Raw genomic sequence first — 67,463 nt, forward strand, 5'->3', positions numbered from 1 at the left:
ACTAACCTGAACCCACTGTAACAAGTTGAAATAACTACTGCTTCAACTGTCACCAACCCAAAACAAGTCGTTATCTGGTACTTAGACTGTCATTGTCGTGTTATGTACGGATAGCTGGATACTGTGGTAGCCGCACAGAGATTTTCAGAAAGCTGACAAAAGATGTCAATGTGAATTTGTGACTTAATGTTATCCATCCATTTTCTTAAAGTTTCTCAATACATTGTCTACAGGTGAGGCTAGAAGTAATGGGGAAGAAAGCCAAGAATGCAACTTACATATCTGGAAATGAAGCTGGGAAGATATCAAGGGAAGTTGCTAAAGTAGAAAAGCGGCGCACTGTCAAGAGCACGCTATGTAATGAAAGAAGTTCGCGAAGTCACTGCATGGTGGGTTGTAATGAGCTATTAGCACCTCTAACCTTGATGTTCTTGAGAGATCGAACTGTTCATTAACTTTGCTTTGTGTCACTTCTGTAGATAATCTTGGATGTCCCGTCGGTGGGAGGAAGATTGATGCTGGTGGATATGGCTGGCTCTGAGAACATAGAAGCTGCAGGCCAGACTGGATTTGAAGCGAAAATGCAGGTGTGTGATGTTAAAATCTGTAATTTCAGTAACATCCAATATATTTCAGTTGCCTTTTTGCGAAATGATGCATGTTTAATCACTTGCAATGCAGCAACTAATATATTGCCAATTATCTGCATCTTGCAATGCAGCAACTATTTTCGAGTTTCCTCATGATACAGTTCTGTTTTCTTTTTTGAAATAAGATAAGATGACAAAGTTCTCCATGCTGACATAGCCATATGAATTGTAGCATGATAATCCCATAATTAACCAAGGATTGTACTTTCACCACTACTCTCTTTCTCTGCAAGACGATGTACAGAGTTGTAGTTTAATTAATCACCTTGTTTTGCACATCTGGTCTATAACATATGTTACTGTTCCACAGACGGCAAAGATCAATCAAGGAAACACAGCTTTGAAACGAGTGGTTGAGTCTATAGCCAATGGTGATTCACATGTTCCATTTCGCGATAGCAAGCTCACGATGCTGTTACAGGTACAAAGCACTGAAGAACCACATTTCCTAATACCACATTTCTCTTTGTGTTTTCCTGGATAATTCTAAATCTGTGTTTCTTCATGGATTTTCAGGATTCATTTGAGGATGACAAATCAAAGATTCTGATGATTCTGTGTGCGAGTCCTGACCCAAAGGAATTGCACAAGACAGTTTCTACATTGGAGTATGGTGCTAAAGCAAAATGCATTATCCGTGCTGCTCATGCATCAACACCAAGGGACAAAATGAACACTGAAGAGTCATCTGCAATGCTCAATTCAAGGATTGAGGCAATGAACCAGTTCATATACAAGCTCCAGAAGGAGAACAAGCAAAGAGAGAAAGAGCGCAATGAGGCCCAGGCTGTTCTTCGACAAAAGGAAGAGGAGCTAGCACAAGTAAGGGCAAAGCTCCGGGTGGTAGAAGGGCAGGGTGCAGCTGCAAAGGAGGAAGAGATAAACTTGAAGGTCACTGAGAAGACCAAGGTCCTGAAGACCGAGCTCCAGATGATGGAAGAGAAAATGCTTCGGCAGCAGCAAGAGCTCCTTGCTTTGAAGCAAAGGCTGCAGGAGGTTGAGAGCGAAAAGGCGCACGCTCGTCAGCCGTTACAGCAGGATGTCATCGGAGGTAGATTGTTGGCACGATTATCTGAGATGTCTGCAGGAGGAGATCCATCCATGTCAATGGCGATGTCGATGTCCATGGATCTGGATGCGGGAGATCAGCCAAACATTTTGGATGTGAAGGTGATAAAGGAGGACACTCGCCAGCAGGGCCAGATATGGAACCAGACATCCACAGCAGGCTCTTGCACCAGTGCCGTGCAGCAAGAAGATGTTGTCAGACTGTCTGGATTCCCAGAAAAGGCCGTCCTGAGCACTGTGTATGAGGAGGGAGATGAAGAAGGTGAAGAGAAGGGCAATGGTGCTGAAGAGGAAGTGTGCAAGGAAGTTGTGGAAGAGGAGAGCTACAAAATTGACAGAATGGAACAGCCTCTTGCAGAACCAGATAGGACTAACCGTATTCAGAACATCTTCAGGCTCTGTGGGAACTACCGTGAGCTTGTCAAGAAGCAGAACGCTGAGTCACCGGTGAAGCAGCAGGTGTTTGGAGACGAGAACAAGCAGCTGGGACAGCAATTGCTTGAAGATGAGAACAATCAGCCAGCAAAACAATTGTTCGGTGATGAGAACAAGGACCCATCAGCATGGGCAGCAATAGAAACCCCCATGTGTGATGTCAAAGTTGCTGATAGCCCAGTATCATCGCAACTATCACCGATCGTTTGCCAAGTCGTGGACGAGGCCGGCTTGACAGTGCCAGAAGAGCTGAAGTCATGCACCACACCTGAAGGTAATGATCAGAGCAGGCAGAAGGAGCGAGATGGCCTGCTGGAAGTGTACATCAAATGGGAGTCCGGCAATCTTATCAAGGGGCTGAAACTTCTGCCGACAGCTTGCCTTTCAGACCTGAGGAAGCTCATAGAGGCTCACTTCGAAGAAGCCAGCAACAAGCAGCAGCACCACCACCACCAATTCACTTTCCTTCTCCTTGGGGTATGTCATTCAGCTCTTTCCATTTCATGCTTTCAGCCAATTGTTCTCTGTTGCCTGTTACTCCTGGCATTGTCGTTTGTCAGTTACAGTATCTTCTTGTCTTGGAAAAGAGGAACTTGTTAATGATATATTGATATGCTTTGACCACCCAATTGATCTCTGACTCTGTTACATATTACTGCTGGCATTGTCATTGTCTTTTGTCAGTTACACAATATCTTGTCTTGGAAAAGCAGAACTTGTTATTCAAATGAGGCTCGTTATGGCAAATTGCAAATAAAACGTCCATTCATAATTCCATATACATCAAGAGAAATCTCATTGACGATAGTGAAAATGTGGGGGAAACTCGTGTTGTTCTATGCAGGATCCTTCTGGTGCTCCAGTGTCGAGAGAGAACGAGTCGACGGTGCAGATAAGCAGGCTGCCCAACTGGAATAACCAGACCAACAGCTACCTCGCCTGCCTGCGCGCCGTGAAGAAGCCAGCGGCAGATCAGCTCCACCAGATACCGTTCAGCCCACTGGAAAGCAAGCTCAACTCTGCTCTGAACGACGTGCAGCAGCAGCAGCAGCGTGCCTCTGGCGCCCTCTCTCCTAAGGTCGTCGGCCAGATGAGCCCCAGCTTCATCCGTGAGCTCAGAGCTTGAGCTCCTTCAGCAGATTCTTGTTAGATTGTTTTGTTGGTTACCTGCCCCGGTCACCTGTGTGGTGACGAAGATGTATCTCCTATCTATTTCTGTATTATGTGGTCTATGTAAAATTGCTAACCGGTGTAGTTGATACTCGTTTTGTAACGATGTTGCATTACACGAGTGGCTGGACGTCCCAAACAAGAAGATGGTAATGATCGGTCGCTGTTTCTTGAACAGCATGCAAGTTTCCTGTCTAAACTTACATGGCGACCGGGAATGTCAAAATCATAAAATTAAAATAAGGTATGCAGTGGTGTGCAAGAAAATTACGGACGTATGAGTAGGTTCGGCAGAGTTGACAACAAAGAACCAAGAAACGTGCACTGCCGCGAGATACAGCGATGAGGGACTTGGAGGACAAACCACTTTGCTGACACCTTAGACACTCTACCAATATCTGTTGATAAGTAACGTCTCACCGTATAACCTTGTATTCTAGAAACCTCTACAAGGGTATTTTGTCGGACTCGTTTCCTCTACAGCACCCTACCAAGATAGCTAAGTATACTATGAATAGCACTATATATAAACACGTTGCAGTAAACAAGACTAATTCATGGAGGAGTGTGCTTTCCCTGACATTCCACTTTTATTTTCTTGAATTTCGATGACTTTTATACCAAAACATTTTTTATGACTAAAAGTATATTTGGCATAAAACATATAACAAATTCATCATAGTAAATTAAGAAAAAAAAGATAAGGATCTTAATAATTCGCAACACACTAACATGGTTCATATTGAACATATAATAAAACATATAAGTAAATAGTGTAATGATCACATGTCAATAGAAAAGGATATACCAAGTGGAAAAATAGATTCCCTGCAAATAAAAATGTTAGGTACAAAAAGCATGTGTAAATAATTAGTTGATCAAAGCCAGGTATTTTGATTTCTGTGCAATTGGCTAGGCCTCAATTATACTAGGACATACAAAAACGATAATACAGTTATACTAGGACATACATAAACATATCTATAGAGTAATTCTTTATACTGCCCAAAGTTCCTTCCCTAGATGGCCACGAGTACTTTCATCATGACGACTTGGTTTTTCCATCTCCAACTTAAGCATGCATGTGGTGTTCGTGGCCATCTCTCGATGACACGTAGTGTAATTCATCTCGAAGTGCAAGCGAACAGAAAATTGGTCAGCTTTGGCCAACCTATCCAAATCCTTCTCCCCCATCTCCCAAGCAGGCCAGCTCTGGCCCATGGCAGGATGGACGATAGGGCCCGTCCAAACTAGGGGCCCATGCCGGTATACATATACAAATAAGACAAAGTGCAAAAACAAAGAATATCATTTATGCATTAATGCATAGGTAGGTCTAGGCCCCCGACACGCGCAAATGAAATCCCGAATAAAAAAAGCAAGCACAATTTGTGCTCTCATTTTGCCTGGTTAGGATGGATGATGGGTGGACCATTTATGGACGCTTGTAGGATGTTTTCGTTTTCTTTCGTGTTTCGTTTGTTTCTATGTTTCATTAATTTCATTGTTTCCTTCGTTTGGGTTTTGTGTGAGGTATCCTTGTCAGTGATTTCCACAATCGTTCAGCTTGCTCGTACCCGGTTTGACACATCACACTATTTAAGCATGTCAGCATTTCTCTCTACTTCCGATATGGGAATACTCTTGACTAACGTACGAGAAACAGTCACCAAGTTTGCTACTTCTTATTTCCTTATAGTCGGTCTAATCTTACATCCATCATTATTCTTTTTCCCCATTATTTTCTCTTTGATTGTGGTAAGAACACACAAAAACGTTTTGATCCATGCACTTTCAAGTCACAAGTGCAAGAGGACGATATTTTAATGAAGTACATGATTCATTGTGCCGCATTACATCGAAAGGACTCATTTTTAAAAATATAACTACAAAATCATTAAATATAAAACGTGCATAAAAAGTAACTTTCATCCTCACTAGACAAAGCTGAATATTCTCTTATTTATTTGGAATGCACTCGGGTGTATGTTTCCTTCTAAAAATTATGCTAGAGTTACCAATATGGTGGAAACTCATATTATTTTGCTTCACTGCTTCAGAATCTCTTAGATGATGTTACAGTTATGTGATATTAATAAAGCTAGCCATGATGATCTTCCCTCAATTTTTTTTAATGGTGGAACCTTCCAAAAGATAGAAAATTTGTTAGAAGAAATAAACTTAAATTATTTTTTATAGTTGATAAAAATGTATTTGATGAAAAAATGCATTACATGAGAGGTCAAATAAATTGAGGAAAAACTTAAAACAAGGTTAATCAATGGAAAAAACAGGAACACGGTCTCTATTTCAAAGGAACCATATGAAACATGAAAAAAGCATAGTAAGAGAACATGATCATGTAATATGTATTAATATTCCAGGAATATTTATGCAGGAAAATGAGCAATAAAAAAAACTAGTATGAAGAGAATAAGTGTTTACTGAACTTGGGAACAAGTTTTCGTACAATATGACTCAAAACATAGAAATAAAAAAAAACTAGTACGAAGAGAATAAGTGTTTATTGAACTTGGGAACAAGTTTTAGTACAATATGACTCAAAACATAGAATTAATGGAGTTTGGGAATATATGCTAAAGAGAGTTCAAACATAAACACTATCAACGAGAGGACCATAGACAATGTTTCAAAAGCAAGTATTTAGGGATTCAAGACCGAAAACACTAGACAATAGAAAATAAAGGGATTTTGTGCTTGGGATGAGTTTTCATTATAGTATGAATAAAATATTTATCTAAATTAGTTAAGGAGTAGATGTTCAAGATCGTAGGAACAAAAAACACTAACAACGAGTTTCTAGTATAGTTGGAACAAAAAAAATAGACCAAGTTTTTAGAATGTGATGAAACCAACATGAGTTGAGACATACATTGTTTTGTATGAAGTCCTTAATTCATTTTCTTTGACTGCTACGTTTTAACATTAGAGACAAGTCGCTGCTGCAATTTCCATTTAGAGGGTCCTTCTTTTGAAACAATTTAAAAGTTAGTAATTAAAAAATTGGAAATAGAAGGGAATGGATGCAACTATAAAAATTCAAGCATAGAAATTAAATCAGAGTGTACCCATTGGAAAATGTAGGGAGAGGAAAAATTTCCCTTTGAGTCAAGTGTGTGCCTAATTGGGTATGAAACTATTGTTGAGTTGTTTGCAAACTTGGCTGAGTTCTAGTGTTGAAGATATCCACAAACTTAGTATATTGCTCACAAGTCAAAACTATTTTGCGGTACCCAGTGGGCTCAACGCAGAACATATCCCCCAACTAGTACGTGAAAGATTTATGGTTCGAGTTTAGAGGATCTGTTCCGCTTGAGCCCGCGTGGAACCACAAAAAGGTTTTCGCGGTACTTCAAACACGGTTTTGGTATGGGGTTTTAAGATATCCGTTAGAGATGCTCTTAGCAGCTAAACAAGCTGGTCTATTTAGCTCATGCAACAAGTGGTACTTTTTTTTTTTTGAACTGCAACAAGTGGTACTTAATCCTACCCTTTTTTGCGATTCTTATGTTTCAGTTGCGTTTTTTTTTCTACCCCTTTTCCTTGTCTTCTAAGGTTTCTTCCCTTCTATTTTCTCTCATTTTTCCACTTTTATTTTCCTATTGTTTGTTCTTTTTTCCATTTTTTGTACTACGAACATTTTCTTGTATATTCTTGGAATATTATTATTTTATATGAATAATTTTAAATACTATGAATATTTTATTATATATGGAAACATGTTTCAGATGAAGAACATTTATGTAGACATGTATGGACATTTATACAGACTCGTATTATATTTAGTCATGCATGCATGTACGAACATCTATTTCAGCATAATAATTTTGTTTGCGATACATGAATTTTTAATTTTAATCTACTTAGTAGAATTAATATGTGGTTTAAGAAAAATCCATGCAAACAAACAGAGAATAGGGAAATGAGAATCCAGCGCTGTTTCCGTGGGCCAGGCCCACCAAGGGGGCCGTTTCACGCTTCGCGTCGGATGTTTTAGGAACTAATGATTGAGAGAATCAAGTGATGTTTCATTGATGATTGTTGGGGGTATATATACCCACCGAACAGACGCCAATAAGGCGGTTACAAAGGCACCTCTTCGGTATTACAGCGTTTGGACAAAACTAACTGCCTACTTAGCTTAGGACTTAAGCTAATCTTAATAACTGCCTAGTGAGCTTAATATCAAAGCTATCCTACTTCTAACACTCCCCCTTGGACAACGCTGTTTCTTGAAAATCTCTTGTGCAATCTTTAAGATCTTCTCGCATAGTCTTGAAAGTCTTCTTGCTTATATATGAGGATGTCCTTGTAAATAACTGTGCTCTTTGTAAATATTCTATCATCTTGAAGGTCATCATCTTTAAAATCTCTCCCCCAAAAACCCTGTGGGAAAAATATGAGGAGAGTTGTATTTGATATGTTGTTAAAACTCCTTTAAACCCTTTGGGGAAAATAAGGAGAAAATAGTACAACATGTAAAGATTGTTGTCTCCATGAGAACTCATATGAGAAAACCTTAGAGAAAGGAAAAACCTCACGAATGAGTTTGGAGAACAATAAATATGCCTTTTGTACTTCCTTTAAAAACCCCAGCGGGGAACATAGGAGGCACGGCATATATCTTGTGTAAATATTGCAAAGAGTGCAATATGATGTGCCACGGAAAACTCCTTTAAAACCCAATGGGAAAAAATATAAGGAGAAAACAATGTGGCATATCTTAACACTTGTATTTATATCGTCTCATTAAAAACCTTTTATGAGAAACCATTAGGAAAAACTCATTAAGGGAAAAAGAGTACAATATATGATCTAATGATCATCAACGGGTTATAATTTGGGAGTTTTACTCCCCCTGGACTTTGCAAGACTAAGAGTTGTCTCACGCCAATTCATGAACTTAAGTTCAGGAATATGGAAATATGTAAAGCACTGTGAATAAATCTGTTAGATTTCACATGATATGTTTGCAAAGTGTTTATCTCCCTAGTTTGGAAAATATTAATTTAACCCTTATGCATTTGGGCAATACAAGTGGTATTATTTGATAAATAATGGTGGGTGATTATGTTGAATCTCAACCACATGATCTTGAATGGGGTCAGTCATTATATGAATCCAATAGAGTTTATTTTGTTCTCTTAGTTAGAAGGCTCTTTCATTGAATTCAGTCTATAATATGGCATTTTTGGGATCGGTAATATTATAGCCAATGTAGAGTACACGATGGTCAAATCTTGATATTCCTAAGGGAATTAATCAAGATCATTTGAGCCTTAAATATATCGGAGGATATTACTTACACCAACCTTTTAGTTGGGGCTTGCACTTTAAAGAAGTTGACAACAAAATATTCACATGAATGATGTAGTTTGTATTGAGATATGGAACAAGAGGTCCAATATCACTCCATTACTACTACAATGTATGAATGAATTTGTATCCCTGTTAGGGATAGTGTGACCATATGTATCTTTGATTTGATTTATCCATATTTAATTTCTCCAAAACTTTATGGACATATAAAGACCGATAGATATGTATTCCGAAGGAATATACTCAAGTTATAAACTTGGTTAATACTTGGTTCAATCCAAATCTCCGTCTTGATATGATTGAAAGGACCTTTCATGTATATTATAAACTCTGATGATAAAAGCATTGATATATACAAAGGTCATGTAGAATCCAATTAGGGATTTTGTTTATGACTACATATAAGCAATCATCATTGTACGAGTAATCCTTTATAAGAAGGAGCTCTTATAGTCAATTGTACCACACAATTTGTGTTTGACTATTTTAAAATCATAGAGTGACTTATGTATTATTACACATATGTTGCGATTTAATTTTGTATTTGGATTTATAAGTCTTTAAGGACTTTAATATAGATATCCAAATTGAGTGACCCATATGATTATGTAATCACTACATCCATCAGCTGCATGGATAATTTATTTATAATTGCCAATAATATTAGTATCGAAACGTAATTCCACTTATACCAATAGGGTATGTTACATCATATATAATTGATGTCGAGTCTCTGCGTGAACCCGTGTGCTACAAGCCTCACTTTTTCACCACCTCATTGTTTCTTTTTTTTTTGTTGTTAACAAAAAGTCATTTGTCTTCCAGAGGGAAGGTGCTTATGAGGAGTAGGTATTACGATGGTAAATACCTCCCTTGTTGAGTGAGTGCTATTCTTATTCAATTGCATCCTTCTAGTTAAACCAATATATGAGTGCATTAGGCACTCTGCCATGGACTTTGGTTCAGGGCCCTAAAGGTTTTAGCAATTTTTAAGAATAAATATATTTGTCGACAAAATGTAGTCTTTGTTGTATGATTCTGTTGAATCAATAATATTTGTGGAAATATGATTAAATATTTGAACTCCTCATGATTTCCCATAACAATAGAGTCAAGGTGTTTCGATGTCCCAACACTTAAAATTATGTGCACATTTGTGCTGGGTTTGGATGATGACATCCACTATGTGTTATTCAACTTGAGGTTGAACTACATTTACTTGTTGAGGATATAATTTCCCCTGTTCCGCGGAAGCATGTGAGAATTTATATCCCATGTGGCCAATTTTCTCCCCCTTTTGCTCTCATTTCAGAGGAAAGTGGTTACATTAGGTACCTTCACTCTTTTGGCACATAGGTTGCATGCATAATATGATTTTGTGACATATTTGTCACGAGTAAATGTATGTGGCAGATTTGCAATGTGTTGCAAATTTATGACTGAACTTGTCGTTTAGATTTTCAAGTACGTGAATATAAGGACTGAAAGTCTATGACATTATTATTTATTTATCGGCATTCTTTGTGGTACTAATCTCCCCCTAATGCCGAAAAATGTCGTTATTGCAAATGCAATCAGCGTACGGGCTATCAATAACTCCCTTGTTAGGGTCTTGAGGTATTTGACGGATAAACAGTTATACCTTAGTTATTTATCACATAGATCCCAAATTTATGTGAGGGCCCATGATGTACGCTGGGGTGGTGATACCGGTATATAACCGAATTATCGCAGATGGGAAACACTTGTTTGATTTCCACGTACTTACTGCAAGGGGAAGCAGTATGATAAGCAACTGTAGTGATCTAGATTAGATCTACGGCGTGTAAGACCGCATGTCTCCAACAATATATTGGTATATCAAAATTTTGTTGTAGTGGTCATTTAATTAGTTCGATTCTTTTGACAAAGAATTTAGTTGCACTATTCTGGGTATGTACACGCAGGTACCTAGTAAAATCATGAATGTTCGTGAAAACAATATTAGTATTGGTTTAACCAATATATATAATATTTTGCTCTTAATTTGATAATTTGAGCAATTAATTTAGTAAAATCATGGATTTGTGGAGATTAAAGACCCATGTAAGACCATCCATTAGATGTGTCTATCAATACCATGAAATACTTATATGACCCAGATAGTTGTTGAATAGTCAACAAGTATCTTCTTGAATAAATTCAAGTAATTTGAGTGGAGTGTGAGAGACTTACAAAAAAAATTCTCATGGCACATTAGGTGCTCATAAAATCTAATGATTTGAGAATTTTGCAACTTGTAAATTGTGACCAATAAAATTTCACTAATTTTTCGCATTATCCCTATAGTGGGTGATCAAGGCGATTATGAAAAATCTTAGATTCATCAAAATCTGAAAAAAAAAATAGTTTGTACTCAACAGAGTTTAGTATGAATTTAGTTCATACATTGAAATGTCATGTATGAGAAACATGATATCAATGGACATCATACCACATTTACTAGTATGATTATTGGCTAAATGACATATTGGGATAGTCATGACACAAAACGAAGTCCCAAATATTATTGGGAATTTTATTCCACAAGAAAATTGATATTGTGAAGGAGTATATCTCCTACCGGAGTGGAGTTATGTTATCTTTCTGATGAAGATTATAAGTCCAATCCGCATGCAGGTAATTTTCTATGTTTATCAAAGTGAGCTTTCAAATTATCCCATTACACTCACATTACTTAATGAATCTGTAGTATGATTCACCAAGATGGTAGGGAACACTTATATGTACAATGATTCATACAATAACATTTTTGATAAACTTGGTAGTTATCTTATCCCTTTTACCATGTCTACTGTGATTTGTTTTGTCATTTTACATCCACTTTACATTGATTTCTCATGGTCCTTTTTGTGACCATTGAGATTTTTAGTATTTTGAGTACTAATATGAATTTCAGGTATTGGTATATCACCCGTAGGGTGTTTCACATGAGTCTTCATAAGAAGATAAGATGTGTTATTACCCTGAAATAAATATGATAATTTATTGCATTATCAACAAAAGAATAGGTAAAGTGATTTTGAGGTTTGAATCAGATTTTTATATCACAAACAATCAACTTCGAGTTGATTTTGTAGACACTAGGAAAAAAAAACTACAATGTACTAGAAGTACTCAAAAGTGTTTGAGAAACTATTAACATTGTGTTTATGCATCATATATCTCCTTGCTGGAGATTTATGGAGAAATCGATATGTATCCAATTTCTCTCATGTAATGTGAGTTTAGTGATCTCCACTAATATAAATGCTAGGCATGTCCAAGAGATGATCATGATACTCATTTACTGTGATATATTAATGGTCAAGTTGTTAATGACCATTGGTAGACATTTAAATGTTGATACATTAAATGATACTTCTATCAATGATTTGAACTTTATTCCCAAAGTGATGGGTGATGTTACATTATATATACTATTGACATTGGTTGTTCATGGTGAATATAATTATCACCACATGATGTAGAACTTTTGATAGTTTATGAGAAATTTCTATTTATCATGGATTGTCTTGATAGACATTGCATCCATGTCCAATGATTAATGATTCCACATCTTACCAACATAGTAGAAGCATGCAATAATCATGCATCATTTTTTTTTACTATGATAGTAAAATTTATTTTGTTAAACAACAAATATGCTCTAGAGGAATTATTTGAATATTAAGCTGATGCTTTTATGCCATATATGTGTGTGTCTATATCAAACTCCATATTTATGGGGTAGATCTCTCGGTAATGGAAGATATGCAATTTTTGCAGTCCATGCCATTACCTTGTGATTCATAATATATATTTTTTAAGGATATTCACATATTTTATTGGCAATATCATCACGTATTTTCAATGAGAATTTTGCAAGAAAAAAAATGATTTGAATTGCAAAATAATTTTATTAGACCAAAATACCATGTTATGGAGAATGCTAGTGAAGGAAAACACATTGAGTATGTCTCAAAATCCACATGAAAAAGATCTTGAATATAGGCAAAATATTATTTTGCTATAGCATTGCCTTGTTTGTACATCTAAATGCAAAATTATTTAATGAATATGCAATATATGACCTGAGGGCCACATATTGCTAGTCTAATAGCTTAAGCTTGGACAGACTTTTACATTTAGCCAGAGGGTTGTAAGAAAAATCAACTAAATAAATGAGATTAATCTCCATAATAAGTACAGAGTTATAAGGCGAGCTCTACGTTGTAAAGTCTCATAAGTCTGAGAACTTATATGTATTATAGGCAGAAATTTAACGACTAATTTGCATAGTACGTTTCAGCCTGAGAGTCAAACAGAGAAAGCATGAACTAATACGTAAATGCTATGAAGCTAGAGTGTCAAATTAAAAAAAATAACCGAAGGGATAAGGTTCCGTCGTTTTCCTCCATTGCTGTGTGCATGAATCAATCGATTCTTTTGCTGATAGCTTCATACAGAGTCCATGATCGTTGTAGGTTCGTGTAAGCCGGAGGACGCCGCCGGTTGAGCCGGCTCCCGAAGAGGCGCAGCGCTGCTGGGAGCCGTGGGCTCGGGCGCCGCCGTGCCTCCTGTCGTGGCCCGGCCGCGGCTGCGGTGGTCGCACCGCTCGTCAGGGTCTGTAGCTCCGCCGCGGAGCCGCAGGCTGGCTGTGGGCATCAATTGGAGTTGCCTCCGCGCCGGTAGGAGTCAGGACGAGAGGCGGGGCCGCGCGCTCCGCCACGCCGGTGAGGGCCGAGCCGAAGGCTGCCGGGTGCGCCCGCACCGGTGGCGCAACCGTGTGGTGCGCTCCGTTCGACGCCGTCTCTGCGTCCAACGCGAGGAGTCGGTCGAGGGCCGTTGTCACACGGAGAGCCGGCTGTTGGCCGTCGTCCCCTTCGCCGCGCGAAAGTAACCGCCACCGTCCCAGTCGCGTGCGCGCCGGCCGTTTTGCCGGAGTTGCGCGCCGAGGAGTGCTAGCCACGGCGTTGCAGGAGCCGCGACCTCGGGCGCCTCCCTGCTGCGGCCTCCGCCGCGGGACGCGAGGGAGTTTGTGCCTGCAACGCCCGTTTCGCCGACAACCAGTACTTTTCTTGGCCTGCCGCTCTTTGGAGAGCAAAGTGCGTGATAACGTTTTAGGAACTAATGATTGAGAGAATCAAGTGATGTTTCATTGATGATTGTTGGGGGTATATACCCACCAGAGCACGCCAATAAGGCGGTTACAAAGGCACCTCTTCGGTATTACAGCGTTTGGACAAAACTAACTGCCTACTTAGCTTAGGACTTAAGCTAATCTTAATAACTGCCTAGTGAGCTTAATATCAAAGCTATCCTACTTCTAACAGGATGTAAGCAAACCAGTCCGTTCCAAACTCTAGCGCTGAGTTCTCTCTATACGGTCGCACCGTCGTTGCATCGCCGGGAAGGCGTCGAGATGACTGGCCTCCACGGCAAGCGCGCCACCAGCGAACCCCGGAGATCCAAGCGCCTCGAGCGGTCCCAGCCCGAGGCGGCGGCGCCTCCGGCACGCCGGGCCAGGCACGCCGAGGGTCCGGCTCCTCCGCGCAAGTGCTCCGTTCCTCCTGCGCGCCGCCGCGCCGAGGGTCCAGTTCCTCCGCGCAACCGCGATGGCCCCGTCCCCGCTGCGAGGGTTGCGAGCCCACCTTCGCCCCCTCACGGCGATCGGGACCCCGGGGACGTGACCGTGGCTCCTCCTCCGGCTCATCCGCCCAAGACCTTCGGGTGTGGTCGCGTCACTCTGCCTCGCACCGCGTACGCGCTCCGCAACCGCCTCGTCCCGGACACCAGCAGCCCCAAGCCGAAGACGACGCCCACGCCCACCCCCGGCTGCGACAAGATGTTCAGGGAGGAACGTAGGCGTGGTCCAACGTGGCAAACTCCAATGTGCGCACGTGTGGGTTTGGAATACTACAACAGCATGAATCAGGTTTGTTCACTTGTCCTTTAAGTTTGTAAACATAGAATGCAAGACACGGGAGTGTGAGTGATTATAGAGTAACTAGCATGCGGTCTCGATTGCTTCTTCATTGCGTATGCTATATATGCTGCGTACATCTTTTGTATGAGGTATTCAACTATTCATGTAGACTACGCGTTTAGCCCTTGATAATACTGTCACGGTCTGGTTTGGTCTTGGTCCGACGCTGACCTAATGTCAAGTCTCTTAACCTGCCTAGTTTTTTTTTCCTATCCTTTTGCCTGTTTTCCATGGTAAGGTTATGGCCATATATACCTTCCTTCGGAGTTCCATGGAACTTCACTGCACCCTTTACTGCCCTTCTCGGTTTGTTGATTCGGAAGACTAACTCTAATACTTCATAATGCACTACCAAGTGTCTAGCGACTCATTGATTCACCCTCTTATGTTTGTCATTTTGTTAGGGGGATCAGTACGAGCTGGTTAAAGCAGTGAGCAGCAATGCCTTTGTCTTCAATGGTATCTGGTTTCATGCAAATTTTCTTGCTAAGCGTAAAGGAGCTACCAATTGTGTCGATCTTGTCCCCAAGTACTTCTTTGCTGAAATAGAAAGCAGGAGCGGTGGTCATTCTTGTGTTTCGTGCGTTAAGCTTGACCAAGGTGTGTTCCATAATACAAGCTTCACTTTTTGTTCACAGAAATATATCTTCATCATTTTGCGGGGTCTTTTTCATGTTTACATCACTGATTTTACTCTTGTAGGCGATCCCAAAAATATTGGTGGTTGTACACTGTGCTCTGAAAAGATGATGCATCCTGCTGGTGGTAGGTATCACGGTGCCCAAACTCGAACCGTCCGGCATGCTCCTGGTGGTCTACAGATTTCATTCAATTTCTGAATGTTTGAAGTGTTGGCACCTGGTGTCCATTTCCTCCACGCAAGCGGGAGTCATCCGTTCCGCTGTGCCTCCTCATGGACACCAACCCAAGGACCATGTTCATGCGCCGAAGCATGAGCATTCCATTCCAACTGCAAGGGTTGTGCTGTCATCTTCACCCCCATATGGCGACCGGGACTCGGAGGATGCGACCACAGATCCTCCTCAGGCATGTCGCCAAGGCCCTAGTTCCTCCACCCAAGCGTGAGACGTTGTTAGGTTTCACCCATAGATCGACCACATCAAAGTAGACAAACATACCCAGCACAAAATTTATTGCCAAAGACTAATCGTACCTCTGTTTTTTTTCTTTATTTCTATCGAATTTCATGCTACAATTTTATGGATTATAAGGTGCAGGTTCAACGTTTATATATAATATTACACAGCAAGACTAGTACCAACTACTCGAAACCGATTTTTCTAGCTGAAATTTATAGTTCATAATACACACCACTCATATAGCTGACTTAACTGATAACAAACTCCAATAACCCACATGGATATCTGGAGCGGCAAGTTTAAACCGAACATCCTAGTGCCATGACACCACCTGGAAACTGAGATAACCTCATGCAGCAATAACACCAGATTTGGAGTAGGATTTTATATATGTCAACATCCAACCTTCCTTGATCTTCTACAGAAATAACATTGCTTTGAAGATGTAGGTATCCACCGCCGCCTTTCAGCATTGCTCCATCTTTTGAATCAACCATGGAAATTTCCCCGGTGCGAGAGAAGTAACAAAAGTGACTCGGTTATCATTGCCCTTGGATATTTAAAAGGCCATTTGGCACCTTTGACAACCCGGACACCGAAGATGATTACCTAGGTTATTCTTCTAACAACCTGCACACATAACTCGTGCAGCAAAACAGTAGATACATCATGACCAAATACTTGGAGACAATCATGCCCTTCAGTGATCAATCTTTATCTTGAGACTGTTGTATCTTTAGTTTTAGTTCAATTTCAAAGTTGACCACGTCTGTATATACAACAGCACAAGACGGTCCCTATCACAGTAGAAGAGAATGGCAGCTGTGATCCCCGACGGAGTCGCAGACAACGGCCATCCAAGGCCACCATCTATTCCTGTGAGCTTGATGGAAAATATCTGCAAGGTGTCGGGAGTGGACGCTGTTCTATTGGGTGGGCTGCGTCCAGGTGTGCAGTATGTAAATATCATGGAACTCAATGCCGTCACGTGTTCAAAGGAACCACAATGTTTGACTTCATGCAGATTCCCAATCCCTGCGGTATCAAGCGAAATTCTTCACCTCATAAGCCATCTTCTCGTCTAACGTCTTCCTGGCCATCTCGTCATGATCGAGATCATCATGGACAGAGTACTGTCCCAATCTGATCATTGAAACGGTGTCACTAGATCTGTACAAATTGTCCAGCTTCCGGCCAAATCGAAGGATACTATGTAAAATACCATGAATTTCCAGAAAGCTAGCGCGCATCATGTATGTGAACTGTCGTATAGGAGTGTTATTCTATTTTTGGACATAGATTTCGTACAATTGCAAATTATTCTGCTTGTAGCCATTTCAAAAAAAAAAACCATTTCGGTGACGGGAAAATAAAAAGATGAGTTTTCGTTTGTTAGGAAAGGAAAACGCATAAAGACAGCATTGCTTCTCGTTCCATGGCTCACACATGTGCACAATATGGGCTAGTTCTGGTAAACTATGCATGTTTAACATCATGACCTAATTCATTTGCCCTAAAAGGTGTAGAACCTCGTGCGAGGTAGTTCATTTTGTGAAATTTTTATATTCCAAGTTTGTAATTTTGCCTCACAACTAGGTCACATAAAATGACGCCTCGCAAAGGTTTTCGATTTTCTGATTTTTCTTGAGTGAGCTGCGCTCAAATTGGTACTCGCCTTGAATGATCTTTCGCAAGAATGGACGTCGAGGGGCGCACCGGAGGGATCAACGGAGTGGAAATAAAACAACATGTTGTTGACCTAAAAATATTTTTTCCAAAAAATCCAGAACAAGTGAAAGATGGCGCTAGTTCAAATCTAGCCCGCTTCCAGCGAAATCGACAAGACATCGTAGAATATACCATGAATTTCCATAAAATCTAGCGCCATCAACAGATATGTGAACCATTGTATAGAAGTAGTCTTCTATTTTTGTGCATATATATCGCACAATTGAAGATTGCCCTGATTGTAGCTGGGAAATGGAAAAATGGTTTTTTCGGGACTAGGAAAAGAAAACTCATAAAGCCAACATTGCTTCCCACTCCAAATCCTACGCATGTGCACAATATAGGCTCGTTCCGACAAATTATGCCATGCTTAAGGTCATGACATATCTCATTTACCCTAGAAGTTGTTAGAACCTCAGAGGAGGTAGCTCATTTTGTGAAGGGTTTTTCGTAATAACTGTCGTATTCCAAATTTGTAATTTTTTCTCGCAACTAGGTCACGTAAATTGAAAGTAAGGTATGAAGGATAATGCAATAAAATTAACACACAGAAGAATGTGAAACAATGTTGAAGTTTGAGCACCAGTGGGGGAAGTAGGAATGTTAACCTTTGCTTACTTTTTTCACAATAACCCTTGAACTGCCCTTCCATTTTGTGAATTTTAAAGGAGTCACATGACCTGGTTAAAGCAGTGGTCAGTTATGTCTCTGTCTTTCGCGAACAAATGTATTTATGTTTTTTTTGTCTTATGTCAAACCTTCTAAAGTTTGACTATTTTTATAGAAAAAGATAGCAACATTTATTACTCTAAATTAGTGTCAATATATATCCTTCTTGGAATGTAGTTTCATAGTCCACGAGTTTTATATCATATATATGTTGGTACACATTTCTATATATAAGGTTGGTCAAATTTTTGACTTAGTTCAAAAGTTAGAAGTAATATGAGTAGGTTAGGCAGAGTTGACAAGAAAGAACCAAGAAACATGCACTGCAATCGAGATAAAGCGATGAGGGACTTGGAGGACAAACCACTTTGCTGACACGGTGACACCTTAGAGACTCTACCAATCTCGGTTGATCACTGACATCCCACCGTACAACCTTGTACTCTAGAACCTCTATCATGGTATTTTGTTGGACTGGTTTCCTCTAAAGCACCCCACCAAGATAGCTAAGTATCTATTTTTAAACATAAGCTAAGTATACTATGAATAGCACTATACATAAACATGTTGTAGTACAACAAGTGGCATAGATTAATTCATGGAAGAATGTGTTCTTTATGACATTCCACATTTATCTATCCTGGATTTTGATGATTTTTGTACCAAAACAATTTTATGACTAAAAGTATCTTTGGCATAAAATATATAAAAAGTTTATCATACTGAATTTATTGTAATTACAAATAAAATAAATAAGGATCTTAGTATTTCGCAACACACTAATATGATTCATATTGAACATATTCCCTGCAAGTAAAAAAAATGTTAGGTACAAAAAGCATGTGTAATGAACGGGTTGATCAAAAGCAAGCGTGGATGTGTGGTATCTGTGTAATTGGCTATGCCTCTAAACCGGGACATATAGTACATTATGTTACAGGAATATTTTATTAAAATAGATCCACTTTTGCATCAACATGATTCACATAATTCTATAGAGGATAAAATGGGTGGAGTAGTGAAACGTGGAATGCAATGGTGAATCTTTTCCTCTCTCGACACCCATATCTCAAAATGGAGAAGTCACAATACATGATATAAGGAGAAAGATTTAAAGAGGGACTATAGGATGCTAAAGGAAGTTAGAATGCAAAGTGGTGTTGGGTGAGATGAAAGCCAATTCAAGCTACAGGCTGAGCCCCATCTTTGGGAAAATTTGGAAATTGTAAGCCTTCAATTTTGACCCATTAAACTAAACTTTTGCAGTCATTATTATTCAACTGTTGTAGTCACATATTTTTTTAACTCTTGCAGTCATTTGGTACAAGAATCAAGAGATTCAAACGAAAGCTTTCCTCTCTATGAGTCACTTGGACAACTTTATGAAGGTAATATATGTACTATGCTTGCAGGGAACATATTGTCATCCATTGTACTAACCATCTAACTGCTTTGCTGGCTCTTTTTGTAGGGAGCATCGCTGAAGACAATTTTAACTTCACTTCAACCTCAACTACATCAAGGGAGGATCTGACGCAAGTAATAAGTAATGACGCAAGGAGATACCGACACTGATATAGCTGAGAGAGAAAGTGAAGATGAACACGAAGTTATGGATCCAGCTCCAAGTGCTCAGAGTATGGCTCAGGTGGAACACCAAGAAGTGAAAGGAAGAAGGGTTGCTGCTGCAAGGAACTAGCTTGCAAAGATACCAAAGAGGAGTCCTAAGAAGAGGAATTCCGATGGAATTGTGCAAGTGATAGAGAGGATGGTACAAGTGGGTGAAAAAAAAAGTCACTCAAGAACAACCTCTACAGAAGTTCTCTATTACCAGATGCATGGATGCACTAAAGACATTGGATGGTATGACAGGTTCTATTAAAATCCCTGCATTTGATGTCTTCAAGATTGCCGACAATCGTGAAATATTTCTCAACCTTGTTGATGATAAAGATGGCACCGCCATGACATGGCTCCTTGTGCAGATAGCCAAGTTAGCATGAGGTATGTTTTCTAAAATTTCAAGCTCAAAATATGTCTTGTCTTTTTTATATAAACTAATATATCATGGTACCCTGATACTGGTGTACTGCATGAGGGATCTGGTTATTGATGTTAGGTAAAGGGTTCTTCATGTGAGATCTGTTTGGTTTCTTGATTCTTGATGTTCGATTCGCATGAATTTCTTGTAGAAGTACAAAATTGCTGCTATTAGAAATCTTGAACGTTATGTGGTATCTCTGCTAGTTAATATTTGGTTGTAGTATTGCCTTGTAATGATGGTTGCAGTCTACTAGTAGTAGTTTAGGACCTTTGTCACTCTTTGTAGTTGTGTAGCTTGAATGCGGACCCAAGTTGTGAGGAATTTTTTTCATTTAACTGTTATGTAACTAGTTAGTATAAATTCATGGCCCTCATGTTACATCTGTATATACAGTTTTTTGTTAGGGCAATGATCAGTACTTGTAGTGACCAATATTTCCAATCTAAGTAATGAGGCTTTTGTTTGAACAATATCCGATCAGTATGCATGTAGTATATATTTTCTGATTTATGAATGCTTATATACTTGCTGATATTGAAGTAGTATTCAGAAACTGGTCGAGGGCTTGTAGTGACCGAGCCCTCCAAATGAAATAATGAGATTGTTTGGTTTGAACTAAGTCTTACCAATATTCACAGATATTTTCTAATTTACCAATGTTATTTGCTGATATTTGAAGTAGTATTAGAAACTTATTGATTGCTCGTAGTGACCCAGCCCTTGAATAAATTATGATATTGTTTTGTTTGAACAAAGTCTTACCAATATACATGGATTTTTTCTAATTTACCAATGCATATATATATTTACTGACATTGAAGTAGTATTCAGAAACTGATCGAGTGCTGGTAGTGATCATATCATTTTAAATACTTCGATCCTCGCTATCAAATCTTACTACTAGTAGTTTAAAACTATATTTACTCTTGAGCTTGAAGTAGTGTGTCTGCTAGTAGCAAGATTTTTCTCAGATTTCCTACAACCCAAAAGTATCCTTTAGCTCTGTTAACTAGTGATTAGCAACTAGACATGGTGCAAGTGCAAGTGTTCCACAATCTGATATTGTCTCTTCTTCTATCTCTTATGCAGCTTCTTGGTGCAAGTGGTTAAGTTAGCTAAGAAGTTGGTTGTCGTCTGGGACATGATATGCTCCTTAGTAGCTCTTTATGGCCGTTTTTGGTGGCGGATGTTTACATATTGCATCACGAACTTATGCACATTGTTTACCAGTACTATGGATTTTATGAGCCAATTGTTCCGCTGCCCTGATGTATGCCACAACAATGTGCTTGTGAGATCAAGAGATGTCGACACTCCATCGACAGAGATGATCTTATGGCTGAAATGCATACATTTATGTACTGATGCTTGTAGAAGCATGATCAAATCCTCCTCGAAATAGGCTTTCGCCCCGCTATATTAATATAGCAACCAACCAACCGATACAAGATCGAGATCAACGCTGGGGCAAGCAGCACACCAAAGCCCAAGAGAAACAAAAGAAGAAGAAAAAAGAAAGCAAAGTCGACCAAGTCGGCTCGACGAAAACGCTAATGATCCGCCACCGTTGCGCCCTCCGGAGAATTCCCACCACAAACTTAGCCCTCCGAAGCGCCGCATACCAAAGCAACACCTTCAAGAAGGGATGCGACGATGACGACGCTGCTGCCCGGACAAATCCTAGGGTTTCCCCCGGTATGCGGGAGGGGTGTGGGGAGGGGGGAACCCAACGCCCTCCAAGAAGGAATGGCGGCGCCCGCAGACGTCCCCGCGTTGGTGTCGGAACTCCGACAGGGATTTCTCCCACCCCCCAAAGAACCACGACCCCGGACGCTCCATCGCGCTCCGCCCACCTCACCACCCACCAGCTTGCGCCACCACGGTCTTGGAGTCACTACCGCCGTCTCACCGTGGACAAGCAACGACGACCGACCGAAACGAGAAGAGACAAGCAGGGCTAGGAAGCGGCTGAACAGCGACAACGCGGGAGGGCACAACCTCCACCGCCGCCTGCGGTAACCGACCGGACGTGGCTCGAGGAGCAAACCAGGCCCCTACTGGCCCGGCCGAGCCCTGCAGGCTCGTGAAGCTCCCATGGCCACGCTGCAGTCAGCGCGCCGCCGTCCAGACCCCCGCAGCACAGGCCGCTCCGTCGCTCGCCGGAGACAAACACAGGGAGCCGTACCTAGCCCGCCCAGGCCCAGATGGGGCCCAAAGGGCCCAGATCCGGGCCAGGAGCGCGCCGCCGGCAGCTTCCATGTCGTCGCGCCGCCAAGTGGCCGCGCCGCCGCCATCAGGCCACCCAGCACCGCGCCGCCCGAGAGCCGCGCCGCCGCCGGAACGCAGAAGAACTAGGGAGCACCGCCGCCGACCCGCCGCCCCCGCCCGGAGAAGGAGCGCGCCGGGTAGAGGAGGGGCCACCGCCGCCGCACCGCCCGGGCTTTGCCCGGCGGCTCCCGCCGGCGGCGGCGACGGGGGAAGGGCGGAGGGGGAGGGTCGACGGGGACTAGGGTTGGGGCGCCCTGGAGCCGCCCGCGGGGGGAGCGACCCGAGGACGAGGGGGAAAAAAGGTTTCAGCAAGCATGATCAAATCCAGTTTTGTGTTAAAGCGATGATACATTCAGGTACTCATGTTTTTGTATTATCGATGTGAGCTACTGGGCTACAAATATTTGATTTTTATTTATGATACACATCTAGTATAAACTGTCAAAAAAGATTGTCTTTATATCTATTTGTGTTAAATACACTTGAAAACACTAGTTTGTAAAACTAGTATTCCAAACAAGTGTTTTGACAAGTGTTTTGGATGGTAGTGTTTTGGGTAGTGTTTAGGTTAGTGTGTAGGTGGTTACTGTTTTCACCCAAAACATCTCTCAAAACACTCCTTAAAATACACAAAAACTCTGGCAACGAATAAAGCCTGAGGGGGTTGGGCGCGCATGGCGGCCGGCCGGAGTTGAAGAGGAACCGGTGTCGGTCATGGAGAAAGGGAGGAACACGAGAGCAGCACGTACTACGTGCGTGCGATCCGGTAGTATCGCTAGACTAAGTCGGTTAAGTACCTCCATATATAACGTTACATGGACCGATGGACGTGACAGAATAATACAAGTGTTCAACACGGGAAGCCGATCGAGGGCGTCGTCGAGATGGACGACAAGCCTGCGATCCGGCCGAGATCCAAGCGCCGCCTTGAGCTTTCCTGTCCCGACGAGGCGGTGGCACCTCCGCCGGAACGCCGGAGGACTAGGCGCACCAATGGCACGGTTCGTCCGCGCGAGCGCGAGGCCCCCGCTCCCGCCTCGAGGGTTGCGCGATCTCCTTCTCCACCTTACGGCAAACGGGACTCGGAGGATGCAGCCGCGGCGCCGCCTCCTGCACACCGCGCCGCCGCCGAGGCCCCGGATCCTCCGCCCAAGCGCGACACCGCGTACGTCCGCACCGCGTACGTGCTCCGCAACCGCCACGTCCCCGATACCAGCGGCCGCGAGCCCTACATCCCCGCGCGCCACGAGAAGCGGTATACTCCATAATCTTTCTCATGTGTGCTGCAAGCTTTTCATCTGATTGATGAATACCGAGTCTATTCCATCGAATCCAATCGTCGCCGATTAATAATTATCGCCGCGGTTTTGCGTCGCTTCAGTAGCTTCCGGCTTCCATGTCTGAATTTTGGTCAGATTGATCTTGATTACTATGACGCAAAGTATATATAGATAAAAGACAACATCTATCACCAGCATATTGATGATACAGTATAGCACTCTATCTGTGCTTATAAAAACTGCAGTTTTTTTTTTTGTTTCTGCATACATCCACACGGTTAGAACATTTTCCTTAAAACTGCAACAAGGGGAAACTCAATTGAGGGAACCAAATCTGGTTGATTTCTATGGTATTTACTCCTTGAATCCCGGTTTGATTTGATCCTAACCCCTCTTCTCATAGGCTTACCATGGAGCTCTTGCATTCCTCTAGTTTTATTTTCATATCTCCATATTTCATCGTGGGGTTTAATTTAATGTGCTTGATATCTTATGTTTATATGACACAATTTAATGTCCTCAGCGTCTTCTCTTCAGTGCTTCTGTTAAGAAATATATGAGGCACAGTCTCTCACTAGTAACAGTAGCTGAGGTCCAAAATTGTTATCTGATGCAACTTATCACCTTTTGAGTTTCGATCTTTCAAAGGACCAAAACAAATATTTCATTCTATCAGCTTCTCTTCAGTGTGACAATAGCATTAAGTATTATTTCTGAATTGTTTGATGGACATGCGTAATCAAGAAATGTGCATTATGTTGACAATAGCATTGAATATTAATTCTGCTCTTCCAGGGACGAACTTAAGCATGATCGGCCATGCTCTTCCAGGAAAAAAACTTAAGCGAGAGGAGCCTTGGGGGCCCCAGCATGTGCACGTATGGCTTTGGAACACTACAACAGCATGAATCAGGTTTTGATCTACTTAAATTTGTATATAGTTCATAGTGCCGCTTAGTGGATGGGTAGTCATTCAGCATCTATATCACCAGATCTGGACGATTTTTCAGATTTACCTTTCTTTACATGGCTCAAAAGTTAATGTGCCGGTCTCAGCTGCAGAAAATGAGTCACGTCTGAACAAACTAGATAGTTCTGAATTGTACAATATCATTAAGCTTGAGACATAGCTTCTTTCTCCCACACGTGGTATTTCATTGCATGTCTGGACAAGTTCTGAAATTTCAACCGGATGGTAATGTTATTTTAGCTATGAGAACATCAGAGGAAGCCTGCACTGAGATGATATCAAAACGATAGCATCAGTAGTCGTAATAATCTATATGTAGTAGATGATTCCAACTTTAGTCTTTACACTGGATACTGTTGTTGTTAGTAGGACCAAGCTGCAAATTCCCACAGCCAAGGTCGTGTTAGATTTAGGCTTATTTGTTGAAAAGTGGCACGGCGACAGAGCTCATTTGATTTGAAAAGGTATGTGGGCATGCAAGCAGATATACCCACAAAGGAGAATGATATAGTTTCTAAGTTTACAGATTACATAGTGTGAAATGAGGCATTCCACGGGCTAAATTTGATAGTTCATAGTGAAATTCCAACTTTCTAACTCTATCCTGCTTATTAATTCATATATGCATATTTGGACCGCCTGTTGATATTTGTTAGTTTTGTAGGGGGAGGAGCATGAGCTGGTTAAAGCAGTGGGCGTCCATTCCTTTATCTGGTGTGGTGGGTGGTTGCATGCAAATTTCCTTGCTAGGCCTAAAGGTGCCAGCACCTGTGTTGATCTTGCTCCCAAGTACTTCTTTGCTGAGCTGGAACTTTTTTTTTTTTTTTGACCGGGTCTACGGCGGGCTTACGCCAGCCTGAACATTGATCAAGAACAACAAGAGTACATGGGATCCTTACAATATTTTAGAGGGAAGCGAGAGAGAGGGGGGGAGGAGAGCTTCAAGGGGGTTCGAACCCATTACACCAATTATTAAGAGTGAGGGAGGGGGAGGAGGTAGTACAGCGATGCGCCCACAACCTAATATCCTCAATGCACCTATGGGAGACAAGACTTAGGTCTTCATTCACGCCATTGAAAGTCTTGGCGTTTCTTCTCTTCCAGATATTCCAGGTGATGGCGGCGACGATTGTAGTCTCTTCAAAAGTCCTACACCGCATGGTCCGGAGGTCAGCGAGATTGGAGGGCCTCCCCGCGCTGAAGTCTGGAAAGAAGAAGGTCCAAACTTCCCAGGCGCTGAGCTGGAACTTAATGCATTTGGTCTGCATTGTGCTTCATGTGTCAAGATTGATTCCGGTTTGTTCATTAACTGAAGCTTTTCACTTGTAGTAGACGATTTCATTTTTTTGGGGGAGGGGGGCTCCTGCTGATTCATGTCTTCACACTTGCAGTTGAATCAAAGAACTTTGGTGCATGTGGAGTGTGCCCAGAAAAAATCATTCATCCTTTTGCTGGTGTATATCATGGTGCCCAGTCTCAACATATTCAGCCGAATGTGGAGGGGATGTCTACTGATGGAGATCAATCCATGTCAAGGGCCATGTCCATGGACCCAATCACCAGAAAGGGAGACAGCCTGTGGCTTGTGTTAGATGTATAAGTGTCAACTTCCATCACATACACACGAATTCGGTGGAGACTGCAGGTAGAAGAACTAGGAGGCTCAATACAATTGAACCATCTCGATCTAAAGCCTTCACATTATGCCGCAACACTTCTCATACCTTTAAACCGGTTTCTACTTTACCCCACACTGTTTTTCGATATTTCCTCAAAATAACCATTATTAGGTCACCATATGCTTCGAGAAAAAAAATGGATCAAGTTTTTCTCGAAGTACTAGTGGCCTAATAAACCGTTTTTTCTCGAAGTAGTTGTGGCCTAATAAATCGGTATGGAGGGAGTACTCCCTATATTTACAATTACCTCGCATTTGGATTTAGTCAAAATAAAAATTTCTAAAGTTTGACCGAAATCCATAATAAGTGTTTTGGTTTTAGTTCAAATTTAACTAAAAATAAATTAAAATCATGACCATTATTATGGATTGGAGAGTATTGTATTACAATGGTTATTAAGTACATTTTCATATTTTACGTATTTCTTATAGTGAATGTTCATATTTTCACTCCCTCTGTTAGACAAAGTTAAGACATGTTTCATGGAAGGATAGACTATTATATTTTTGTTAAACTTACAATTTTAACTTTAAGTAAACCTAGAATATTTTTAGATCAACAGGGATCACTCCCTGGCTTCATTTCATAGAAAATAAGCCAAATTTTACAGAAGTTCAAAGTTGCTAAAAAGGAAAACCGAAATTACCAAACTAATCTGCCTGTTTTTCAAAGATCACCGGAGAAATAGCTACCATCCCAGCTGTTCCCGAAATACCAGCAACCCCGAAACAGCAGCAGTATCAAAGGTTTAAACGAAACTAAGTACAAGTTTACTTAAAACTACAACTCAAAGTGCCCAAAACATGAAAGAACGGGACATCCTTCAGCTTCCCATCTGAATTCTCCTTCACGGACGACTCTCGGGAGGCACCGTTTCTTTTTTGCGCCTCTTCCTGAAGATTACATCACCACATGGATGTTGTGTGAATCACCAGGGTTGTCCAAGAGGTTTGCCCTTCCTTCATAGCTCGAGTTCCAGGAGGATATCCAGTCAAAGGTGGGGCATCTCACCCCACATGGAGGCAGAGTGGAGCTTTCAAATCGGATAGCAGCAGGTCCATGAATTGAGCCTCTTTTTTCCATTTTCTAGTATCTTGAAAGGTTTTTTCCAATTCCGAAGAAGAAAGTAAACCAGGCGCTAAACCTGTTTCAAATTGATCCAAGTAACCTTGTTAAACACAAGACTATTTCTAATAAGATTATCTCTAATAAGATTGGATAGCAGCAGGTTCATAGGTTTTGGGATTCCTCTAGCTCTAATAAGATTATCTCTAGTCATAATCTTTTTGAAATACACAGAGAGGTTAGTGGCTTCAACCTCACACAAAGAGGGATAGAGGCAGTTCTGGGAGAAGAGCCAGAGAAAAACTTAAACCCTAAGTGGAATGAATCTTAAGTTTCAAAATAGCAGGAAGATAAACCTAGTAGAATATTTAGGTAAATAAAAACGAACTCTAGTTTAGTCAGGTAAAAGGTACGGCTGCACCGTCGCAGCCAGGCAGCCGTCGTCTTCGTCCCGGAAGGCGTCGAGATGACGGGCCTCCATGGCAAGCGCGCCACCAGGGGATCCCGGAGATCCACACCCCTCGGGCGGTCCATGACCGAGGCGGCGCCTCCTCCGGCACGCCGAACCAAGCGCCGGCTCCTTTGCGGCGAACGGGATCCGGAGGACGTGGCCCCGGCGCCTCCTCCTCCCAAGCGCTCGCGCTCCCTTCCAGCTTACAGCGATCAGGGCCCGACGGATGTGAGCGTGGCCCCTCCTCCGGCGCCCCGCGCCAAGGCCCCGGCTCCTCCGCCCAAGCGTGATGAGAGCTCCATTCGCGCCGGTTGGCCGCCTACCACCGCGTACGTGCTCCGCAGCCGCCGCGTCCCTGCGCGCTACGAGGAACGGTATCTCTCTTACTATTTCTCCAGCCCCGCAACGCAATCAGTTCCTTACTTTATCTCCCTGCAGGGACGGAGCTATATGTACGGTAGTGGTGTACTGGTGTCAGCTGACACCAATGGAATGTGAAAAATCATTCACTAATTTTGCACTAATTATTGTTTATCCGTAAGAATGACACCAGTGATACAAAGGCTGACACCATTAGATTTGTTTTCTAGCTTCGTCCCTGTCTCCCTGTAATGTGTGCCTGACTGCTTTGTGCTTTGTACTTGATCGATGAATACTCAAGTGATTTATTTTTCTGGAAGAAGATACTGACTTGATTCAGTTCGAGTAGCATCTGTCTTCCTTGTGTGAATTTGGGGCAGAGCGATTTTACTGCCATGCTGACCAAATGATCAAACTTATCACCTTTTAAGTTTTGATCTTTGAAACGCCGAATACTCCTACTCCCTTCTATCAGCCTCTCTTCAATGTGATGGATTCAGTATTATTTCTTAAATTGTTTGATGAGCATGTGAAATCAAGAAATGTGCATGATGTTGGCATCTCTGCTCTTCCAGGGAGGAACTTAAGTATGATCGATCATGCTCTTCCAGGACAAAAGCTAAGCAAGATGAGCTTTGGGAGGCTCCAGCATGTGCACGTGTGGCTTTGGAACAATACAACAGCATGAATCAGGTTTTCATCTACTTAAATTTCTAAATAGTGCATAGTGCCATTCAGCATCTATATCATCACATGTGGATGATTTTTCAGATTTACCTTTCTTTACTACTACTATATGCTTAGAAGTTAATGTGCCGATGTCTTTTGCTGGAAATGAGTCACATCTGAGCAAACTAGATCATTGTGAATCGTACAATCTCGTTAAGCTCAAGACGTAAATTCTTTCTCACGTAGGTGGCACTTTATCGCATGTATAGGCATGTTCTGAAATTTCAGCCAATGGTACTTAAAATGTTATTTTAGTTTCGAGAACAGCAGAGGAAGGCTGCACTGAAATTATATCTTAATGATACCATCGGTAGTAGTAATAATCTAACTTGTATCCTGCTTATTAATTAATATATCCATCTTTGTACCGCCGTCTTATGGTTGTTAGTTTTGTAGGGGGATGAGCATGAGCTGGTTAAAGCAGTGGACGTTCATTCCTTTGTCTGCTGTGGTATGTGGTTGCATGCAAATTTCCTTGCTCGGCGTAAAGGTGCCAAGAACTGTGTTGATCTTGTTCCCAAATACTTCTTTGCGGAGCTGAATCTTGATGGATTTGGTCTGCTGTGTGCTTCATGTGTTAAGATTGATTCAGGTGTGTTGAATTATAGAAGTTTTACTAGTAGTATTTGTTGATAATCTAAAAAAAAAAAGTAGTATTTGTTGATAATATTCGAGGGTTTATGGTGCTTATGTTTGTGTCTTTACACTTGCAGTTGAATCAAAGAACCTTGGTGGCTGTGGAGAGTGCCCAGGAAAAATCAGGCACCCTGCTGATGGAACTTATCTTGGTGCCCAGGCTTGCCGTGAACCTGCTGCTGGTGGTGGTCTAGAAGTTGCGTTTAGCTTTTGAGTGCATTTTTTCCAGTTATGAACCATAGATAAGTGATCCTACTCAAATTGGACCCAGTGCTCAGGTAGTTCGCAAAAATATTGAATGGTGATGTCGCAAGCCGGTGGTTTCAGCGTTAGCAAATTCTGTCGCACGCCTCCTAACTTATTTTGTTTCTCATGGCAGCTGGCCATCATATGGAAGCGTCTGGTTTAAAAACCCTTGGGCTGTGGGGCTTTCCGCAAGATCTCTTGGTTTACAATGTGGGGATGGATGTCATTATCTTTGCGGCAATCGTGTTCTTTTCATGGTTTCCTTTCAAATCCAATTTCCAGCCGCGCATTCAATTCAACCAGGGTGCTTAGCCATTGTCTCGAGATCTCCCTCATTCTGGCAGGAAACAAGGGGAAACACGAGTCATGGAATGCCCCTGGCTCGTGTGTTTCGTTGTACATTCTTCGAGTTAACTAGGGACGCTATGTACATAATTTTTGTGGTTACTTGGAACACTAATCATGCATGGACGAAGAGCTAATCCCAGCTTAGACATGTCAATATTCGCATCTTGCTTGCAGTTTTGAGTAACAGGATATGTAATCTGGACCTAGTTGCCTAGTTGGAGTAATTATTGCTAAAACAGATCTCCCTAGATAGCTATTCTCACAGGGTGGTCACTGACCAGTAACATTTGTCTAAACTTTCGTAGACGATTTCCATCTTTATTAACAGTTTTACATACAATTTCCCTCACCTTTACTCTCACCACTAAAATCTGCCTACATGAGCCATCGTTAGTGTTGGGCAGTCTGCAGCCCTCCAGATGCAGATGGTCCGTCAGAGTTGTCAAGCTCGAAGAATCCCTGCAGTTACGAGTATTTATTCATTAACAGAGTAGACAAAGATACTCAACCGGCAGCTTTGTGAGTATCATAGGCAGAGTAGGAAGGATGTTGAACATGTTGTCCACCATTTTAACTTACAAGGCTTGGAAGATTTCTGGATTTAGGAATTTTAACAGGGGACAGTGCTTTTAAGACGGAACCCCAAAGATGAATATCTCTAGGTATGCCTGTAAATCCCTCAAATAAAGGTATGCTTGTAAATCCTCTAAAAAAGAATCTGTAAAACTGTAAAACCCCTAAAAAATTGTATGCCTGCAAAACCTCTAAACCAAGCAGCAACGAACTTCCCAAGCAATATGCACCCCAATTTCTCTAATATGAGGTTGGCAAAGAAGCAAGGTGCATTATATCTTCAAAAAAAAATTGAACACACAACTTAAAGCACTTCACAACATCAGCCAATAGAGGCATACAGCTCTCACGAAACGTTGGTTTACACAGACTCGGCATTCTAAACAGTCTTCGGAAGATGTATATGATGCCTCATCAGCAAAAAGATCCACGAAGACAAGTGTAGCGAGTGTCATTTACAACTTCTGTTAGTTGATTCCAACTCACAAACAAGATGATGCAATTATCTAGCCCTATCTATTTCTCTAGCCCTATCTCACTTCTCGTACTGCCCAAAGTACCTGCCTGAGATGGACATGAGTATGTTCAGCATTACAACTTCATCATCCATATCTGTCTTGTCCGCGAGGATGGTTGCGCACTTGCGCAAAAGCGACCTCAGCGAGGCACATGTCTCTGCGTCCAAGGGTGGCTGAACAGCAACACACAGTGCAAACAGCCACAGGCAGTCATTCCTTGATAGTGTATCAAAGCTTTGGATCATATCAGTGTAGTTTCGCAGTGTTGTAGCCCTTGAAACTGCGTCCATGTTGCGAATCATCGTCAGTGTCGGGTCAATCTGCATCTCGGGGCTGCTACCAGGTTTTAAAGAGTTCTTTGGCGCTCCCGATACAGATGGTCCGTCGGAGCTGTCAAGCTCTGAGAAAGTCTGCAGAGAAGAGTATGCATGCGTCATTACAGCAGACATGATTATCAACAGGCAGATAATGGCAAAAGAGATTATCACGAAAAGTTACTCTAATTGCACTGACTTCAAGCTAAAGTCTTCCAAAAGACGCTCAACACACTATTGTGCGTGCAAAAGGTAATGTAGTAAGGTAGTTGACCATGCAGTTCTCCATTTTTTAACTTGCAAGGCATGGAAGCATTCTGAATTTAGAAATGTTAACAGGTGACAGTGCACAGTGCTGCTAACGTCAACACCAAGATGACTATCTCAACTTCATGCTTATCAACCAATTATGCAAATGGGAATACTTACACTCCATGCTAAAACATCGCTGTGAAGGATTTTGCTACCTACAATCTAACATCCCTAAAACTCTACTGGTAGTGCTTTAAAAAAAACTCTACTGCTAGTTAGCATAGTAGAAGGGTACCCATTGAGATCTGAAACGTTTGGGGCCTGTGCCATTAAGATTTGAGAGCTTGACAAAAAGAAATATTCCAAATTGTTCATGCATCAAATTAGCTATGTAACTACAATTATATTATTTTACTTCAAATAGCAGTGAAGAGACACACAGAGTGTTGCCTTCATGTCGATAAATACAAAAATGAACAAAGTTATTATGTCGTTAGGCATGCTAGTAGGTTTAAATGGCATAGCTTACCAGCCTTGTCTCTGAAAAATATGTTATAAACGAGTCCTCCCACTCCTTTGATGCACACAAATCAGGTGAACACTTCGGTATGTCAGGAATTTCTGGCATATAAGGTGTTTGCTCCTTTCTAGCTGCACCCAAATCTATCTTGGCCACCTTCACTCTAGGAATTTGGTTAGCTTCCCACCTGTAAAACATATTCAATAGGATAATCATTAAAGCAATAATGGTTTTGCATCAAAAATACAGGTGGCCAAATGTTTACCAACAGAAGAATAACATTCAATTTTTGTGGTGCCAGCAATCCCAGACAGACAGATATTTTGCAAGTGGAAATCAGCGATAGCCCTCACATCTAATTTTCTCTATTTGGCAGAGGAAGCAGTTTTCTATTATGTGTAGGCCATATAGATACTCTGAGATATGCAGATACAACATTATGCAATAGAACTGGATCAGCAGAACAGAAGTATTGGAAGAACAAAAGCAAATATGATGAGATGACATCCAAATAAGATCACAACATATAGTTGAGATATTGGATACAGGTGAGTCATTTGAGAGTGAAAGGATCCCAAAATTCATGGCCTGAGGAAAGGAGAAATGAAATGGGAACCTGCCGATTTTTTTTCCTATGTGCTATTATATTGCTCAAGCACCAAATGTAAGCTCTTACATATTGATCTGGTGACTAATATTACAAAGTTTGCACTTCAAACGTCTCAGCTTTGAGTATTACTATAACAACTCACAGAATATGGATCCCCATAAAATATATGAAAAACCACTGCATGCATAAACACTAACTTCAAACAATAGTTTGGCTGCATAGGCACAGTTGTCACTTTTTGAAAGACACCCTTTGTTATCAATATTATTTATATTGTTCATACATCTATGCAGTCAGTGAAGAGAAAATAATATCATTCTATTTTCTTAAGCCTAGGTTGTTTCTGCTCAAAGCTTCAGTGAGAAGAGTTGCTAAAAAGTTGATAGCAATGAAATAAAATCCTTGGTGGCAAAATAGACTAAGAGGTGGGAAAAAACATATGTATTACAATTGTAGTGTTTACTAGTTTTAGGCAATAGTGAATTTTGGAACAAGACTTGCAAAAAGGCAACCAGGACTGCAAATTATTCTTCTTATAACTTAGATTACAAAGATTTTCACAGTAGTTCCGGGACAAGACTACGGTTCATGAGAGCTAGAGCTTCCATGGAGCAAGTAAACTTTATCCAACAGAATTCCTATACAAATTATGATAATGATTTTGATTCTTGCAGCAGATATTTAAATAGTACCAAAAGAAAGCAAAGCTATTCAGTGACCACCAAAATTACGAGACAAAACCATGAAAGCACATCAATGATACCAGTAACCTATTCAACGGTGAAATCAGGCAATTATATGCTTCAAACAGTTATCAGCAGCTCAGTCGGCATAAACATTCACCACATAATGACAACATGAAATGCGCATACACGCACAGTTTGAGGACCTTGTAGACCCAACCAATCAACCCAGAACAATGAGCAAAGCATACCTGACACGCCGGAGATACTCAAAACCATCTAGCGGCTCGCCGGACTCGAAATCAGGCTCCCCATCAACCGCAAACGCAGGCTTCAGAATGCCGTCATAATCATCATCACTGTCATCTTCATCGTACTCCACACCTCCACACTGATCGAACGGCTCCCCAATCGCCTGATGAGCCCCGGAATCCCCATTCCTCCACGCTCCCATCTCTGTCGCCTCTACAACATCACAACAAAAAACAAGAGTACCAATCAGTAACTGAACAACTAGACCTAGAAAGCTGGAGGGCCGACCGGCCAGGAGGAGGACGAGAGCCGTACCGGAGAACTGCGGCGCCGCAGCCTTCCTCCCGCCCCCGGACGCCCGCCTCCCCCTCCTGCTCGCCGGCTCGTCGGAGGCAAGGAGCCCTTCGTAATCCCCGGAGAAGCCCGCGGCGGCGAGGGCGGCGAGCGCCTCGCCCCACCGCAGCGCCTGCGCCTCCGACGACGGCGCGCCTCTGAGCGCCTCGAGCTCGTCCCTTGTGTACCTCGTCATCCCGGCGGCCAGCACCTCCATGGCTGGCGGCGGCAACTGAGCACGAAGGGTTTGAGCTTTTTTTTCTCTCGCTCGGCTGGGCTCGTACTTGGAGAAACTGAACTGGCGTCGCCTGTGGGCCTTATGGGCCTTTAGTGGGCCTTGCCGACGAAGCCCAGTGATTCGAGCGGTGGGCTGTATAAAACGCGCGAGCGGCGACGCGGCGGGCACAGAGCCGCAGACAGAGCCAGTGACCAAACGTTCGCACCAACTACCCGGAGCCTGACCGGAGCGAGAGGGGAGATCACCCGCCGCCGGCGAGACCCGCCAGGGGAGATGGCCGGAGGAGAGGGAGACGAGGGGTGGAAGAGGAGCGGGATCGAGGTGAGCACCCTGCAGTTCGGCTACGACGGGCAGGCGCCGCTCTTCGCGCGCTTTAACCTCCGCGTCGCCCCCGGCTCGCGCTGCCTCCTCGTCGGCGCCAATGGATCCGGTAACGCCTGTCCCTAGCGCCTAGAAGAACCACGATACTTTCCTAGTTTCTGCGTGTATGCGATGATCGTATAGTTCGGGCTTCTTCTGGTGGGATATGTAGGACGACGCCGGTGTCTTGTGGGTTGGCTGTCTGTCAAATGGTTCAGGTACAGATGCTTAGGGGGGTGATTTTGGACTCGGGTGATATGATTGGTGTTTCTTTAATCTTAATTTGTTTACAGTTGTTCTAAGAAATGTAAATATTCTGCAATTGTATGTTTTTATCGAAGTAATTTGCATGTGATGTGCTCTTCGGTTTAAATAGTCTCAGTTTTGAGGGGATGGGGTGCTGCAGTTAAAATGTTGGGATTCCGATGGGGGGGGGCGATGTATGACATGTGCAGTACACTTCTTCTTTAGTTGGAGCTGATATATGACATGAACAGAACTTTGTATGCAACGTAGCTAATTATACTAGGTGTGATTAAAAAGCACCAAAATGCAGTGCACTGGAATGAATGATTTGGCTTGGAAATACTTTTTTTTCGTCATATTGAACGTATGTGTTCCATCAGGGTCTGGGCATCTCCTGCCTTTATCATATAGCTTGAAGGAGGTAAAGCTGTGGGATCCAGTGCCTTGTTTCCTATGTTAGTTGTGGGCTTTTTGCCAAGGATTTTGCCAACATCGGTTTTAAGCACTTGTACTGTTATGTCATGTGTGCCATATTTTTATTGAAGATTACCATCTCTGGAGTTTGTCAAAATAACTGTGCTGTACCAGTAGATCGCTATGTCAAATTCCAAAAAGGGGTGCTGCCATAACAGAAGAAATTATTATTCCATTTTGGATTAATCTCTGTGAATGCGTGTACAGTAGTACATTGTTGCTGATATATGTTATGTTCTCATTTTGGGTGAGCAATGCCTTGTACACCAATTTATGTGCCAGTTTATGTCGAACTGCAGGCAAGACCACTCTCTTGAAGATCCTTGCAGGGAAACATATGGTTGGAGGACGGGATGTTGTCCGTGTTCTTAATGGTTCTGCTTTTCATGACACACAGTTCGTGTGCAGCGGCGATCTTTCCTACCTCGGGGGTTCTTGGAGTCGAACGGTTGGTTCAATTGTAAGTGTCCGCTCTGTTTACTTGCTATAAGAACTAGAAATTTAGCTTTTTCTTTGTTTCTTCAGTGTTGCTGTTTGTGTAACAGAGCATTTAGTCTTTGCAAATGGGCTTTCTTCATAAAATCTCACAGGAGCCATTTTTTAATTCACCAATGGCAGCTAAAATACAATAGTGGCCTTTGTCCATATTGCTGCAGTATTTGTAGATCTTGTAGGTGCTTGACTCAATATTGTAGCTGAAGTTATCTTTTTGCAAAAATAAAATTGTTAGAAGATTTATATTCTCTATTTCTTTAATAAAGAATTGATTTACGACCAGTTTGTTGAAAGTTCATTTTATGCCGTGCTTGATTTGTCAGAGCAATGTCTTTATTTCTTACATACAAGTAACTTTCGTAGGGTGATGTTCCACTACAAGGCGATTTCTCTGCTGAGCACATGATTTTTGGAGGTATTCTACACATACTGCTCATTGTATCCAATTATTGGTTTTCTACTGGATGAATAATGTGCACAAATGCTTTTTTGTCCTTGAATTTATCTGATATCCATTGATCATTCAAGCATTTCTTGTAGTTCAATCAGTTTTTCTTAAATTAAATTATGTATTAATCAATGGTGCTTCCACATTTTTTGTTTATTTATCAAGTTCTGTGTAATCACTTCAGCTTAAATGCACTGAAGTCAGTGTTACTATCAGTATTATAGTTAAGTAGTTAATGCTATCGACAGTACATGTAAACGCACATTTCTTCTTTACCCTGAAACACGAACAGTTGATGGGGTTGATCCTGTTAGGCGAGAGAAGCTGATTGATCTATTAGACATTGATCTGCAATGGCGCATGCATAAAGTTTCAGACGGACAGCGCCGCAGGGTACAGATTTGCATGGGTCTTCTTCATCCATACAAGGTGACTTTATGTTAGTTTTCTTGTAGGTTATACTGGTTTACATTATTGACTACTACCCATGCTATGCTGTTCTAAATACCAAGTTAGGCACGACTTGTTCCGATAGTTCCTTCTTTGACTATTCTGAGCATTTCCCGATGTATTATTTTGCTTGGACAAAACAATGGGTTCGTATACCATGCAATGGCCAAAGGGTTGTGTTGGCGTAATCTAGTGCAATTTAAAGCACAGCTACATGATTAGGTGGAATTAATCTGATTGATCAATGATCTGTTGACCCAAATAAACTACCTGTTGTATCTGTCATCTTCCCCTTAAAATTAATCCTGAAGCTGCCACTATCATGTCTTCGCTATCAGTAAGTGTTGATTGAGTTAGAACGAGTCTGCTGTTAGTGACTTCAGTCAATTGTGCAAAGTTCTTCTCCACTGACTTCGGAGGAGAAAATGGGGTTTTCATTGATGACTCAAGATGGACGTCCGGGTATTATCCTGGCAAATTCATCAGCTTTGTGATCGATGCCACGATAGCTCTGTTATGAGTCATTTTGCGGGTGGAAGAGGAAACGTCTATTATTTAGCTAATTTGCAGTTTGACAAAGAAAGATGTATAGAGCCTAGTTTGTTTAGAGGGTCACCAACATCTGCTCTGTTCCTTCGAATAAGATGTTCGTAGTTTACTTTAAACTGGGTCGCACCTAAACACATTGTTCTGAAGGTTAAATTTGGTATAATGTAATTGTAGTACCGAAGTTTGTTTCACTAAAACATTTGATACCAATGCAGGTACTCTTGCTTGATGAAATCACCGTCGATCTTGATGTCGTGACCAGGATGGATCTCCTTGACTTCTTCAAGGAAGAGTGTGAACAGGTAACAGTTTCAGCTCCCTCTAGCTTTCTTCTCAGATATGTGTTTTCCTGATTGCATAACGCGGAAGGTTCGTCCCAGAGAGAAGCTACAATCGTCTATGCCACCCACATATTCGACGGACTTGAGACATGGGCCACCGACATTGCGTACATCCAAGAAGGAGAACTCAGGAAATCCGCGAAATACTCTGACATCGAGGAGCTAAAGACTGCCAAGAACCTGCTGTCGGTCGTGGAGTCATGGCTCAAATCTGAGACCAAGCTCCCAAAGAAAGAACCTCCGCGCGTTGAGAGCCAGCCCAGGCGCTCCTCCCCGTTCGACGCCTCCCCTTTCCGAGCATCACGCCACATGGCCTACTACCGGTGATGATCGCCAGCACCTCTACTCCTATTCTGGTGTCATACGGCTCTGAAATATGTCATTTCATTTATGGCCATGTCCCCTTTATATGCCAATGTATCTGTATATTAAACAAGGCAAGCTTAATTACGCCTATTCATCCCATATTTTACTGTACAAACATTAATTCAGTCTCTGTCTTCCTGTGAGAAAGTCTCCATGTATGTTGCCAAAATTTCCTCGTTTATCATGAGAGAGCAAAGTGGCAAAGTGTACCAGTCTCCTCTTCACGCCCATAACTCATGTAGCCACTTCACTGTGTGTACATTGCCAAATCTGCAGCCAGTGTGTTCAGCTGTTCAAACTCTCAATTTCTGCTCTGGTAATAAAGCTAATTATTCCATTGTGACTCTGAATAAATGTGCTACCAGCATTGATACTCTTTGTTTGCTTGCTGTAGAGCATGTGCTCTCCAACGCGTGCAGTTGCAAGCGCCAGTTGCGGAGGAAGACGGGACGCGTTATGTGGTTGTGCTGGCTTCCGTTCCTCTGTCGCTTTCCACTTGCCACATTTGCATATCCTCTTATCTTTTTTACTAGTTCTTGCCTGTTCCAAATCAGTCTTATCATTAATCTAATCCCTCTAACTTTAATCTAGTGATAATATATCTAAACTGACCGTGACATGCTCCACATGGAAACGAGTCAATGTGCATATGCAGGGACAGTCTCTGTCGCTGTGATTATATGTTGCCAAGCATGCAATCCTGACTGACATTGACTTCACTAATCACGGGAGATCGCCGGTTTAATGGTGGGATTTACTAATCAAGTAATCAGTGAGCAGATTCGTTTAGGTTTGTTTTTTGAACGAACGGCTAGCAGATGATTTCAACTTGAACACCGGCCATAGCTAGAAAATCGTTCTACTAATATATTATGCTTACGGTGCCTCTACATCCTCTAGTCTAAACATTTTTGTGGTCTTATTTGTTGCCTTCACAAAGCACATGTGTAATTTTCCAACTTTATCTTTGTATACGGGCATTTGATGGTTTTAGGCTTTTTTGCTGTAATGATAACACTTCATATAGGTTGTTTCTGTAGTTGCCAACACTTCTTTTGAGGATTGTTCCCAGGAGTGGTTGATTAGAAATAAATTTGGGGCTTTGATTCCAAAGAATTCAATTAACTTTAGATGATTTTGATCCTTACTGTCTTTGTTTTCTATATAATTCATTTGATTTCAGAGTTGAAATCCTTATGAATTTCCCTAAGGACTGCATTGTAGTGTGTTTTGGAGGAACGTTTCGCACCTGCTCGTTATTGCTCTCCGATCACTTGTCCTCCTTGCCAACGGAGTTGCTCCCCGTCCACTCAGAAATATTGTCGTCTTTCGCTGGCCTGGAGTTGGGCAGAGGTCGTGGGCCATTCATTGTTGCGTGTGTCGTTGCTGCCAAGGTCCCCTTCTGGGTGTTGCAAGGATTCTGAAGCCAGATTCGGACTCTGCTTTATAGTCCCAGTTTTCCTTGTTGCGGAGCTTTCTCGCCCCTTGCATCAAGAGGGGAAAAAATCAAGCTTTTATTGACACGCGTTGTTGGTTCTTTGGAGTGTGCGGACTTATATACTTCATGTGAGTTCACTGAGAAGGAATCATCTGTGGTTGTTGTTGATGATGCGGACACTGAGATGGCGTTGAGGATTGGTGATGATACCATGGTTGGCAAGGCCCTAGAGGAGTCGTCTCTGGTTGGGGATGAATGCATCTTCGGTTGTTTCTCCCCTCGTGCTAGGACTTTCCCGTCGGCGTAGACCTATGTATCGGTTGCCTCTGAGTGCGAGGACATCGAAGGGATCCTGCCTCCGGTGATGCAAGTCATGCTTTCGAGCTTCAAGATCGGTGTGAGGAGCCTAATCCTGTTCCGTCGATGGTGCATCTGCAGGTGAATTTGTTTGGGACCTCGATGGTGGCTTCCACACCACCAACAGTCCTAGCCACCGTGGCGACAAGGTTACTGAGATAGGTACATTGGCACCTAGATTTGATGCTCTCTTTGTTAGATACCTTTGCGACTTACTCGTCAAGTTGGAGGCAGCTAGCCCTAGATCTAGTGATGAGATTACTTGCCTTTTGGTAGAGAGGACTTCAAGTGGCAAATCCATAAGGTGAACGAGCAGAAGCAAACACAAAAAGAGTGACACCACAAGGAAAGGGTCCGCAACTGGTTGATGGATAGTTCTCATCTTCACGGGTTGTCGTTTCCGAGAACTTTGTTTATGTATTTTAAGTGGGTTTTTATCAGTGGTGTGATGATCAAGGTGCCGAGAATTTATGGTTGTAGGAGTTGCATGTTTTCGGAGTAGTCCGCATGTCGTTTTGCTGTAACAGTTTTCACTCGACTTTCCATTAATTAACTGGACATTCTCTTCTTCATTAATAGTTTTGGGACAAATCTTTTGCCCCGTTTCATAAAAAAACTCAACTTTGTTGTTACACCTACTTTTTTCCATTATGTCAAACGCTATATGGTGCAAGTTTCTGAAGTTTTCTGCTATTGTATGATTCAACATGACATGGATATTTAATCATGCATATTTTGTTTCTACGTTTTGATAGAAAGAGGGTTACAAAGGGGACCGGGATGCCATGTGCGGGCTACTTCGAAAACCGAATAACGCTACTATCCTATGAGGTCCGCTTTGAAGATATGGTTGTTAATAAGGACCAACCAATGAAGAGCTTGGAATTTGGCATAAGCCCCCTAATCTTGTTTGTCCGAAGTTGGGGAAGGAGCATTAGAAAGAGCCAAGAAAGCGGAGGGAGCTCAATTGTCCATTCTTAGCAAACGTTTAATACCTTCCGAGGTACGTGCTCGTTGGTACCGCCGATGAACTCCACGAGTTCTTTGTAGGGGCGAAAAATCTCGCGAATGAGTAGATCCAAAGTGTCGTCGAGGAACTCTTTATGGAAATGTCCATTCTTCCAGGTGGCAACCTTGAAAAATCTCTAGAACCTTTGTGGATAAGACGCAACCACTTGATTGCGCGCCTCTGTACCGATCCGAGGAAGATGCAATCTTTGCGGGGAGGACGACAAGATAGGCGTTCACACCGATCTTGTCGCATCTGATGGGGGTACACCTCGCACTTTGTCGCATGTGCCAACTCGCTTCTATATGTTTTGTGCTATTTCTACCAATTTGCCTGTCTTTATTTCACCAGTCGTACATCATGCGCTTATGGTTGAGAAGATTGGCATGGTAGATGGATCTGAAACAGGCTTCAAGAAATCCCATATCCGGGTGTGTTCTTTGGGAGGATGAATGACCATTGGTCCGTTGCGACGTTGACTTGAAGCCAACGTCGGTAGCCATCCGATCGAGAAATTAACTTCCCACTGTCAGAATGAAAGAGCTCCCACGAACGGCAACATAGCAGCTTCCCATCAAAAAAGAAAAAGGAAAAATCCTTGTCAACAAAAAGGAAAAAACGAACGGCAAAATAGATTAGCTGTAGCAAAGTTCCTTGCACGCCCGAACTCCCCTGCTAATTTCTGCGTACGTTACGTACGTACTTGTTGTTGCCGCCCTTGCTTGATGATTAATTACTCGCCCCAGTTTAAAACGTGCACTCCAACGTTCTTTCGCATCGGACGCACTTCCTCGATAGAGTAACAACATAACTTGGCACCACGTTTACCTCCGTCAAACATTGATCACGAGGAAAACATGCATGGGAGAGACCGCCTCTCGTCTTCCGTCGGGAGACTCTTACGTACACGAGGTTTGGTCACCCAAATTAAGCAACGTGATAAACGAGGTTAATTACCATACATCCCGTCACGTCAACGGGCCAGCTCCGGGTCGCCCGCCCGCGCCGTCCGTTCCCGATGCCGCCGGACGGCCCAGATTCACCCGTACACATCGACGGCTGGCTGTGGTTTGCAGGCTGGGGCAGAGCAGAACGTGTCGGGCGCTACCTAACCTAACCTGGGGGCCCCGCCACGACACGCCGTTCTATCCGGTAAAGCCACAACCGCAGCGCCGGCCCTACCTACCCCATCCTTTTTTTTCTTAATGCGTTTTATTAGTAGCGACATCAAATCAAATGGCCGCTTAATTATTGGCCACGTCATCTCGGCAGCAGCTTGCGTTGCGTCCGGGGGTGCAGGGAACGGGAAGCAGCAGTATCCGTGGCTTAAAAATACGAATACGATTTTGTGGATAGCCTTTTGCCGGCAGAACACAGAAATAGAGGGGGTGGATTTTTTCAGCTGGTGTGCAAACAACTTGTGCGGCATTTTAATGCTACTTCTTTCTTTCTTCAAGATACCCCTATTGCCAAAAATCATGTACTCCGTACATATATTGATAACCAATCATAATGCATTTGGATCGAGCCAAATGCTCGATGAGAAAACCAAATAGAAAAACAGAAAAAAAAAGACGAGGTCGAGAAGGGCAAGCTTGGCAGCCGCGAGGTGGTGGCGCTGGTGCGGTCTTGGTGGTCGAAGTTCGGCTGGGGGTTCGTTGCCGGTGGGCTCGGGTGGCTAGAGGCGGAGGATCCCAAGAGAAATCGTTGTCCCGGCATTGGCCACGATCGGTGAGAGTGCCTTTGACTTTTTTGGAAGCGTCGTTGAGGGTTCCTCTTGTCATCCCGGTGGTCTTGCCTCCGAACGGAAACATCGGATCATCGGGTTCAGATGATGGAGGCGTCTCCACGTCTTTCTCCTTGTTGGGGGCATCGTCTTGGAGTTGGCTTCGACTTGAGGATAGGTGGATGGTTGGTTGCTGAGACGGCTCGCTTGGAGGCACTACAAAATGTTTGGCAACGATGATGCGTCTAGCAGAGTTTGTGTCGCGGCTTGGGCTTCGTTTGCTAGATACCGGCGTGTTTGATGGGTTCTCTCATGGTTCTCTATGTCACTGTGAATTCATAGCTGCGGAGGAGTGTATCCCTGCGGGCAACGACGACCAGCAAACTGTGGCTTTGGTGGAGAATTTGGTCCGTGCTAGCCCGACATCGTTCTCTCGCGAAGCTCCTCGTCCGAATCAGAGCTATCTCTCGTTGGCGAGTGTGGGTGAATGTTGGTATTTGGCCTAGTCCGCTGTGGTTTGTGTCCAATATGATACTGTTCCATGACGACATCGGTGCAGCTGTATCGGCTTTTGGCCTAGTTAGTCTTTTCTTCTCTATTGAACAAAATTGAAGTCTTGCCTTGTTTCAAAAATACTGGGCACAATGCAAGCAGCCATTTTTGTCACAACGCTAACTGCACACGAAACGAGCTATACTAGTTCGAGTCCCAAAATAAAAAGAGAGAGAGGAACGAAATTCCAACCCTGCAAAACATTCAGCGGTGCGAGTCCACGCGCGCGTATGTTGGGCAGAAAAGTTGTTGGGAGCGGGTAAAAAGTGCGTGTCGGGAGTGGTGGCGCCCAGCCACTTTGGATTACCCCCACTTGACACAAGAAATCCGTTAAAATTTACCGGTTCACCTAAGCAAGACACATTTCAAATCAACTATTTCCCACCAATTCAAAAAAAATCTCCAGCAACGCATAGAAACAAGAAAAGAAAAAAATAAAGATGCTAGCAACATAAGGAACCAAAAACGGCCGTAGCTGTCACAGTTACTGCCGCTCCTAATCAAAACGAGCCGTTAATCAAGTTTTATTATCGCGTAACCAGCGAGGAGGAGGCCGCTCGTCTATTTACTAATCACACCCTCGCCCTCGCTTCCTCCACCTTTTTCCTCTCTTCTCTTGCTGGTCTCCGTCTCCGTCCCCTCCGTCTTCGTCTTGCTGTCCTCCCTCCGTCTCCCCACCTTGTCCGCCGCTACCCACCCCGGCGAATTCGCCCCGGAGAAGCCCCCGTTTTTGTACCCGTCTCTCCGGATCCACGCCGCCGCCTGTAAATCCAATCCGCCGGGCCGGCAGCTTCGGTTTTGTTGCATTTTCATTCGATTCTTTCCATTCTTCCGCTTGCACCGTGCGTTCGTCCGATTCGAGCAAGCCGGCGCCCGGATTTATCGGCGGCGTGTCTGGATCTGGCGTGCTAGCGGACCGACCGCCTCGATTCGCTCAGGCCCGGCGGCGGCGGCGGATCTCGTCGGATTAGGCCGGTGATTCCTCGGGGGAATCCGGAGAGATGGATCACATCGTCGGCGGCAAGTTCAAGCTTGGCAAGAAGATCGGGAGCGGATCCTTCGGGGAGCTCTTCCTCGGTGAGCCCTCTCCCCGGCCCCCATATTCTACCCCGAAGAACAAGATGCTTTTTTTTGTGTTCCTTTTCATGCTTCTGGGAAGAAAGATGCTGACTTTGCTTCTGTTGTTGGCTGCAGCCGTGAATGCGCAGACCGGAGAGGAGGTCGCCGTCAAATTGGTATTGGATTCCGTCCTCCCAGCGTGCGTTACGGGTCTAGCTTAGCCGATTTAGAGGGGGAGCAGTGCGATAAACTTTGCTGCTTGCGTTAAACACCATCCTCCGTCATAAGATGCACGATGTAGTGCCATTTTTGAGCAATTTTTGTCAGTTTAGCTTCTTGTTTGGGTGGGTGGACAGTTTTTTCAATCTGTTGGGGGATGCTGAGATGTGTGTGCTGCTTTGCCTCGGCAGGAAAACGTCAAGACGAAGCACCCGCAGCTCCATTACGAGTCCAAGCTCTACATGCTGCTCCAAGGAGGAAGTAAGTCTGCTGTCGTTTATCGTATCAATGTGGTATTTGTAATTACGTGCCACAGGGATGATGAATTGAGCCGAGTTTCCTTTTTTCTTGCTTATTGAAGCTGGCATTCCACACTTGAAGTGGTTTGGCGTGGAGGGGGAGTATAATGTGATGGTGATTGATCTTCTTGGACCTAGCCTCGAGGACCTGTTCAACTACTGCAGTAGGAAGTTCTCGTTGAAGACCGTGCTGATGCTCGCTGATCAGATGGTGAGAGCATATGGCCGATTCTTTTCTGGAACCGTTCCAAGTTCATGTGTTCTTGTTTTGTGATGTATCGAGTTATGGTGTGACCATATCCGCAAATGTTTCAGATTAACCGTGTCGAGTACATGCATCAAAAGGGGTTTCTTCACCGTGATATCAAGCCTGATAATTTCCTTATGGGGCTTGGTAGGAAAGCCAATCAGGTTTGTACATGTACATCTGACTCTGCCAATAAATTCGTATGCTCCTGACTCCCATCTTGTTTAAAGCCCAAATATTGATTATAATTTCTGCCAGTTAACCACATCGTGTATGGTTTAGTGCCATGGTCTGTTTTGCTGGCGCCCGAGACTTGTGGGTTTCCTTCTTGAAAGAAGGCCCAAAAACGATGTTTCACTAGAGAAACATGGCTTGACTTGCTAAATTACTGCTCTACTAGTAGTAGTAGTAGTCTAATATCCGATTAAGTATGTTCAACGCAGTCATTTGTTTTGTCAACATGCTTGTAATGGGGTTGCTGCTTCTGTGACAACAAGGATAGACATAGAAGGTCCATTGGTATATGCTGTTAGTTACATAGAATGTCCATTGCTATATGCTGTTAGTTACATAGAAGGTCCATTGGTATATGCTGTCAGTTACATAGAAGGTCCATTGATATTTTTTTTTTTGAAACAGATATCTCCAAGTCCAACTAATTTTTTATATATATTGATAACCTCCATGCCAGGTATATATAATAGATTATGGACTTGCAAAGAAGTTTAGGGACCTTCAGACTCACAAGCACATCCCCTACAGGTTGGTTTAAATTCCTAATACTGCTGCAATGTACAAATGATGCTGCAGGTGTACGTACCTCCTCTTAGTTTAATCATGATGCTATGTCCACTTAAATATGCAGGGAGAACAAGAATCTCACCGGAACTGCACGCTATGCTAGTGTCAATACCCACCTTGGTGTTGGTGAGTTTGATGTTCCTTCTGGATGATTAATCGAGTAACCAATTTAACTTCTGCCTAACTTAAGATTGCTTTAATGCAGAGCAAAGCAGGAGAGATGATTTGGAATCTCTTGGTTATGTCCTTATGTACTTCCTCAGAGGCAGGTTAGTCAAAAAGTCATATCATACATGTTTTCTTCCTAATGTTTTTTTCACTATTATGTATTCGTTTTCTCTTAAATAACGTGGGCTCTACTGGTTTTTCCACATTCAACAGCCTACCATGGCAGGGGCTGAAAGCGGGCACTAAGAAGCAGAAATATGACAAAATTAGCGAGAAAAAGATGCTTACCCCAGTGGAGGTAATTCATGACAGTACACTTAATTGTCGTTTTCTTTAGTAATCTCAGTAAACTGAGACTTGATAAATTGTGGGTCAGGTACTCTGCAAGTCATACCCATCAGAATTTATTTCTTACTTTCACTACTGTCGATCATTGCGGTTTGAAGACAAGCCAGACTATTCATACCTGAAGAGACTATTCCGTGATCTCTTCATCCGAGAAGGTATGTTCTTGAGTCTTGACACACTTATGCCTTGCGGTCATGAGTTATAGCTATCATAATACTCATTTTTGAATGCATTATTTTTTCTGCAGGATACCAATTTGATTATGTATTTGACTGGACCATTTTGAAATATCCCCAGATTGGCTCCAATCCACGGATGAGGGTATGTAGTCTTTGGTTGTTATAATTGTACGATGCTGTCCTGTAATGAAGTTTGTTAATTTGGTTATTTTGTTCACTGTTCTTGGTTCAGGCAACTGAAAGGACTAGTGGAGCTACTGCTGGACCTTCTATTGAGAAGATAGAGAAGCCCCCAGGTCTGTTCTTTTACTCATAAGTTGTAATGAAACTATGATACAACAAACCATGCAATTGTTACAAACTAGAGGCACTTGTGTTGAACAGCCGAAGCATCTGCTCGAAGGAATCCTAGTGCTTCTCTGAATCAGAGCGGTGACAACTATGCAACACGACCACGCGAAACTGTATCGATGTCACTAAAGGAGATTGTAAGTTACACTCTCCATTCCTGAAGTGTATGAACCATAAACTTTGTTTCACCCCATTCAGCCCCTCATGCAAGGTTAATTTCCTCAGATGCACAGCACAGACCGTTCTGGCGAAAGGACCACCGAAAGGACTGCGGAGAGACCTCGTTCGTCCTCTCGTACAGGCAGTGCATCCAGGAGAGCAGTTGCGTCAAGCAGCAGGCCAGCCTCATCAATGGAACCAAGCGAGCAGCAATATAACCGGACAAGCCGGCTGTTCTCTACTAGCAATAACAGCGGCAGCCGCCCAACCAGTGCCCAGAGAGTCAATCCAGGTGTGGGCGAGTCGAGGGCCACTTCCCTTTCACGGGCAGCAGTCGCGAGAGGGTCCCGCGATGAGCCCCTCCACCGCAGCCTCGAGCTCCTATCCCTTGGCGGAGTTAAGAGAAAATAATCACGGGGAAGAGGCGAGGAACCCCTGCGAACAATGAAAGAAGGACGCTGTCTGCGACTCTGTAAATGACAGGATCTATTTGTCAACAGTTCCCCCCAGAGCATCCCATAATATCCATGGTGCTCGATCCGGCCTGTTGTATCACCATCACCATCATTGCTTGATAGATAGCAATAATCTGTTGTTGTTCTTGTTGTTGGCGCGCGTGTGTGTGTGTGTTAGGGCCAAGTCCTAGCTTTCTGTGGTGATTAATTTAGAGGCGGTCAAGATTCAACATATTTATGTTTCTTTACCTTCCCAGCCGGGACTTGGCAGACTTATTCTTCCGAGACTCTGTGTATCTCTTGTTGTTCCCTTGCAAACTCTGGGCTTTACTTATTCAACAGAAGTTGATGAAAGGAACTTCCAGCATAAATTCACAGTCTCCTTGCTTACATATTTGATGCAGCCTCATGGCGTATGAACTGGGATGTTACTTGCAAAATTATGTACTGTGAGATTGTAGTACCACTTTCTCCAGATAAAATTAGCTTCCGATACATTTTTTTCAAGTACAAAGCTTGGACTTTTCTTCTATAATGCTGTGAAACGAGCAAACGATATTCTCATTGATGCACATATTGAACGTTTTTTTTACGGTCCAGGTTCAATGGTGAATGTTATTCTTTACGGTCCAGGTTCAGTGGTTTAACTAGCAGGGAAACTGGAATTTTCCTCTGGTAAAACTTATGTTTGCTGGAGTAGTTCATTTTGCCTCCCCCACTGTCAGGCGGGCCCACATGTCATCCCCATCATTTTCCATTAGCCCCCCCCCCAAACCGGAGTGAAATTACGTTCCAGGGCTCGAGACGGAGGTGGATTGACCAAGGGACGACTCTCTCCGCGTTTCTGGTTAACCCTAGCGAGCAGAGCCGGGAGGAGCGAGGCGGCCGGAGCCGGAGCCGGAGATGGAGGTGGTGGCGCTGGTGAGCGGCGGCAAGGACAGCTGCTTCTCCATGATGCGGTGCCTCGACTACGGCCACAAGGCAAACCCACCCCACTCCATCCATCCCCAGCTTCAATCCGTGTCTTGTCTCTAACGAGTTCTTGCTAAACCTTGTTGCTCCGCCTGCCTGCAGGTCGTCGCCCTCGCCAATCTCATCCCCCTCGACGACGCCGTCGACGAGCTCGACAGCTACATGTACCAGACCGTACGGACCCCCTCCGCCCTCCACTCCCGCCGCACATTTCCGTTTCTTTTTCGCTTTGTAATGCAATGCGGTCGTCGTTTCCTGGAATTCGCTGATTCCCTGTGGGTGCTTGCCGCCTCTGTGGACGTTCCAGGTCGGGCACCAGATCGTGGTCTGCTACGCCAAATGCATGGGGCTGCCCCTGTTCCGGCGCCGCATCAGCGGGTCCACGAGGCAAGCGCTCTGTCCGTCCGTCCAGAGATCTTTGCTCACCAATTGCAGATGAGTTTGTTAATTCGCCGGTTGCTGTTCTTGCAGGGATCACGCTCTGAAATACAGCGTCACCCCGGGAGACGAGGTGGAGGATATGTTTGCGCTGCTGAGCGAGGTCAAGCGGCGAATCCCCTCCGTCGGCGCAGTGTCCTCGGGCGCCATCGCCTCCGATTACCAGAGGCTCCGGGTCGAGAGCGTCTGCTCGAGGCTGGGTCTGGTCTCGCTGGCGTACATGTGGAAGCAGGATCAGACTCTGCTTCTCGAGGAAATGGTAAATTGAACTTAAAGTTTTATTGTTTTTCAGTTTTGGCAGGTTGTGTAGTGGAAGAAACTGCTCGCTCACGATGTCAGTTTTGTTCTGGTTTTGATCCCTACAGATAAGAAGGGGCATTGTGGCTATAACTGTTAAGGTATAATACAGTGCAGCCATTAGGGGTTTATTATGTTTTGTTGATTTCCTTTAACTTTATTGCATCATTACACCTATCTCTTTGGAATAAGTGGTTGAGATCATTTGGGGTTTATAGGTTGCTGCAATGGGGCTGAAACCTTCTGCACACTTGGGGAAAGAGCTGTCTGAACTTAAGAGTCATCTGCTCCAAATGAATGAGTATGTTTCCAACTTGTATCTAGTGGCGCCTTGTGCTTTCGCTCTTTTTCTTTTGGCTAGTGCTTGTGGAGACTTTGAGTGACCCATGATCTGTAACACTTTCTGTAATTAAGTTCTTTAATAATGCAATAAAAAGCCGTATGAATCGGTTGATGCAGAGGCTGGGGCTTTTCCCCATTTCGAAAAAAATGTATTTTTCCCTTCAGGACTTTTTATGCTAGAAATAGTGGTTTCTTGTCCCTTGTGAGAGTTTACAAGCTTGAATGAGTAAAGACAATAACTTCATGTAGTGATCATTGAGTGAGTATAGTTTCTAAATAATACACCACAATTGCAGGCGTGGAGAGGAATGCTGGTTTTCTTGTTTTTAGTTGTTCTAGGAAAGTATTTGGCTAGTAAAACTCAGTTTGTCTGTCTTTTGGTTGTATGATTGATTGACTGAAAGTTACATCCGCAGTTAGGTCTTATGTTTGGTGTGTATTTACTGATTCTTAGTGAACTTGCTAGTAATTTTCTGTTGGTTATTGTACGCGAACTGTATTTTTGTTTGCCATGAATGGACATGTGAATCTCCTGAAAGAATTCCATGTCACATTTTGTTCCTCTCTGTGTCTTATTCTCATGGTTTTCTATGTAAATGCCGCCCTTTTGCTTCCATATTCAGCTTGTAATTATCTTCTTTGTTTATCCTATTAGGAGTTATGGAATCAATGTCTGTGGTGAAGGCGGAGAGTACGAAACACTAACTCTTGACTGCCCTCTATTTCGTGTAAGTTTGAGGAGCTGACTGTGAAAACCTGATGCCACTTATCTAAAATGCCAAGTAGACCGTTACCATCGTCTTGTTCGACACCATGCTTGCACTGTCCAAACTAACATGTCCATCAGATGCCTGTTGAGTTTTCTTCTGTGCAGTACTATATAGTTACCACCAAACACCAACTGTTGGATTTTCTGTACCATAATATATTAATATGCCTCCGTTTGCAGAATGCAAGGATTATCCTTGATGATTTTGAAGTGATACTCCACTCTGCTGATTCCATTGCTTCAGTTGGAATTCTTCATCCGTTGGCATTTCATGTTGAGGCCAAGCCAGGTTCGTCCAGTAGCATTGAGGATAGCACTATTGCTCAAGAGAGTTCTAGTTGCTTGTATGAAGTAAATGGAGATATCGTGCAGACTGATGTGGAAGACAAACAGACCAGGAATCAAACACCAACTTCTGATGCTTACCCATGTATGGACGTATGCATCTCAAAGACAGGGAAGACTTTGTTTTCCATTGGTTGTTGGATAGGGGAACCCTCTAGTGCTTCAAAAGGTGCATGCTCTTGTGCTACATATTTCCATCTTATTGAACTGTTCGTGATTCCAACTTGCAGGAATATCTTATGTCCATTTCATCTTCCTTTCTGCAATGTCCACTTACAATTTCATTACATCAATAGGCCTGAAGGAAGATCTAGTCGCAGTTTTGAGCAGAATTCAGAATCAACTAAAGGAAGATGGGTTAAGTTGGGCAAATGTTCTGTATGTTCACCTCTACATTTCAAGTATGAAGGAATTTGCATTAGCCAATGAAGTTTATGTCAGCTTCATCACTGAAAAGAAATGCCACCTTGGTGTTCCTTCACGCAGTACAATTGAATTACCACTAGTTCAGGCTGGTTTAGGCAACGCATATGTGGAAGTTCTAGTTTCGAATGATCTTGTCAAAAGAGTTCTGCATGTACAAAGCATCTCATGCTGGGCTCCTAGTTGCATCGGACCGTATAGCCAGGTAAAAGACACTCCATTATAATGCCATGAATTCATTTTGAACGTGTCTGCAGAGTGCGCAGACGCCATATGCTCACTCCGGGACATGAAATTTTATTGTAATTTCTTTTAGGCAACACTATATGGAGAGGTTCTCTACATGGCTGGTCAGCTTGGGCTTGACCCCCCTACAATGAAGCTCTGTCCTGGAGGTGCAACAGCTCAACTGGAACTAGCACTGCGAAATAGTGAAGCTGTGGCCAATGCCTTCAAGAGCTCTATCTTTTCTTCGGCAATACACTTTTTGGTGTACTGCTCTGCCCACCTGACATCCAGTGAGAAGGAAGAAGTTGAACATAAACTGCAGAATTCATATATTGCTCATTTAGATTGCTCAAGAACCGGATCGTATCCTACTGTTCTATATGTACTAGCACCTGATCTTCCAAAAGGGTAAGCATACGTTCCTTCTATTTTATCAGCAAGAAATACTGCAATTTGGACAGACATATTTGGTTTATGCCATGCCTATCTGAACATTCTAAGAACTAATTGTTCCCATTTTTCAGGGCATTTGTGGAGATAAAACCAACATTATATGTCCCTGTTGATAATGGCTACAGCGATGATGACGATGATGTAGACATTACCAGCAAGACGGAGACTGGAGGGTCAAAGCCAGCATCGAGCAAAGTTCTGAGTGAGTGGAGTGCACGGTACTCTGACCTGCACGACTCATGCTGTCTTGTCCACACAGTCGCCGGGAAGATTTGTTCTGCCGTAGTCTCGATCACGAATGACATTGCATCAAAGATCTGTTCTAGCACGGAACAACTGCACCAATCGGAGGAGCATCTGAAAGCCATAGCCAGATTTTGCGTTTTCCAGATCGCTAAGATCCTGATAGACAACGGCTTCACCTGGGACAGCATCACGGTAATCTCCTGGCCTGGAATTTTCTTCGCAATTGCATCAGACCTGCCATTCTAATCACTGTCTCTGAATTCAAACCTGCAGATGCTGAGGTTCTACTACTCGGTCGAGCACTCAGTGGCGGCGGACGTGATGTCCCGCATGTTCTCTCAGGCTTTTGCCGAGCTCGGAAAAGCCATGGGTGGTTCCTTAAGAACTGATGGGGTACCTGTTTTCAATGTCCTCCCAGTTTCTGGGTCTGGCCGCTCTGCGTCGATGCTCGACATTTTAACGTGCGAGCTGTTGGCTTCCAAGGCTTAAGCCAAGAGAACCTGGCATGTCGCATGCCGCTTGGTTATTGAGGTGACACTCAGCTGGAACGCATATCTTTGCTTGGGACATTGGAGGTATGTAGGATTTCCTGCCAAAACAGCCGGCCGGCGCTCTGTTAGCTGGACTGCAGATTAGCAGTTGCCTTGTTAGTGGTAGTCGGTGGTTTTGATTTGTTATATTACGATGATTATCCGCATGATGATATACTATACTACACAACTGTACGCTGGGTATGGTTGGCCCGTACTGTAGCTTGTAACGACATTGGTTGGCTCAGTTAGTGGTACAATTGTCCGTTGCGTTCATCAGCCACGTACGGCTGTGTTCTTTATTCTACTAAGAAGAGAGAGAAATTACAAGATCTATACGTTGTTGTGCCTACTATTATTATCTGAAGGAATATCTGCATCTTCATTATATATAATAAAGATGCCAACGATTTGCAAATAATTTATTGCCTGACCAGTGATTTGCAAATATAGAAGGCAATAAGAACATGTAAATAAGGCGGCCTGAATAAGCTCACCGACCAGTCGATGAAACATTAGAACGAAGAAAGGATTTGGCCATTTCTCCAAAGATAGAACAGACACGGCAAAAACAGTTCATAAAAAAAGCAAGAACAAGTACTACCGTATCTCTCTAGACTAGACAGACTTGATCAATTCCGTCAGGTGCACAAGTTCTTGGCACGCACGCACGCCTTGTTGATTATTTGATATAAAAATAAGATTAAAGCAGCTAGCTCTGCTTCTTCTCTCCCTCCTCCTTCCTCTCTCTCCCCACTCCCGGCCCGACCAAATTTAGCCGTTGCATCACCTCCCGCTCCTCTCTCCTCTCTCTCTCTTTCTGCGCGTGTGTCGATCGATTTTCGCCAGCCTCTCAGAGAAAGCACATCGGATCAAGAATCAAATTGAGGAGGAAGGACGTCTCCTGATCCGTCTCTGGCTGGCGATTCTACATCGCTGGTTATAATTTTCATCCCGTCCGGTGTCCCACCTGAATCGTCCTCTTGATCCGGTTCGATTTGGGTGGTCAATCGAGGCGGAACAAGATGATGTTCCTGGCGTGCTGCTACAATGATCCGGACATGCTCATCGATCCGGACACCATCTACCCCACCCGCGCCGACTGCCCGGAGGCGCCCAAGTCGCGCTTCAAGCCCCAGGCATGCAACCAATTTCCTCCGATTCCTCATTTGTTTCCTGCATTGTTATTATTATCCCCATCTGGGCAACAGGGGTCGGTGTAATTACCTTTTGATTTATCAAGTCGAATTCTTTAGCAATGCTGATTTGATTAGACAGATTAGTGGCTGCCATGTACTACTAATCTGATCAGCAAGTGCGTCTGTTGACTAGTTATGCTGATTATGTTTTTCGGTTTCTATGTCTTTTTGGCAGCCTCGCCGCACGCTGAGTCCAAGGAGATGGAAGCTGCTGTTCAACGAGGAAGGCTGCCTGGACGCAGCTGGGATGATCAAAAGAGTACAGCGTGGGGTGAGCTACTCGTTTCCTCAGATTCATGGATGGACATCAGCTTAATTATCCTGGTCAATGTCAATACACAGCGCATAGCTTCAATATATTGACTGCTTCAGTTTGTTTACGTAATTAGTATGCAGGGAAGAATCTAAATCATGTTTGTTCAAGCAATCTTACCTATGCACTCTGCTAGAGCCTGCTCTATGTATTTCTGATCAATGGCACTTTTTTTAATCCCTTGTGCATTCCTGCTTGATATTTTTCAACCTTTTTCTGCTTTCTAATTTTCCTCAACAACAACCATGCATCTTTTTGCCATCTGTTAGTATCCCTTCCCTTGGGACCTCTATGCTGCTTATACATGTTGTGACTCCTCAGTTTAATTGAACCAGGTTGTTGTCTTTATTTTGGTTATTATGCCAACAGGGTATCCACCCAAATATCAAAGGAGAAGTTTGGGAGTATTTGCTGGGTTGTTACGACCCTAAAAGCACTACTGAACAGAGGAACCAATTGCGACAACAGAGAAGGTTCCTTTTTTTTTTTAAATTTTCATCTGCAATACAGTATTTCTGTCATCTAGGGAGTTCACCGTGCTTTTCGTAACCGTTGTATAGAACTATGAATGAGATGAGGAATGTACTGATTTGAATATTTTCATAGGTTAGAATATGAGAAACTGAAATCGAAATGCCGAGAAATGGACACGACGGTTGGTAGTGGAAGGGTAATTACTATGCCTGTCATAACAGAAGATGGCCAGCCTATCGAGGATCCTAACTCAAATGGAGGGGCAAGGGCTTCTTCAGTGGGCGTAGAGCAGCAAACCAGTAATTCAACGCTCCCTAAAGAAGTTATTCAGTGGAAACTTCTTCTGCACCAAATTGGTAAGCAGTAGTATTGCCTATGTTTTCAGCATTTGTCAGTGGCGTATATTGTCTCCAAGTTTCCTTTTTTGCTGATTCTTCCACTAATCTATTATAGGTCTCGATGTTAACCGTACCGACCGTACACTAGTTTATTACGAGAGTCAGGAGAATTTGGCACGGCTGTGGGACATTCTTTCAGTCTACGCATGGGTGGACAATGACATTGGTTATTGTCAGGGTGAGTTGTTTAAGCAACACAAGTCTCTTATTTTTGTGCAGATAAAGTATGTTTTAAAAATCTATAGATCAAATCTCAGTAAAAAAGTGCTCAACATGAAAGTTTCCTAAATGATATGTTGTATATGTTTAAATCCTTTCATGCGTAAGCAGGAATGAGTGATCTTTGTTCACCGATATCAATCATTTTGGAACATGAAGCGGATGCTTTTTGGTGCTTTGAACGGCTGATGCGCAGGGTGGTAAGCATCCTTATCCTTTTATTCACTCACGGAATATTTGAATCCTTTTGTTTTCTATTGTGTAGGAAATGCATTGCTTTCGGCTAACATAGTTCGTAATGGTAGCATAAGATTTTAGTTTATGTTTCCACATACAGCACTATAAAACAACAAAACTATATAAGACAATGCATAAAGACTAGCTAAGATGGCTGTTGTAAGATATACCAGTTAGCTTGGCAATAAAGCATTTTATGCAAATATGCTTGGATAGATTGAGACCTATTCAATGTCTGAACCCAGAGTTTTAAGGTAGCTAACTTTATTTACCACAAGCATCTGTTGATTTCACAAACCTAAAGTTAAAAGGGATCATGTGCATAAATAAAATCATCAAAGATAAAAAATGATTAAGAAAAAGCAATGTGGCATTGAAAGCATACGATTGTATTACATGTTTCATCTGTTCTCTGTTAGTGTGCATGTTGGCTGTGCCAGAATATGTTAATTAATGGAATTGGTCATCTGGGATTTGGCCAATATTTTCAGAAAATGTAGCTATTTGATATTTGTATGGAAAAAAGAGATGTGAAAGAACTCTGAACTTCTTTGCCACGCTTTTTTACTTCTCTAATGTATTAGTACGCTGCTTCATGCCTCCACGTACTATCTGAATACATTCATGTTTCTAGGTATACTAAAAGCTCTTGTGTTTTATCTTCAAATATGCAGCGTGACAACTTCAAGAGTACATCTACTTCCATTGGAGTTCGATCTCAACTGACCACTTTGTCATCCATAATGAAAGCTGTTGATCCAAAGCTACATGAGCATTTAGGTAGAGTTTTTTTTGGAGCTATTAATTCTTTATTACTAGAGTGCTCAGAGGAATGCATTTTCTTGATCAGTTACTGCACAGTGAGCTTCGTATTTGTACTGCTAATTAAAGAATGTATGCAGAAAATCTTGATGGAGGGGAATATTTATTTGCCTTTCGGATGCTGATGGTTCTTTTTCGAAGGGAGTTCTCTTTTATAGACACGATGTATCTTTGGGAGGTAAAATTTCATAACTAACTCGAGTGTGTTCATTTCCTGGGCACTAGATCAGTTTTCTAGGCAATTCAATCTGGATCTCACCAGTATCAAAAATGAAACACAATAATCATTGACCTCTAGTACTCCCTATCTAGTAACAATTTGTACCAAAATAGGCATTGGTTTCTTCATGAAAGGCGTTCATGGCCACAACGTGACTATTTTCTCCATCTTCAAAATTTTGCAGCTCATGTGGTCTATGGAGTACAATCCAGGTCTGTTTTCAATGTTGGAGAGTAACACTGGCACATCGAACGCAAGCGATGAAAATACCCTCAAACAGTGCGGGAAGTTTGAAAAGAAAAACTTGCAGGCGGCCAAGAAAGAAGAGCAGATCCCTCTATCAGTCTTTGTTGTAGCTAGTGTCATAGAGGCGAAAAACAAACGGTTGATGGGAGAGGCAAAAGGTCTGGACGATGTTGTCAAGGTCTCTCACTCTCCCTCTCTCTCCCTCTCTCTCTCTCTCTCTCTCTCTCTCTCTCTCGTACATGTTGATCAGAACTGAAAGTTATCTTGTTTATGTTCCTGTCCCCTGAGAACAGATTTTGAATGAAATCACTGGAAGCATTGATGCAAAAAAGGCATGTAGAGGGGCCTTGACGATTCATGAGAAGTACCTAACCACAGTAAGGTTTTTTTCTCAATTAATGTACCATTAAATATGTTTTTCAGTTGCAAATAATAAGAACCTGAGCTTTCCTGAACTGCAGGTAAAGGCATCATAGCGACGTGTACAGCTTCACAGGAATGCATCCTTAGGAACAATATTCAATTTTGCCCTTTTTTAAATTGGAGGAACAGCTGTATCACAGTTTTTTTTTGTTCATTCTTGATATGTGTATGTGTTTGTAATTCTTTGACCCACTATGTAATTTTGGCATTTCGACAGAAGGAAATGAATACTAGTGGGATTATGCAGGAATAAAGTTTGCAACTCTTATAAAGTTACACCATGAATGATTATTAGGAGAGTCTGATAGTCATCATCAATATGCTGGAAAAATAATTATAAGAGAGCCAGGAATGAGACTCAATCTTGCTAATAACCCGTTAGTTCACATAGATTGTGATATTTTGGACGATTCAACTATGATGATGCCATTTCAGATTTCAAAAGCATCAAGGATTGGGCAACTGACCTGTAGTGTGTATCTCCATACTTAAAGCCATGGGGCCTCCCAAAATTGCGCTTTCTTTCCATTTCCAATGGTCACCCTTGTAGCCGCGGCGAAGAGTTCCTTATCTTGTGGTGTGCAAGGGGTTCCAAGACCCGCCCACGGTTTGGTCTCGTCATTCCACTCGTGCCATAGCCACCTCATTCGAAGCGCGGACGCAAACTTAGTGAGATTGAGGATCCCAAGGCCACCGAACTATTTTGGCCCAATTTACTTTGCATTTTCCACCGGTTACTTTCTCACAACCCGCCCAAAGGAAGGCTCTCCTAATGCTATCAATCTTCATGAGGACCTCCATCGGAATGTTGAGCACGGTGATGAAATAAATAGCAATGCTAGTGAGGACGGATTTCACAAGAGTGCCCCTACCGGCCATGGTGACATGCTTCCCAATCCATGTCTAGCTTATTTTGGTATACCTTCTTTTGTAATATTAGATGTATATGCATATTCTGAATTTGTAACCAATGAGAATAAAGTAATTCAATCAATAACTAGTGAAGCGTTGTGTTTCGCAACAAAAAAATATGTGTATTTTAGCTTGGCCCGCCCATGATTTCTTTTCAAGCTCCGCCACTGGAATGAGTTAAACTAATTTTGTTGGAGTCATACTGTTAAGCACACGTACAGAGATGTGTGAAGATTTTGCTTTCAGCAAACTACATTTGTTGTTTAGCATCTCCAGTGACGAACCAGCAAATGAAATGACGAACGAAAAAAATCCGATTCACACCAAGTCCTTATCCAAAGGAGAAAGACAGGAAAACGGAAAACTCTGTGATCACTGCATTACCTTCTTAGATATCAAACACTCACATACCAACCGAAACCAGGTACGGAGTACATCTAAAATTTAAAATTGAATGACAGTAACACCAGGTATACATATGGAAGAGCTCAAAGTTTTTGCGTTGTCTAAAAAAATTCATTTGCTGGATTAGGCCGAACTTCCAGCGGAAAGTTCATCAGTTACCTTGGCTTTACCACAATTAAGGACATGGGATAACATAAAAAATAGTTAAAACAAGAGGCTGTAAACTGGGAGCCTGCCAGACTTTCTGCCCAAATGGCTCCACTTTCCGAGCTGCCCATTACCACCCTTTGCGCTCGAGACTAGTTAAACAGAACCAGGGCCTCTCAAACTGGTACGTGTCGAAATGAATCATAACCAACGAGAACCTATACCCCAAAATAGTGACCTATAAATAGATTAAGGCAACCAACTTTCAGCCCTTCCATTTCTCCCAACTAGGGAACAGAAAATCTAGGCCTGCTTCTTGGGAGAGGATTGCAATTCTGCTAATTTGTGACAGATCATGCAGGAATAGGAGGTCAGAGAAATTGTCGTGAGCGCACTGGATATGTCATCAAGAAGATGAAATTCTGTCAGTTGTACTTGGTAGCTCCATGAACATTGGTTTCTAAGGTATGCAGGCTTGATTTCATTGGATGGTAATTATTCTCTCCGAATTTATTTGTGCGATAGACGGACTGAAACACAAATATCGGAAGATTGGATGCACTGTTTCCATATGTTTATTCTGCTACATCATTTATGTGTTCTATACATTATATGGATGATGAATCAATCCTACATGGCAAGAGAGGAAAAATTTCAGAGGGATTGCCTGTGTTTCTATTCATTTCGTTTGGTAATTTAAAGGATCAGATCACATTTCATGTTTGCACCAACAAAATTCTGGATAACAACAGTGGATCTTATTAACGACGCAAATCTGTTATTTGTTGATTCTTCCATTTGATTTGAGATAACCTTTCTTATTTTCAACGTCCTAGCTAGCTTGTGAAGGCTGGATCAAGAGGTGGAAGGCAAAAAGATCAAAGTAGTGGATTCCTCGCAGGACGGCGCCGCGGGCGGGCAGCCGCCTGTGGAACCGGTTAAGATGAAGGGCCTTCTCAAGGGCCTCCGATACATCTCCCAAATTTTTGGTAAGAGCTTATTACCCACTAAACCAGCCCCATTCTAGAACCAGAATCCAGTGTCTAACCAAACCACCCATAGAAATCAATCTTCACAATAAACATCACAAATACATTTAGAATTGCAGTGCTAAAACTTTGCCTAGTTCAGGTAGTATTTGCAATGCAGTAGGAATGGAAGAATACTGCAGGATGGTGTTGTAAGATGTGTGTACCTTGTCTGCTGTGGGTAGTCCCAGACGCCAAGGAGCCGGAGATCCAGATCGGAGCCCCCACGGACGTGAAGCACGTGGCGCACATCGGCTGGGACAGCGCCTCCGTCACCAACCCCACCTGGGTAAGCAAGCGAGCGCGCGCGCCATTGCTCCACTGCGATCCGAGCCATGGCGATCGATCTGACGCGCGGCTCCGGACGGTTGGCATGTGCTGCAGATGAACGAGTTCAAGGCTCAGCCGGGAGCGTCAGGGAGCGGGGGGCCGGAGGGCGCGGGGGCGGAGCAGCCCGGAGGTGCTGGCGGAGCAGGAGCGGCGGGCAAGGCGGAGCAGTCGGAGAAGCCGCGGCGGACGAGAGGGAAGGGATCGGGGGGCGGCGAGGGGAAGCGGCGGGACGCGGACGGGTCGCGGCGGCCGGCGAAGGGGGAGGCGGCGGATGGCTGCGAGGGGGAGGCCTCGGGGGCGGCGGCGACGAAGCAGCGGCGGAGGAAGCCCAAGGCGTCCGGGGGCACCTCGTCGGGGCGGTCGAAGTCGGGGGGAGCCGGGTCGTCGGAGCCGGCCGCCGCCGCGGCGGAGGACTAAGGCCGAAAGATTCGATTTGGTGGGAACTTGACTGGTACAGAGAGAAGATTTTGATCCGTGGAGAGAAGATTTTGAATTTGAACTTGTTCTTGTTTCGACTGTGGAACACACGGCTGCGAGCCCATAAAAGAGATTTGGGCCTTTTCTTTTGTTTTTTTGTGAGTACTTCATTGTTTGTTTTGGGCCAGTGTTGTGGAACAGATTGTTTTTAGATGGTGGAGTAATATGTAGATGGGCCGTCTGTAATGTGTATGCGTAGCATGTGTCATTATTCTTATATATGAGATGGAAATATGTGACAATTCAGCATTTTAGTTTTTTTTTTGCCTGAAAAGGACTGTCGATCGAGGCATTATTCAACAAAGGTCTGACGAAGATCATATATCCGAAAAACCGAAGCTACCACACAACACCTATAAACCCGACAATAAGTGAAATGCCTACATGGTCTTATACCCCGAAAACGCGAACCCCCTTGAACTAGAAACCGGGAACATTGCATACCCCGAGAGCGCTCATACGAGCTAGCATACTCTTGGCGAGTACCTCATGCACAGTCTAGAGAAGCCGTCACAACCATCAACCACTAGCCCATCGTTTCTCCAACATATGAAAATTAGAAAAGTTATTATATAGCCAAATCACTGGTCATAAAGTTGTTGGAATGTTAGCTAAAACTTATGTCGGTAAGTGCTTGTCAGTTGAACACCATATGAACCCAGGGACGGAGACAGGGGGGGACGAGGGGGGGGCCTGCGCCCCCCTGTGCTCATGATTTTCCTTTGAATACAAGCCATGACAGCTCCTTATTTGTGTGATTTTAGCTAGTTCGTCTGCCCCTCTTATACTAAGATCACCCCCCTTATACTTCATTCCTAGCTCCGTCCCTGATGAAGGCCATGCTGCCAGCCAGCATGAGATTGGCATAGCTGTTCGGGTACTTGGAATGCATGATGGGTTCGCCTGCAACGTGCGGGTTTGGGCCGTCCACCAGGTCTTTTTGCCAGAACGCGCCTTGCGGGTTCGAGACCATGCTGTAACTAACATTAAGCGCCGCGCCGGCGAACGCGATGAGCCACCCACTAGCATGCTTGATCCAGCAAGCAGCTGGCATGTGGGGGTTAGCCTGCACGCAGGCGCCTTTCCTCCCAGCACAGAGATGATGGAGTACCTTGCCATCGCGTGGGCACAGGCCCTGGTCCTGGTCCTCGTCGGTGTGTGGGCGGTCGTTCTGGCCCCCGACATCGCCGGCGCGTGGGCGCTAGCCCTAGACCTGGCGGTCGTCGCCGTGCTGGCCCTCGCCCTCGTCGCGGCGTGGGCGCTGGTGCTGGCCCTGGCGGTCATCGCCGTGCTGGCCCTCGCCGTCGTCGCGGCGTGGGCGCTGGTGCTGGGCCCGTTGCGGCGTGGGCGCTGGTGCTGGCCCTGGCGGCAGGGACGGAGACAAGAGGGACGAGGGGGGGGGGGGGGCGTAGCCCCCCCTATGCTCATGATTTTCCTTTGAACACAAGCCATGTCAGCTCCTTATTTCTGTGATTTTAGCTAGTTCTGCCCCCCTCATACTAAGGTTGCCCCCCTTATACTTCATTCCTGGCTCCGTCCCTGTATGAACCCCGTCAAAACATGTAAATCCTTATACATATTTACACAAGCATGTAAAATGTCAAATTCAAGCTCAATCATAGTACTTAAAAGGCCTGATATCCACTTTGGCTTGCAGGTGTATATGAACATATTGCATGAAAAGCATACTTCGAAATGTCAAAAATTTATGCAGTTTCGTTTGTGTGTTCATCTAGACAATATTTTGTTCATACAGATAGTTTGGGGAAAAATAAATATTTTTGTGGTTTGTGTAAAAAGAAAAAATTTCGATGCTCCAATATAACTCTTCACGAGACATCTTTTTGTCATTTTTAAGCTTTCTACAAAACAATGTTCCTTTCTCCCGGAACTTTTGTGTGTGAACATATTATGTATGGATGTACACACCGATTTTTTTTGGAATTTTTTGACATTTTAAAGTGCATTTTAGCTATTTTTTTATAATAGGTTCTAATATAACTAGGGGTGAAAACACCACCTCCTTAAAAAGGCTTGAAATTGACGAGCAAAGAAACGAGGAGTGAGAACAATTGCGAAACATCACTGCTCATGCACACTCCATCCGTTCCATTCTATAGTGCCTATAGTTTTTTGGCACGGAAATTAGCACAAGAGTATTCTTTACACAAGACCCCCTAGATTAACGATTTGAGATCAGAGTAAAATGAGGGAAATCGATAATTTTCTAAATTAACATAACAAATTCCACAAATCTCTCTTGTTGACTCTCCATATATGTGCAGCCAAGTCATATTAAGGAAATAAAAACATTACTTCCTAAATCTAAGGAATCGTTGGGGTCATGCATTAGGAATCTCAATTAATTGTTTCCTTTTTGTATAGATTTTTTTCACGCATGACCCGTACGTAGAGGGGGTAATTCCAAAAGAGCCAAGCTACAACCTTATATTCTGAAATAAATGCCGAAAATCTATAGGCATTACAGAAAGGAATGGAGGGAGTACGTACATTCCCATCCCATTTGTACATGTGAAAGCGTGGGTGCTATTTACGTCGACAACGGGGCATTCGTGGTAATTTCGTCAATTTCAAGATTCGTCAGATCAATTTCTTGGATTTAGTCTCTCGAAGGTACTCATAGAGGTAGGGTGAGCGTGTGTAAGTTCATATGGATGATTGTACGTACGTATGTGTGAGCGTCGTCTGTATTATGTTTCATAAAAAAAAGGCCTCTCAAAGCGTGGGTGCCATTCACGCACGCACCATCGATATCACCCTCATATTCAGCTGCAAATCAAAACTTCCGATCTCCCGCAGCAGTTCCACTGAAATCCATTCATTCTGAGCACTTGCACTACCACTACTACCACCACTACTGCCACCTCGAACGTGTTCGCATCGCACTCGTCATAATCTTGCAGAGATTAACAAAACGGATACCCGAATCCGTACATGTTTTCTTCGCTGTGACATATATTACCCGACTTAAACTTTTGAACTGATAATTGCTCCTGTGATTGCTTCATTGCTTGTATGGTTGGTAGTACGTACTAATGATGAACTGATGCATGAACGAGACAAAACGAACCTATGGCCTTTTCTGGACGTGTTCGAGCGAGAGGCCGCCGGGTAGGCCGAAGTAGCTGTCTCGGCTAGCTGCTGCAGGAGGACCACGACGAAGCGCGCCATTTTCCTGCTCCTCCTCCGCCGCGCGCGCGCTGTAGCCGGACCACGGACGGCCGGGGTTGCTGTCACATTATTGCAGGCTAGCTCACCTACCGGCCGGCCGGCCACCGTTGTTCCTGTCATCCCGCCGCCGAGACCGGCGCTCCTGCCCCACCTAAGCTCGATCGCTAGCCGGCCGTGTTTACTGTCTTTGGTTCCTTCTGAAACCGAGTGCCCGCCGCTGAATGCCACCGAACACCGATCGATCGGTGTGCGCGATCATCGCCAGCCGGCAGGCGAGCGAGTGTACCGGCGAGGTGGCGATCGAGAGATTCCATTGCCATTCCATCAGCGCTATCTGCCTTGGCCGCATGTACCTGAAGATGGAACCACGTGACGCCGAGACGCCGAGTGACCTCAACACGTACCCCGTGACCCGTTGTTAACTGCAACTAGCTACTCCGTACGTGTAGTGTGAGCTTGGGAGAAGTCTGCTAGCTAGATCGATCTTGGCAATATTTCTACGGATGTTTAATTCCTTTGGAGTATGTGACCACTTGGTGTTTGCTTAATGAATTTCAGTGCTGCGGGCACAAGCCTACAAAAGCAGCAATATACATGCATGCATGGGCAGATGAATCTGGTCTAGCTAGCGAGGTAGGTACGTAGCTCGTTGATGGGAATTCTAATATCGAGCGATAGATGGATGGAGACGATGGCCATGCGATGCCACGGCTGTCTCTTTCTCCTCTTTAACTAGCGAGGCGCGTGACTTGGGGATCCACGAGTGTACGAAGCGTCAAATCCCCACGTTTTGTCGCACTAGATCGATGATCCCGGGAGCGAGAGCGCGGCGAGGAATTCGTTCGCGCGCTTCATGACACTCGAATCATGGCGTCGTATTCTTTTAGCTTCCCTTTAATCATCATCATTTCCGGCGTCGGGCGGGCCGGGCGGCCTTCAATCAAAGCACAATTGGCATTTTGTGGGAAAATGCCACGTCGTTTAAAATTAAATACGCGGGTACGATTAGACAGAGACCAGCCTCTAGAAAGGTCTGTTCGGGACGTGAGGTGAACCCAGCTCTCGACGCGTGGCAGCCCGTGGAGTCTCCCGCACGAGTACGCCTGGCCAGTCCTCCGCGCACGCACAACCGCGCGCATACGGACGCTCCGCGCGAGTACATACGGGTGAGATCTATATCACATATGCCCTGGCGTATGCAGCTAGCTAACCTCCAGCTTTTTTATTTATTACGAGTATAACATACGAGTATAGTTTCATACAAAATCCAACTACACCAACGTACGAGTATAGATAAATATAACACACGAGTACAGTTGAACACACGGACGAGTACAAGTACAGTCACACACACATGGAGGTACAGTCGCGCACAACACACGAGTACAGTTGAACACACGGACGAGTACAAGTACAGTCACACACACATGGAGGTACAATCGCGCACAACACACGAGTACAGTTGAACACACGGGCGAGTACAAGTACAGTCACGCACACGAGCAGGTACAGTCGCGCACATGAGCAAGTACAGTCATGAACACGAGCAAGTAATGTACAGAAGTACAGTGACGCACACGATCAGGTACAGTCGCGCACATGAGCAGGTACAGTCGCGCACACGAGTAACTACAGGTACAGTCCCGCACACGGACGAGTACAGTTACCGAGTAAAGGAAAAACTGCACCAAATACACTAAAAACAGAAGTACTTATCAGTTGAAACACAAGTACAGTTAGGTACACACCACAGGTACAATCATACTATTATTGGAAGTACGGAAAAAAGTATCTCCAAACCTATCAACATATGATCTAGTTTTGAAGATCTCGATGCGAGGATCTCAAAAGTGAAAACGGTTCATAATTTGAACTTACGGTTCTCAAGATATTTTATTTTGAAAAAACGAATCTAGGAAAAAAGGGAAAAAGCTGACACAACCCAGCCTCCCCCTGTCTTCTCTCTCCTCCCTCATCCCCACCTTGCTTCCCCTTGCGACACGTGGCAAGCAGCGAGATCACTTCCCAGAGATTTTCTGGCACCACAGCGCGCCACTTGTCGCATGCAGAGCGAGTTGTCTTCCCTTCGCGAAGGTCGGCCTTTTTCTAACGATTTCGTAAATACTGCCTTGGTCCTAAAAAGATGCATCAATTTTGTTTAGATTTACAATCTACATACTAAATCTAGATAAAGTTGAGATATCTTTTTTTTAAATGGTGGAAGGAAAAAAAATACAAATATGTTCTTGGACCACCTACCAATAACTACAAACACTAGTGCGCCATTATCCTCTCTTCTCGATCACTGGAGCCAGGCAAAGTTAGCTCTAGTAAAGTTTCTTGTACTAGACAAAGGACCAACACACTGCATCAACAATCACCGCAAATGGCGGGACCTGATTAAAAGAGATGAACCCACACCAATGAACATAAAATGGAATGGGGAGCCCATGGGATCTGCCTCGTGCACAACTCTACGCACCTTCTGCCCACGCTAGGAGCACCACTGGAGGATAGGCTGGGGAGGATCTTATTCTAATCTTAAGATGTTTCCACAACCTCAGCATTTCCAAGAAGACAATGAATAAAACACCTAAAACCATGAACCTTCCAGCCCACGAGGAGCCATGATCCGTCGCATCTGTGGCGTATCCAATAGCGGTGCTATGGGTGCCATGGCACCTGTTCGAGAAGTATAAAACTTCTTTTACCTAGTAGTATTTGGAGTGATAGTGGCTAAATATGAAGCATAAAAAGGAAAATTTTAAGCTTGGCATCCCCAGTGATTTTGTCCTAGATTCGCCACCACGCCGCAACTCCGAATTCTCGAGGCCACCTAAGACAGAGTGGATCGACGTCATCAACAAGATCCGTGAGGGTTTTTGAAACTTTCATGTATTACACTCAAAAATGGAGCAAGTTGATGGACTTCACATATCAAGGGCCTTTTACGTCATGACGTGTAGATACATCGACACGTAGATGTACACGTATACAAAGTCGATGATCCTGATGTTTCAAGTGGGGCCCAATGTTGAGACATTCTACACGTCTATAAAATGTGTGGGTCAAAGTTTAACAACGTGACACCAACTAGATAGGTAAGCGAACACGTGTGCATTTCTAGCGAGTCTATGTATGCCAGTTGGTCTAAGTGGCCCCTTGGACAGCTTTGTGACGGTTTACATCTGCCATGGCATTAACAGTATATGTTGTTAATCAGTGACGATTTAACTTTAAAAAAATCCGACAGCTAAAAGCCGTCCATCACTACTGAACCGTCACCAGTTCTACGTCACGATGGGACTGACCTAGATCCATGACGAAAAACCAAAAGACAATTGTCATCAATTTCTGCCATTTGTGACGCTCAGAATGTCACCACAAAACCTTCACAGATCAACGCATGGGAACATTGCTTTGGTGGTGCTTTTCGAGCTCTTTGGTGTATGTGCCATGCATGTCAACCACTATAGGAAACACACAAGGTGCCGACGGCCATCCTCTGTGCCGACAGTTAAATGTCGGAGCCGTCGGCATAGGGCCTGTTTCGGCTAGGTCAGCAGGCAAGCCGTCGGCACAGGAAAGCCGTCGGCATAGGAAGGCCTGTGCCGACGGCAATCATCGGCATAGTTTCGGCCGTCAGCAGAGCCTCTCCGACGTGACGGCGCGGTAACAACGTCAGGCCTGTGCCGACGGCTTTTCTGTCAGCACATCTTTCAGCCCTCTGCCAACGGCAAAGCCGT

At 43.5% G+C, this 67,463-nt stretch overlaps 10 protein-coding genes and 1 long non-coding RNA gene across 13 annotated transcripts in view; 10 read left to right on the forward strand and 1 right to left on the reverse strand.

Annotated features, from left to right (window-relative positions):
• The window catches only part of LOC127305430 (kinesin-like protein KIN-10A), a 4,800-nt gene extending 1,292 nt beyond the window's left edge, over positions 1 to 3,508 (forward strand). The window contains exons 2-6 of the mRNA XM_051335847.2: positions 234 to 389; positions 480 to 587; positions 961 to 1,071; positions 1,167 to 2,630; positions 2,998 to 3,508. Of these exons, the coding sequence (XP_051191807.1) occupies positions 234 to 389; positions 480 to 587; positions 961 to 1,071; positions 1,167 to 2,630; positions 2,998 to 3,279 (2,121 nt within the window). The 3' untranslated portion in view covers positions 3,280 to 3,508. The remainder of the gene's footprint in view (positions 1 to 233; positions 390 to 479; positions 588 to 960; positions 1,072 to 1,166; positions 2,631 to 2,997) is intronic.
• Positions 3,509 to 14,091: 10,583 nt separating this feature from the next.
• LOC127305434 (uncharacterized) lies at positions 14,092 to 16,036 on the forward strand. Its single transcript, XM_051335851.2, has 3 exons — positions 14,092 to 14,619; positions 15,075 to 15,270; positions 15,373 to 16,036. Exons 1-3 carry the CDS (start codon positions 14,107 to 14,109, stop codon positions 15,507 to 15,509), a joined length of 846 nt encoding a protein of 281 aa, XP_051191811.1. The 5' UTR covers positions 14,092 to 14,106; the 3' UTR covers positions 15,510 to 16,036.
• Positions 16,037 to 18,763: 2,727 nt separating this feature from the next.
• LOC139832215 (uncharacterized) lies at positions 18,764 to 20,166 on the forward strand. Its single transcript, XR_011746919.1, has 3 exons — positions 18,764 to 19,392; positions 19,482 to 19,555; positions 19,639 to 20,166. It is a non-coding gene; the product is annotated as an uncharacterized lncRNA (long non-coding RNA).
• Positions 20,167 to 23,301: 3,135 nt separating this feature from the next.
• LOC127305436 (uncharacterized) lies at positions 23,302 to 25,658 on the forward strand. Its single transcript, XM_051335854.2, has 3 exons — positions 23,302 to 23,734; positions 24,555 to 24,672; positions 25,394 to 25,658. The coding sequence occupies exons 1-2, from the start codon at positions 23,364 to 23,366 to the stop codon at positions 24,601 to 24,603; spliced, it is 420 nt and encodes a 139-aa protein (XP_051191814.1). The 5' UTR covers positions 23,302 to 23,363; the 3' UTR covers positions 24,604 to 24,672; positions 25,394 to 25,658.
• A 2,234-nt stretch (positions 25,659 to 27,892) lies between these two features.
• Positions 27,893 to 30,479, forward strand: LOC127305435 (uncharacterized). Of its 2 annotated transcripts, XR_011746239.1 has the most exons (5): positions 27,893 to 28,300; positions 28,859 to 28,977; positions 29,410 to 29,605; positions 29,727 to 29,927; positions 30,029 to 30,479. XR_011746239.1 is itself a non-coding variant. In XM_051335853.2 (4 exons), exons 1-4 carry the CDS (start codon positions 27,940 to 27,942, stop codon positions 29,861 to 29,863), a joined length of 810 nt encoding a protein of 269 aa, XP_051191813.1. In that variant the 5' UTR covers positions 27,894 to 27,939; the 3' UTR covers positions 29,864 to 30,479. The 2 variants fall into 2 exon arrangements, 1 of the variants encoding a protein (XP_051191813.1); XM_051335853.2 differs by having other exon boundaries at positions 27,894 to 28,298; positions 28,860 to 28,977; positions 29,727 to 30,479.
• A 628-nt stretch (positions 30,480 to 31,107) lies between these two features.
• Positions 31,108 to 34,563, reverse strand: LOC127305432 (uncharacterized). Its single transcript, XM_051335849.2, has 4 exons — positions 34,281 to 34,563; positions 33,965 to 34,178; positions 32,430 to 32,607; positions 31,108 to 31,744 (listed from the first exon to the last, which is right to left on the reverse strand). Exons 1-4 carry the CDS (start codon positions 34,513 to 34,515, stop codon positions 31,352 to 31,354), a joined length of 1,020 nt encoding a protein of 339 aa, XP_051191809.1. The 5' UTR covers positions 34,516 to 34,563; the 3' UTR covers positions 31,108 to 31,351.
• A 128-nt stretch (positions 34,564 to 34,691) lies between these two features.
• Positions 34,692 to 38,469, forward strand: LOC127305433 (ABC transporter I family member 19). The gene is made up of 6 exons (XM_051335850.2): positions 34,692 to 34,966; positions 35,916 to 36,076; positions 36,475 to 36,526; positions 36,852 to 36,988; positions 37,774 to 37,860; positions 37,939 to 38,469. The coding sequence occupies exons 1-6, from the start codon at positions 34,810 to 34,812 to the stop codon at positions 38,224 to 38,226; spliced, it is 882 nt and encodes a 293-aa protein (XP_051191810.1). The 5' UTR covers positions 34,692 to 34,809; the 3' UTR covers positions 38,227 to 38,469.
• A 5,483-nt stretch (positions 38,470 to 43,952) lies between these two features.
• LOC127305431 (casein kinase 1-like protein 10) lies at positions 43,953 to 48,003 on the forward strand. The gene is made up of 14 exons (XM_051335848.2): positions 43,953 to 44,424; positions 44,542 to 44,582; positions 44,817 to 44,886; positions 44,987 to 45,135; positions 45,240 to 45,335; positions 45,863 to 45,933; positions 46,037 to 46,098; positions 46,178 to 46,241; positions 46,354 to 46,438; positions 46,517 to 46,643; positions 46,736 to 46,809; positions 46,900 to 46,963; positions 47,052 to 47,155; positions 47,244 to 48,003. Exons 1-14 carry the CDS (start codon positions 44,349 to 44,351, stop codon positions 47,586 to 47,588), a joined length of 1,428 nt encoding a protein of 475 aa, XP_051191808.1. The 5' UTR covers positions 43,953 to 44,348; the 3' UTR covers positions 47,589 to 48,003.
• Positions 48,004 to 48,428: 425 nt separating this feature from the next.
• LOC127305437 (diphthine--ammonia ligase) lies at positions 48,429 to 53,030 on the forward strand. The gene is made up of 12 exons (XM_051335855.2): positions 48,429 to 48,613; positions 48,707 to 48,778; positions 48,912 to 48,991; positions 49,076 to 49,301; positions 49,408 to 49,440; positions 49,558 to 49,640; positions 50,337 to 50,409; positions 50,631 to 50,964; positions 51,092 to 51,423; positions 51,535 to 51,854; positions 51,971 to 52,337; positions 52,419 to 53,030. The coding sequence occupies exons 1-12, from the start codon at positions 48,536 to 48,538 to the stop codon at positions 52,632 to 52,634; spliced, it is 2,214 nt and encodes a 737-aa protein (XP_051191815.1). The 5' UTR covers positions 48,429 to 48,535; the 3' UTR covers positions 52,635 to 53,030.
• A 316-nt stretch (positions 53,031 to 53,346) lies between these two features.
• LOC127305438 (rab GTPase-activating protein 22) lies at positions 53,347 to 57,504 on the forward strand. Of its 2 annotated transcripts, none has more exons than XM_051335857.2 (11): positions 53,347 to 53,814; positions 54,050 to 54,145; positions 54,523 to 54,660; positions 54,799 to 55,017; positions 55,115 to 55,237; positions 55,390 to 55,478; positions 56,190 to 56,295; positions 56,418 to 56,515; positions 56,742 to 56,981; positions 57,097 to 57,180; positions 57,265 to 57,504. In XM_051335857.2, the coding sequence occupies exons 2-11, from the start codon at positions 54,076 to 54,078 to the stop codon at positions 57,277 to 57,279; spliced, it is 1,182 nt and encodes a 393-aa protein (XP_051191817.1). In that variant the 5' UTR covers positions 53,347 to 53,814; positions 54,050 to 54,075; the 3' UTR covers positions 57,280 to 57,504. The 2 variants fall into 2 exon arrangements, with proteins under 2 accessions (XP_051191817.1, XP_051191816.1); XM_051335856.2 differs by having other exon boundaries at positions 53,351 to 53,814; positions 54,557 to 54,660; positions 54,794 to 55,017.
• A 1,371-nt stretch (positions 57,505 to 58,875) lies between these two features.
• LOC127309854 (uncharacterized) lies at positions 58,876 to 60,465 on the forward strand. Its single transcript, XM_051340572.2, has 4 exons — positions 58,876 to 59,155; positions 59,527 to 59,679; positions 59,904 to 60,007; positions 60,103 to 60,465. The coding sequence occupies exons 2-4, from the start codon at positions 59,634 to 59,636 to the stop codon at positions 60,463 to 60,465; spliced, it is 513 nt and encodes a 170-aa protein (XP_051196532.1). The 5' UTR covers positions 58,876 to 59,155; positions 59,527 to 59,633.
• The last annotated feature ends 6,998 nt before the right edge of the window (positions 60,466 to 67,463 follow it).

This window comes from Lolium perenne, chromosome 6, assembly GCF_019359855.2.
Source record: "Lolium perenne isolate Kyuss_39 chromosome 6, Kyuss_2.0, whole genome shotgun sequence".
Lineage (NCBI taxonomy): Eukaryota > Viridiplantae > Streptophyta > Magnoliopsida > Poales > Poaceae > Lolium > Lolium perenne.

Bases quoted from the DNA above. Each gene is read 5' to 3' on its own strand.
- LOC127305438 (XM_051335856.2), top strand. From the start codon at position 53,701: ATGATGTTCCTGGCGTGCTGCTACAATGATCCGGACATGCTCATCGAT. The intron at 56,296-56,417 runs GTAGAGTTTTTT...GAATGTATGCAG, and splicing joins AAAGCTACATGAGCATTTAG to AAAATCTTGATGGAGGGGAA. The intron at 56,982-57,096 runs GTCTCTCACTCT...CCCTGAGAACAG, and splicing joins GTCTGGACGATGTTGTCAAG to ATTTTGAATGAAATCACTGG.
- LOC127305432 (XM_051335849.2), bottom strand. From the start codon at position 34,515: ATGGAGGTGCTGGCCGCCGGGATGACGAGGTACACAAGGGACGAGCTC. The intron at 34,179-34,280 runs GTACGGCTCTCG...GTGATGTTGTAG, and splicing joins TGCGGCGCCGCAGTTCTCCG to AGGCGACAGAGATGGGAGCG. The intron at 31,745-32,429 runs GTAAGCTATGCC...TCTTCTCTGCAG, and splicing joins ATTTTTCAGAGACAAGGCTG to ACTTTCTCAGAGCTTGACAG.
- LOC127305435 (XM_051335853.2), top strand. From the start codon at position 27,940: ATGACGGGCCTCCATGGCAAGCGCGCCACCAGGGGATCCCGGAGATCC. The intron at 28,978-29,409 runs GTTTTCATCTAC...TTAGTTTTGTAG, and splicing joins AATACAACAGCATGAATCAG to GGGGATGAGCATGAGCTGGT. The intron at 29,606-29,726 runs GTGTGTTGAATT...TTACACTTGCAG, and splicing joins ATGTGTTAAGATTGATTCAG to TTGAATCAAAGAACCTTGGT.
- LOC127305433 (XM_051335850.2), top strand. From the start codon at position 34,810: ATGGCCGGAGGAGAGGGAGACGAGGGGTGGAAGAGGAGCGGGATCGAG. The intron at 34,967-35,915 runs GTAACGCCTGTC...GTCGAACTGCAG, and splicing joins CGTCGGCGCCAATGGATCCG to GCAAGACCACTCTCTTGAAG. The intron at 36,989-37,773 runs GTGACTTTATGT...ATACCAATGCAG, and splicing joins GTCTTCTTCATCCATACAAG to GTACTCTTGCTTGATGAAAT.
- LOC127305431 (XM_051335848.2), top strand. From the start codon at position 44,349: ATGGATCACATCGTCGGCGGCAAGTTCAAGCTTGGCAAGAAGATCGGG. The intron at 44,425-44,541 runs GTGAGCCCTCTC...TGTTGGCTGCAG, and splicing joins CTTCGGGGAGCTCTTCCTCG to CCGTGAATGCGCAGACCGGA. The intron at 46,810-46,899 runs GTATGTAGTCTT...TTCTTGGTTCAG, and splicing joins GCTCCAATCCACGGATGAGG to GCAACTGAAAGGACTAGTGG.
- LOC127305436 (XM_051335854.2), top strand. From the start codon at position 23,364: ATGGACGACAAGCCTGCGATCCGGCCGAGATCCAAGCGCCGCCTTGAG. The intron at 23,735-24,554 runs GTATACTCCATA...CTGCTCTTCCAG, and splicing joins CCCGCGCGCCACGAGAAGCG to GGACGAACTTAAGCATGATC.
- LOC127309854 (XM_051340572.2), top strand. From the start codon at position 59,634: ATGAAGGGCCTTCTCAAGGGCCTCCGATACATCTCCCAAATTTTTG. The intron at 59,680-59,903 runs GTAAGAGCTTAT...TGCTGTGGGTAG, and splicing joins ATACATCTCCCAAATTTTTG to TCCCAGACGCCAAGGAGCCG. The intron at 60,008-60,102 runs GTAAGCAAGCGA...CATGTGCTGCAG, and splicing joins CCGTCACCAACCCCACCTGG to ATGAACGAGTTCAAGGCTCA.
- LOC127305437 (XM_051335855.2), top strand. From the start codon at position 48,536: ATGGAGGTGGTGGCGCTGGTGAGCGGCGGCAAGGACAGCTGCTTCTCC. The intron at 48,992-49,075 runs GCAAGCGCTCTG...CTGTTCTTGCAG, and splicing joins CGCATCAGCGGGTCCACGAG to GGATCACGCTCTGAAATACA. The intron at 49,641-50,336 runs GTATGTTTCCAA...TTATCCTATTAG, and splicing joins CATCTGCTCCAAATGAATGA to GAGTTATGGAATCAATGTCT.
- LOC127305434 (XM_051335851.2), top strand. From the start codon at position 14,107: ATGACTGGCCTCCACGGCAAGCGCGCCACCAGCGAACCCCGGAGATCC. The intron at 14,620-15,074 runs GTTTGTTCACTT...TCATTTTGTTAG, and splicing joins ACTACAACAGCATGAATCAG to GGGGATCAGTACGAGCTGGT. The intron at 15,271-15,372 runs GTGTGTTCCATA...TTACTCTTGTAG, and splicing joins GTGCGTTAAGCTTGACCAAG to GCGATCCCAAAAATATTGGT.